The 69,968-nt window shown below is 57.2% G+C and overlaps 2 protein-coding genes across 2 annotated transcripts; one reads left to right on the top strand and one right to left on the bottom strand.

Moving 5' to 3' along the window:
• Positions 1 to 30,077: 30,077 nt before the first annotated feature.
• Positions 30,078 to 30,380, bottom strand: LOC308512562 (post-GPI attachment to proteins factor 2-like; the record flags this gene model as incomplete). The annotated part of the gene is made up of 1 exon (XM_081115493.1): positions 30,078 to 30,380. One exon carries the CDS (start codon positions 30,378 to 30,380, stop codon positions 30,096 to 30,098), a length of 285 nt encoding a protein of 94 aa, XP_080971619.1. The 3' UTR covers positions 30,078 to 30,095.
• Positions 30,381 to 42,873: 12,493 nt separating this feature from the next.
• Positions 42,874 to 68,363, top strand: OAF (out at first homolog; the record flags this gene model as incomplete). The annotated part of the gene is made up of 4 exons (XM_081115494.1): positions 42,874 to 43,110; positions 64,884 to 65,018; positions 66,465 to 66,645; positions 67,619 to 68,363. The coding sequence occupies 4 exons, from the start codon at positions 42,874 to 42,876 to the stop codon at positions 67,879 to 67,881; spliced, it is 816 nt and encodes a 271-aa protein (XP_080971620.1). The 3' UTR covers positions 67,882 to 68,363.
• Between the last annotated feature and the right edge of the window lie 1,605 nt (positions 68,364 to 69,968).

The following is a 69,968-nucleotide window of genomic DNA, read 5'->3' as shown; positions in this document are numbered from 1 at the left end:
GGAGAGGCGAGAGCTGTCAGGAAATGATGGAGCAGAAACGGAACCGGGGCCAGCTGTGACTGCGAGGAAGGTGAGCCCTGCTCTGTGGCCGGGATTGCTGTTCTGGTTGCAGAGGCGCATGCTCACCTGGCGGGAGCTGCAGTGGGACCCGGGGGCTCACCTGGGAATGCGGCCCATCCCCCACCAGGAGCTGCCTGTGATCATGAAAGACGAGCAGCCTCATTGCAGAGACCAGAGCCCCCAGCCCGTCAAGGCCCCAGCCTTTGCTTACCCCCAGCCTTTGCTTACCCGCAGCCTTTGCTTACCCCCAGCCTTTGCTTACCCCCAGCCTTTGCTTACCCCCAGCCTTTGCTTACCCCCAGCCTTTGCTTACCCGCAGGCTTTGCATATCCAGCCGCATCGCCTGTGAACGGCCCATCTGGCACACCCTCTGCCTCCTTCCCCTGTAATCTCTGTCCTTCTACCCAATACAGCAGCTGGGGGGCGGGGCAGATTTCTGTGGGTGACCTGCTGCTCTCCACGCTGCCGGCAGGACTGGAACGCACGCTCACAGGATTCACCGTCTCTGCCGACTTGGCTCAGGTAGTGACGGGCGGCCGGACCCCTGGCTGTCTGGTACAGAAAGGCTTCCCGTGTTGGCTTCTGCCTGTGGATTAGAACCACAAACTCCTCTGAGAAAGGCGCCCCCTACTGGTCTTCCGTTGGCCTTCTCACTGGGTGGGTGAGGGTCCCCTTCATCTGGCGGACCTCAGGGCTCTCCTTCCGACCGGCCGGGCTCCATTCAGCACGTTCCCACGCGCAGAGGAGAGCTGGGCCCCTCGGGCCAGTCCCGGGCTGTGCACAAACCGGGCGTGGCTCCGACTTCGGAGTAAAGAAGCATGTGCCGCTGACCACGCGGAGCGGGACACGCACTGGCACGGAGGCCAGGGGCTCGCTGACCTACTTGTACTTTGGAACCAAGACCGTCCCCTTCCCAGAGCTAGGCAACCCCGCCCCCCGTTCAAGGCCTGTGGGGTTATCCTTCAACTAGCCATACCCAGCTCTGCCCAAATCCATCTCTAAGTAGGTGTGTGTGTTTTTTAAATCCTCAGCTGAGGATATTTTCCCATTGATTTTTAGAGAGTGGAAGGGAGAGGGAGAGACAGAGAGAAACACCGATGTGAGAGAGCCACATCGATTGGTTGCCTCCCATATGCCCCTAGCAAGGCCGGGACCCTGCCACGGAGGTGTGCGCCCTTGGCCCGAATCAAACCCAGGACCCTTCAGTCCGCAGGCCGGCGCTCTATCCACTGAGCCACAGCGGCCAGGGCCTTAAGTAGGTTCTTGCCCTGGACCCTTTCTCATGCCTGGAACCCTGAGAAGTAGGGTGAGCGGAGCCCCAGCAGCCCGTGGGCTCTGAGCCAATAAGCATGAGGTCTGGGGCAGCCCTGGCCCCAGCAGCCCTTCAGGAGGCCGGTCACCCCGCAAGACTTGCATCCACCTGCTTAGGACGCAGCAGAGCATTTGCATGAACGGGAAGCACCCCCGAAGCACAGGTGGTTCAAGCCCAGAGCCACAGGCGGAGCTGCTGAGGCCTCTGTGGGGTCATTGCTGCTGCACCCAGTGTGAGATGGCGGTGGCATCAAGAGCAGGCTCCTGCAGGCCCCTCCCGGGCCCCTCCCAGGCCCCTCTCAGCCTGAGGCTGCAGGGAAGCCCAGGGCGGAGTGGGGGTGTGAGAAGCCAGTGAAGATGGGGCTCCCTCCCTCCTGGCACTGGGCCCTCCTGGGGCCCCGCTCCAGCTTGTTAGTTTTAACGGGAGCCATTTCCTTTGAACTCGGTGAATTAGCATCACCATGGCGATGGAGCCTCATTTTCACATGTCAACCTGGTCTTCCCCCCTTAAGCAATGAGCTCCAAGGAGAAGAAGCTGAAGGAGGAGGAGGAAGGAGGAAGACCAACTGGTGGGAACAGTGGGAGGAAACAGAGGGGAAAGGAAAAGGGAGAAAGAGGAGGGGAAGTCATGGAGCTGGGGAGCGCGGGAGGGGGACCTGGGAAAGATGAGGAGGGGGACAGACCAGGAGGAGGCAGAGGCGGAAGACGTGAAGGGAGGAAGGGGGCCAGGACATGAAGGCGGCACTCTGCCCGCCAGCCTCTCCAAGTGCCAGGCAGGCAGGAGACGAGTGCCCAGGGCCTAGATGCCTTCCCGCCCTCCCTGGGGAGCAGGGCACTAAGCACAGACCTTCCCCTGGCCTGGGAGGAGCCTTCTTGAGGAGACGCAGGAGCCCGCCCACCACCGGGCGAGGTCACCCTCAGCCCTTCCTCCTGCAGGCACCAGGCCCACAAGAGACAAAAGCAAGGCTCAGAGCCTGAGAACTGAGGGGTGAGGGTCCTCTCCTCACCTGCCTGGTGACCTCTGCATGCCCCTGACCTCTGCAAAATAGCAGCGCCTCCTGTGGGGTCACTGCCTGGCCTGGGCTCTCACTTGTCTGGCAGCTTCGAGACATGGTCGCGACGAGGTGGTCATTATTGAGTTCCCAGCACTGGCCCAACTCTGTGCCTGGCACACAATAGGCAGGCAATAAGTCTTTTCCAAGTAAATTACAAAATAATTAACTATTGATTTTTTTGTTTGTTTAAATATATTTTTGTTGACCTCAGAGAGGAAGGGAGAGGGAGAGAGAGAGATAGAAACATCAATGATGAGGGAGAATCATTGATCGGCTGCCTCCTGCATGGCCCTTACTGGGGATCCAGCCCACAACCCAGGCATGTGCCCTGACTGGAATCGAACCTGGGACCCTTCAGTCCGCAGGCCGATGCTCTACCCACTGAGCAACACCAGCTGGGGCTCACCAGCATCTGAGTCTTGTTTTTCCCCCGCATGAAAAATGGAAGTCAATGCCTTTCCCAGCATCTTCCTCTCACCCACCCCGTGCCTCCCAATAGCAGGCCCCTCCTCTGCAGGAGGCCGGAGGCGACGCCATGACCCGACCTGAGCAGCGCAGGTGACTGCAAGGCCGTGATGCACGGGCTTCCCTGACAGCACCGTGTGTGCCGTTTCTCTTCCTGTGACTTTCTCAATGCCATGTTCTTCTCTCTGGCTCACTTTTATCAGAACACAGCACATAGCTCATAACATACATAATGTGTGTTAATTCACTTTTCGTCTATCCGCCGGATTTCCGAGCCACAGTAGGCTATTGATAGTTAAGGCTGGGGAAGCCAAAAGTTAAATGTGGCCCTGCCTGGCTGGTGTGGCTCAGTGGTTGAGTGTTGACCTATGAACCAGGAGGTCACAGGTACAATTCCAGGTCAGGGCACTTGCCGGGGTTGTGGGCTCAATCCCTAGTGTGGGGCGTGCAGGAGGCAGCTGATCCATGATTCTCTCTCATCATTGATGTTTCTCTCTCTCCCTCTCCCTTCCTCTCTGAAATCTATAAATATATATATAAAAAGTTAAACATGTGTTTCTGACTGCATGGAAGTCAGCACCTCTAGTCCCCATGCCATTCAAGAGAGAACCGTTTCCATCTGCCCTAAGAGCCCCCCTCTCCGCTCCTCCTCCTCACCTCTGGCGCCACGTGCATTTCCCCATCTGCTCGCAGGCCCTCCAGGCCTCACCGCCTCCTCCTTTCTTCCCAAGCCCTGCCTTTGGCCTCTCTGTCTCACCCTCCCTCCCCTCTCCTCCTCTGCGACTCATTATAAGAAAGAAATCTTTCTAAATATGCCAAAAATGTACTCCTCCCAAGGCTTTGTGCAGCACAAAGGGCTGGTTCTTCGGGCTGCCCACGGGCCCTGGCAGCCCGTGGCCTCTGAGTCCTGGCCTGGGTCACAGGCTGGAAGTGCTAACTGGGCAGAGGAGGAGGGTGGAGACCAGCAGCTGAGAACCTCCCCAGGGTTTGGTTGATCCTCTGAGTGGGGGGCGGGGAACTGCTTACTTGACGTCAGGAATGACCCTTGAACCCTGAGGAATTCTCAGAGTCCTGAGCAAGCACCGTTATGCAGCGGGAGCCGGTGCCTACCCGGAGGCTCATCTGGAGGCCGTGCAGGCTGGCCACTCCTGGGTCGGAGCGCTTTGCCCCGGGGGCTGAGGGCTCCCTGGTCCTTAGGGACACCCTGATGTGAGCATCCGGGCTGCTTCAGGGAACAGCACGCTCCCTCTCCCCTCAGCCCCGCCCAGTGCTCTCTGGACACTGACCTCCAGAGCCAGGGCGACCTTGCCCCTGGGGAAAAGGCGGATCTGGTCCGTTGGGGCTGAGACCAGCATGTTTTTGTCACTCCTCACCAGAGGATAGTTCTCCATTGGCTTTTTTGTTTTAGGGAAAGAGTGGAAGGGGCACAGAGAGACACATTGATTGGTTGCCTCCTGCATGCACCCCAACCAGGGCTGGGATAGAGCCTGCAACCGAGGTACGTGCCCTTGACCGGAATCGAACCCGGGACCCTTCAGCTCTCGTGCTGATGCTCTGTCCACTGAGCCAAACCAACCAGGGCCACCCAAGGCCTTTCAATCTCAGGAATTCAACCTCCCATAGAGCAGGGTTCTCAACCTTCTGGCCCTTTAAGTACAGTTCCTCATGTTGTGACCCAGCCATAAAATTATCTTCCCTGCTACTTCATAACTGTAATGTTGCTACTATTATGAATCATCATGTAAATATCTGATATGCAGGATGGTCTTAGGCGACCCCTGTGAAAGGTCGTTCAACCGACAAAGGGGTCGCGACCCACAGGTTGAGAACCGCTGCCATAGAGGCTCAGGGGCCAGCGTGCCCAGCGGAGCCAGTGCAGGCCTCAGCGCTCAGGGCTGCGGAGAGGCAGTGGGAAGAGGCCAAGGCCTCAGCCTTCCCCAGCCCCACACCCTCCCTAGACTCCTGAGCTTCCCAGTCTCCTTCCTGCACTGCCCTTCAGCAGCCTCCCTGCCCCCTCCCCTCCCACCCTCCTTGCCCCACCCGCCCGCCCACAGCAGCTGGGCTGCTGGGAGGAGGCAGTTCCTGAGTTAATCAGAAACTCCTGTAGGTACTTTGCCCTTGAGTCAAGGCCATGTGCCTCCATCCCAGGGCACGGGGCCAGCTGGCTCCGCTCTGGCTGACCTGAGGTTAGAGGAGGGACGGGGGAGGAGAGGGAATTGTCTGCCAGGGGCCTCCTGTTGTCCTCAGGCTGGCACTCCGCAGACTGACCCCACAACCGTGCTATGGGGGTCAGGGGTCTCCATTGTGCATCTAAGAAACTGAGATACAGTCCAGCCAGCATGGCTCAGTGGTTGAGCGTCGACCGTGAACCAGGAGGTCACAGCTGGATTCCTGGTTCGGGGCACAGGCCCAGGTTTCAGGCTGGGTCCCCAGTGTGGGGCATGCAGGAGGCAGCCGATCCATGATTCTCTCTCATCATTGATGTTTCTCTCTCTCTTTCCCTCTCCCTTCCTCTCTGGAATCAATCCGATATAAGAGAGGAATATGCTAATTAGCCGTTATGCCCTGAGGCGTGCGACCAAGCGCGTTATGACCAGATCATGGATTAGCAGGAGTGTGGACCAGCGAGGTACAAGCAAGCAGCAGGCTGCGGAGAGGGGGTAGGGCAGCAAGCTGGAGGGGGGAGGGGGAGGGGGAGAGGGGGCGGGGGGAGCTGGGGAGACCCAGGAGGCTGGATATTCCTTAGGACCAGGAGAGCCCCATGTGCAGGTGGAGGGGGGAGGCCCTGCGGCCAGGGCACCCCTCCAAGGGCCTAAGAATCCTGATCTGGCCCTGAGAAGATCAGAACTTTGGGGTACATTGCCAGAGAGGCCAAGGACCTAGGTCTGGTCCCCATGGGGGCTAGGCAGAGCCTTAAAATGGGTATGCAGCTAAGCAGGAGCTCTGCCCCTGCTCCCTCCACACCTCTGTCCCTGCCACCCTCCCACCCCCCCCCACCCCTGCCTCATTTTTTGGGTACCCTGCAGCACGCTAAAGGGTCCCTCCTCCTTCCCATGCCTGAGTAGGTGCCAGTTCTTACTGCTCCTTCTGCTGTCTATTGCCCATCTGCCCTCTCCCCCCTTTGCCTGCTCCTCTCCCCTCCCACCACCTGGGTGGGGATCTGGGACGCCTGGTTTTGCAAAAAGAGAAGAGGCAGCCACTGCAGATGGAGAAGAGGCCTGGAGGAATGAAGGAGGCGAGGGAGGGGCCAGCCATGGGGACAGATGTGTTCCTGCAGGGGAGGGGCTCCAGAACCCATGAGAGAGGTGGGGTGCAGGAATGGAAGAGGCAGGTCAGAAGAGGAGGCACTCCAGTGCCCAGCCCTGCCCCCAGCGGGGCACGTGGCAGCTACACCAGCTGAGTCCACTCAGCCTCCAGGACGCCTGGCGTGGCTGAATGGGAAGCAGATGCAGGGAAGAGGGGCTGAGGCGGGGGGATGATGGGCAGCGATAGGTAGCCTGGGCCCCTCCCCGCCAGGCATGGCAGCCCCTCTAACTGGGGAGCTTCTCAGGGCCACACCCTCTCCAGGCCTGTGTCTGACCCACCTCCCCCCGCCCCCCAGCCCGGTTAACCCTTGCACACTTGGCAACCTCCTCCCGTTTCAGCCACCCATTTTTAATATATTATTATTGTTATTATTGTTACTATTTTTATTGATTTCAGAGAGGAAGGGAGAGGGAGTGAGAGATCCAAACATCAACGATGAGAGAGAATCACCGGTTGGCTGCCTCCTGCACGCCCCACACGGGATGGAGCCTGCAACCCTGCATGTGCCTGACCTGGAATCGGACCGTGACCTCCTGGTTCATAGGTCAGTGCTCAGCCACGCCTGTCTTCTCCATCTAGGGCACAAGTCCTAGTGTCGCAGCACATGGCGGCCGTCCTACGCCTGCCCAGCCAGGGCCTGGAACACAGGCGTCCGTCCCATCTCCTCGCATGGGCAGGCCTCCCAGAGAGCCTGGCGTTCCTCCTTCCCCCGCGGGCCTGAGCCTGCAGGCCTGTGCCGGTGGCCTGTCCCAATCCCGGCAGCCCGAGGGAAATAGGCATGGAGTCCAGAATGTTCGAACGGACAGGCCTCACAGACCTGCCAACAGCAGCGACACAGGTGCTGAGGGTACCTCCAGGTCACCTGATGGGGAGAGCATCCAGAGCGCTGGGGCCAAGGAGTGGGGAGGGCAGCCTCCGTCAGGGGGAGGGCAGGCCTGTGCTGTGCCAAGGCTGCTGGAAGCAGGTGTGGCCTGGCTGGCTCGGTGGGTTCTGTGGTGGCCGGAGTGAGTCACACCTGAGGGCCTGCATGCCTGTGTGGGCGTGCTGAATCCGAGTGTGCTTCCTGCGTGTCTGGGGACGTCGGCGGCACATGTGTGTGGCATCCTTGCGTGGTGGGCTCTGTGTGCCTGAGGAAGCATGCTCAGGGTTGCTTCTGTGCACACCTGTGCCCACGGGGACCGGCACTGGGCTCTGTAGAAGCACGAGCTCGCTCTCCGGTGGGAGACTGGGAAGTGCTGCTGTGCCCTGAATCCCAGCGAACTCCAGTGCCTGCGTTTCCGCTCTCCCGGCTGAGCCAGCACAGATGGGAGTCGTTGGCTGCAGCTGTAAACAGACCTCCCAGGATTTTTCCAGAAGAAACCGAGAAACATTTGGTGTCTGCTCTGGGCAGTGGGAGAGAGGGAGGGGTAGACCTTCCAAACAGAGTCCCAGGGGAGGTGAAGTGGTGGGACCATCTCTCAAAGGCCCCGGGCCAGAGAGGGGCAGGCTGTGTGTGGCTTCCAGGTGCAAGGGCCTTGGGGTCCCAGGTGCCAGAGGTGTTGGCCTCCCAGAGCCCGGGCCACGCCTGCCCCCTGTCCCCCCAGCTCCCTCTCTCTGATGGGATGGGGCCCCTCAGGGATCCCTCAGCAAGTGTCCCGCTGCCTGCTGGGAGCACACCCCGCACACACCCATCCCTCACCCCAGGGCAGCAGCGTGCCAGGTGGTGCCCACATCCACTCCAGTCCCCACAGCCCCGTCATCACACAACTGACCACACATGCAGCACCACCCCATTCACACACACACACACACACACACACACACACACGACTAGCTGTGGGCTCTGACAGCGCGTCCACCCCCACGAGCACGGCGACCCCGCACACCTGGGACGCTGCCTCCACACAGCTTGGACCTTCCCAAGCCAGGAGCAGGCACCGTGCTGTTCTCAGGGTTCTCGTCAAAGCAAACCATTTACTTATTTATTTATTTAATACCTTTTCAGGGAGAGACATCAACGATGAAGAGAATCACTGATCGACTGCCTCCTGCACACCCCACACTGGGGATCGAGCTCACAACCTGGGCCTGTGCCCTGACCGGGAGTGGACCATGACCTCCTGGTTCATAGGTCGATGCTCAACCCCTGAGCCATGCCCGTCGGGCAAAGCAAACTACTTAAAGGTTTAAAAGAATTTGGCCTAACAAGCCTCCCATGGAAAACTCCCCTGTGCAACTGTGCCCTTTCCTGGCCCCCCAGGGGAAAAGAAGCGCTCTCCCCCCCCACGCCCCCCCCCCCACTTGTTCTCTAACTCCTTAGGGAGGAGGGTTTGCACACCCACCAGCAAGCCCTTAGGGAACTAGCAACTCTGCCCTTACCTGGGTCAGGGTGCTGCCCGCCTACCTGGGTCAGGGTGCTGCCCGCCTACCTGGGTCAGGGTGCTGCCCGCCTACCTGGGTCAGGGTGCTGCCGGAGCTGAAGGGAGGCTTCCTCTGCCCTGGGGGAGCTCGCAGGTCAGCAGGGGGATGTGCTCAGGCCGCGGGACACCTGGCCAGGTGGGGAGATGGAGTGCAGGGGGTGGGGGGGCGTTCTGGAGGAGTGGCTGTGGGCGCTGACCCATGGCCAGCTTTTGCCGGTGGGGGTGTCGGGGCGCACTCCCACCCCACAGCATTCTCCGCACAGCACCCTGTTTTATCGAGTGCCCAGCACTCCCCTGGCCAGCTACAGAGCGTGCAAATGCTTCTGAATGTGGGTGTCTGGGTGTCCGATGGAGCCAGCTGACAGCTAAGCTCTCTATGGCGTTCAGATGTGTGGCCTCCGGCATTGCAGGTTGACAGCAAACCCAGGCGAGTGTCCGAGTGCGCGTGGTGGGCGGGGCGGGGCGGGGCGGCGAAGGGGCCCTCAAACAGGCAAGAGGGACTCCAGAAGCCTCCCCTGAGCTGCCCCTCAGAGCCACCCCGGGGACGGGGCGAGCCGAGCGGAGACAAGTCACGATGCAGAAGTCTCGTCCTCGTCCTCGAGCAAACCATCCACAGCGGCACGCCCCCAGGAGCCCTGTCCCTGCGAGGGGGCCCAGCCGGTGCCTGCCGCCTCCTGCGGGAGCAGCTCGCCCGCTTCGGGGAAGCGGTGATGGGGCCGCGGGGCCGCCGGTCCACGGTTCTCTCTCACCGTTGTTGTTTGATGTTCTCGCTCTCCCTTCCTCCTGAAATCAATAAAAATACATTTTAAAACACAAGGGAGGCGGGTTGAAAGGAAATCCTTTTGTGAGCTGCCCGCCCGCCCCACCCCCAAGCTGGGCAGGAGGGAGGCTGGCGGGCCTCCCTGAGGCCCTCTCCGTGCGGGGGAGGCCTGCCGCCGCGGTCCTGCAGGGGCAGGCGGCTCTCCAGCACCGGGAGCCTGTCCGCGGCCGCCCTGTGCCTGCTGAGCCCCAGGCCCGGCCATCCTGCCGCCATCTCCGACCGCCAGCCTCCAGCCCGGGCCTGGCGCTCAGAGCCCGGGGCTGCGTGCAGAGCCGGTGCAGAGGCAGAGCCCTGGCCGCAGGAAAGAGGGACCTGCCTGTGGCCTTGACCCCCAGGGCCCCCTCTGGACAGAGCACCTTGGGTCTCGCTTGGAGCAGCTGAAGGGGCCGCACTCGGGAAGACGGAGCCCCGGGGAGGGCACAGCCTCCGGCTCAGCAGCCACATTCCAGCCCCGACGCTGCCGCGGCTCCCGCTGCTGTCCTGGCCGGCGGTGCTGCTCCTGCGCCAGCCTCCGCACCTGGCCATGCAGACCTGCCACCCGCCGCCTGCTCCAACCGGTGCCCTGCGGTCGGGCGTGATGGCAGAAGGAAAAATGTGCGCCACGTGCACGGGGAGGAGGCACAGGACGCGGAGCAGGGAGGCTAACAGGCCCTGCGCCCCGAATCCATCAGGAGGCGGAGGCTGCCAGCCTGAGCCCCAGCCTCACCCTCACCCTCACCCTCACCCTCCCCCTCCCCCTCCCCCTCACCCTCACCCTCACCCTCACCCTCCCCCTCCCCCTCACCCTCACCCTCCCCCTCACCCTCACCCTGACCCTCACCCTCAGCCTCACCCTCACCCTCACCCTCAGCCTCACCCTCACCCTCACCCTCAGCCTCACCCTCCCCTCCCCCTCCCCCTCCCCCTGACCCTCCCCCTCACCCTCAGCCTCACCCTCACCCTCACCCTCACCCTCAGCCTCACCCTCACCCTCACCCTCACCCACACCCTCAGCCTCAGCCTCCCCCTCCCCCTCCCCCTGACCCTCCCCCTCCCCCTCCCCCTCACCCTCACCCTCCCCCTCCCCCTGACCCTCCCCCTCACCCTGACCCTCAGCCTCACCCTCACCCTGACCCTCACCCTCAGCCTCACCCTCACCCTGACCCTCACCCTCAGCCTCACCCTCACCCTCACCCTCACCCTCACCCTCAGCCTCACCCTCACCCTCACCCTCACCCACACCCTCACCCTCAACCTCACCCACACCCTCACCCTCACCCTCACCCTCACCCTCACCCTCAGCCTCCCCCTCACCCTCACCCTCACCCTCACCCTCACCCTCAGCCTCACCCTCACCCTCACCCTCACCCTCACCCTCAGCCTCCCCCTCACCCTCACCCTCACCCTCACCCTCACCCTCAGCCTCCCCCTCATCCTCACCCTCACCCTCACCCTTAGCCTCCCCCTCCCCCTCCCCCTCCCCCTCCTCCTCACCCTCACCCTCACCCTCACCCTCACCCTCACCCTCACTCTCGCCAGCCAAGTCCCCTTGCATTCGCCACCCCAGCTCCCCGGACCTCAGCTGCCTGATCTGTGAACTGGGAGTGGAGGGGTTGGTACCAAATGGTCACTAAGCTCTTCATCTGTTCCCTGCTCCCCCGACCCCAGGCTCCAGAATTCTCCCTCCTGTTCTGTCTTGTTCTCTGCCCAGGGGCCTGGAGAAGAGTGAGGTGGCTGCCAGCGAGGGGTGGCTGAGCAGGCGCAGGTGGCACGGAGATGGCAGAGGCAGCAGAGGACTTACATGGGGTCTCCAGCTGCTCCTCACACAGACGGGCCAGACACGGAGGCTCCTTTGCAATCGGCTTTCTGTGCTGCACACACCTCCTTTCTCTGTCTCTTTGTGTGTTTTATTGATTCTCAGAGGGAGAAGGATAGCGAGACAGCAACATCACCCACCAGCTGCCTCCTGCACGCCCCACACTGGGGATCGAGCCCGCCACCCGGGCCTGTGCCCTGACCGGGAATCGAACCGTGACCTCCTGGTTCATGGGTTGATGCTCAACCCCTGAGCCACACTGGCTGGGCTTCCTTTCTTTGGCAAGCATAGGAAGTTATTTGAACCAACATTTCCACTGTCACGGACATTACTCCTCAACACGGATCCACGCTGCCACGTCTGGAGGTGAGGGAGTATGTTCTCACTCATTCACCTGCTTCTGCCACCTGCCAGGCACCAGCCCGGGTGCTGGAAACAAAGACATGAGTGCGTTCAGGGGCTTGTGGGAGACAGCGCGATGGTTCCCACCATGTGAGGGGCTGGGAGGGGAGCCCAGGTGCTGGGGCCGGAGCGGGAGGCGGCGCCGCGAGTGGGAACGGGAGCTCGGGCCTGCGGTGGGGCTGCTGGGAGCGAGCAGGAGCTGCCTGGCGCCCTGTCCGCGGCGCTGGGAGCGGAAGTGATGGGAGAGAGGGCACTGGTGTGATGATCAGTGTTTTTGCGAAGGAGGAAAATATAAGTGTGTGCTGCTCAGCACGCAAATACCTCAACAGACAGAACCGCTCAGAGAAAACGAACGGAGCCCCAGGGTTTTTCTCACAAAGACACGGAGGAGAGGGAAGAGGGACAGGCCGCAGCTGCAGACACACCCCTCCCGCCTGGGGGCCTCTGCCCGCCTGTTGGCAGGAGCGAGGAGCGAGGAGCGGGGAGCCGGCTCCGCCAGCTGCTCTTTCCTTTGGGGCTGCATCTCGGCTGCTGAGGTGAGGGCTCTGCTCACACACGTGGAGCGTTTTGAGGAACAAGCGATTCCCCTTCCTTAGGGCGTGTCCAGCAGGTGCTGGTCCCAGACCCTGGCCCCTGAGGCCACCTCCCTAGGGAAGGCGGGGTGTGCTCAGTGTGAGGAGCCGGCTGGCAGGAGAGAGGAGAGTTACCTTGTTTCTACGCCTGTGAACTGTACATATGGGTTCAGAACCTCCCAGTGACAGGACGGGCCAAAGCTGGAGGGACCTCAGCGCGAAGGGCTGCCCGGACCCAGGCCCAGGGGCACTGCCCCCAGGACGGCTGCTCCAGCATCAGCCCCCCTGTAGGTCGGGTCTGGGCCTCAGGAGACAGAGTTCAGGAAGAGCCTCTCTCCAGGTCACTCCCAGGTCTGCTGGGAACTGCGTGCGGCAGGCGCTGCAGCTCTGAGCGGCGGGCGTGGCCCTCTCCTCCGCTGCAGCCGGGCAGGTGGCCTCCCTGTGCCCAGGGAGACCCAAGCTGGCCGCTCCCATCGCACAGGCCGGGTGGGTGCGAGTCTGCCCCGGTGGCTGCCTCTGGCGGGGGCTGGCGGTGTGTGCGACTCTGGTCCTGGACCTGGGGTCAGCCTGGGTTCTCCCTCCACGAGAGCTGCCCTGACCGCCACTGCTTCCCTGCCTGCGTGCCTCCATCTGCACCCCGGCATCTCTACTGGGGCACAAGAGGCGGTCTTTGCCCCCCAGCTCCTTCCGCGTGGACCGCACGGTTCCCCGCGATGGCTGTCCCGTGCTCTGTGGGCGGCGGCGCCCTCCCCGAGTCCGCGGTCTCTGCCGGAGCCCAGCTGGCCAGGTGCTCACTTTTGATCTTGACGACTTCTCCCTTTTCCCCAGCAGCAGAGGAGCAGACGCCCTGGCCTGGAGAGGATCGCGTTCAGCGAGACAGTCTTAAAGCACCTGCTCTTGATGTTGGCTCCCCTCCCCTGCTTCCTCCGCTGAGAGGCACTGAGAGGCGTGGGCCTCGCAGGGTGCCAGGGCCACCCTCTGTGGGGAGTGAGGAAGCAGGAGTGTGCGAGAGAGAAGCTGGACTTTGATGGGTGGCAGCCAAGGCCTCAGCTAGCCCCGCGGAGTTATGGGACTGGAATGGCCCGGCGCCGATGTCCCACCCTGGGGCGGGGACCAGACCATCCACCCCACATCCACCTGCCCCTGGGCGCTCGCTGCCCCTTCCCAGGAGGGGCATGACCTTGGTCAATGAGCTCATCCAGCTGAGGATCACCCTGGCAGCAGGGCTGTGAGCTTCCCCAGCCTGAAGGGGGCTGGGCCCTGCACTCCAGCCTCTCCTCCCTCTCCTCCACCCGAGGCTGTGACACACCATGGGCTGCGTCCTGATGAACTCGCTGCGAGTTGGAAAGGCATTTACTGCACGGCCCAGCCACCCCACTGCGCCCGGAGCACTTGCATCAGCCTGTCGCCAGGCAATGACCCTGCGCTCCTCTTCTTTTAAAAATATATCTTATTTTATGGATTTCAGAGGAAGGGAGAGGGAGAGAGACATCAGTGATGAGAGAGTCATGGACCGGCTGCCTCCCTTATGCCCCCCACTGGGGACCAGCCCACAGCCCGGGCCTGTGCCCTGACGGGGAATTGAACTGTGACCTCCTGGTTCAGAGGTGGACGCTCAGCCCCTGAGCCACGCGGGCCGGGCCTGACCTTCATCTTAAAAGTAACTGCCTTCGCTCCTTTTCACCGGAAGCAGGAGACACGCTTGTGCGTTTTGTAGCCACAACGGATGTGAAAATGAAAACACAATACTCAGGAAACACTAGCAACGCCATGCACTGTGGAGGCTGGTCGCTTACCCTGGGAGCCGCGGCCCGCGGCCAGCGTCACAGAGCCTCGAACCGCGTGTCGCCAGCCGGGAAGATCACATGCAAAGTGCACATCACGTCCGCGCCGCTGTGAGTGAAAACTGCCAGCTATGCCCGCGCCCGCCCGGTGCTGGCCCGCTGGGAGCGAGAGGCCGTCTTCCTGTCAGAGCCCAAATCCCCTGACTGCGGCGGGGGTGGGAGCATAAACGTCATGATGCAAACTGGGAAGTGCCTGAAACCCTGGTTTTATTATTATTATTTTGTTGTTAATCCTCAGTCGAGGATATTTTTCCATTGATTTTTAGGGAGAGGGGAAGGGAGAGGGAGAGACAGAGAGAAACATCAATGTGAGAGAGACACATTGATTGGTGGCCTCCTGCATGTACCCCAACCAGGCCCTGGGAGGAGCCTGGAAGCAAGGTACATGCCCTTAACCAGAATCGAACCTGGGACCCTTCTGTCTGCGGGCCGTCGCTCTATCCACTGAGCCACACCTGCCAGGACTGTGCTGTAATTCCACTGAGCCACACACACTATGAACTCTGCCAGTTCTAATCCCGGTTCTCTCTGTGTGTTTGCTCCTCCCTGTCAGACTGGGAGGTGAGGAAAAGGGGCTGCCATAGCCATGCCCCTCGGAGGACCTGAGCTGGGATGCTCTCTGCTCCAAGGCTGGTGGGAAAGCTGCTGCCGCCAGGCGGGAGGGGTGGGGGCGCGGCAGCAGGTGCCTAAGCCTCCCAGACTGCCGTGGAGTCTGGCTCAGGCCTGGCTCTTCCGCAAGAAAGCGCTGGTGGCAGCACAGGGGGGTTTGCATGCCTTCGCCACCATGTCCTGGGGGGGAAGCAGGTGGCCCTCAGCCTCCTCCCTGCCCACCTCTGCTCCGGACCCGAGGAAGGCCGAGCTGCCACACCCACCATCACCAGCTTCCTTCCAGGAGGGGAGCTGGGCCCCAGAAGCATCCTCAAATCAGCAAGGCTGCCCGGCCCGCGTGGCTCAGAGGCTGAGCATCGGCCCAGGAACCAAGAGGCTGCCGGTTCAATTCCCAGTCAGTGCTGATCCCCAGTAGGGGGCGTGCAGGAGGCGGCCAGTTGGTAGTTCTCTCTCATTGATGTTTCTGTCTCTCCCTCTCCCTTCCTCTCTGAAATCAATAAAAAATATATATATATTAAAAATCAATAAAACATATTTTTAAAAAGATTACAAATTCTCAGGCCCTGCCTCAGACCGACTGATGCAGAACTCTGGGTGGGGACCAGCCCTCTGCAGGGTGACTATGGCCGCTCTGAAGAAGGGACACAGCCAGCTCCCTCCCTCCGCCTCAGGAGGGCCGGGCTGCCCCCAGCGCCCCGCCGCCGCCAGGTCTAAAGGGCAAGAGGGGTGCTGCTTCCGGGCAGAGTGTCCAGGCTCCCGAGTCAGTGGTGAGGAGAAAGCCGAACCCCCCACCCTAGGAAGGTGCTGGCACGCAGCCCATGGATGCTAGGGCCCTACAGGCCCAGCTGCTCCACACACCCCAGGGCCCGTGATGGCAGAGGGCCTTCCTGCTGGAGGAAGCACTGTCCCCCAGAATCAACCTCCTGCAAGCGCTTCATCCCCAGGAAAAGCCCGAAGCCTGGAGAGGCGAGTCCCGCCTGCAGGCTCTCCGGACGCTAGTGGCTGAGCCCAGACTCAGACTCAGGAAGGAGGGAACTGAGCTTCTGGGGTTAGAGGATTTGTTCATTCATGTAGTGTTGACAAGCAGCCCTCGGGCAGCCAGGCACTGTGTGGTACCTGCACACGGCCAGGTGCAAGGGGACCATTTCTTCCGCGATGCAGGCTCCCAAAGGAGGAGCCGTCTCCTAAGGTCCACAGCTTGGACGCAGGGAGCAGTTTGACGGGAGTTTGACCCACAGTCGATTTCTTCCATGAGAAACTCCTAAGCCAACAGCTCCTCTGGGAAAGCCCAGAACAGAATGTGTCCCCAACATTTCCCCAGCAGGAGCCCAGCGAGGGCAGAGGAGGGTCCCTGGGAGGGTCTTTGGCTGTGCCCTGAACTTCAGGAGGCTGAGGGCCTGCTCAGGATCCCTTCCTGGCCTGCAGCCCCCCCCCCCCCAGTCCCGCGTGGGCCCCTGAGTCCCAGACACCACGTCTCCCCCAGTTATGGTTTTCCTTTGCTTCTGTGGTTCTCCCTGGAGGAACGCCTCCTTCCCCTGGATTTACAGCCTCCTCTTGCCTGGGCTGATGTCACTTTAATGAGAGTTACAGCTGCCTTCACTGCGGCCTCCGCATTCCAACCACAGCCCTCCCCTGGCTGGGAGGGGGTGCTCCGGGCCTGGGAGGGGGCAGAGGGTGGAAAAGTGCAGTCTTCGCCTTGTGTGGGGAACCAGGGCTCCAGACTCCCGGGTGGGTCCTGAGAACAGTAAGAACTGAGGTAACCAGGGATCTTAAAACTGGGACCGTGGGGAGCTGAGTGAAGGGGTGTGTGTGTGTGTGCAGAGGTGTTCCCTCCCCCAGCCCTGCTCCCCATCCACTCCCCCGCCGCCCCCCTCCCCCCCTTGCCCTGTGAGAACCAAAGTCCTGACCAGTAGGGTCCCGGGCCGGCCAGGGAGGGCGGGGGAGGGCGGGGGAGGGCGGGGGAGGGCCCAGGCGCTCACAGAGGCCTGTTGTTCCCTATTGAATCCAGATGTGGCCCTAGGAAGGGAGGGAGGGGAAGGGAGCTGGAAAGCTGCTTCCGGCAGGAGAGCAAGAAGCTCTGAAATCATTTCTGGATTTGGTGCCTCTGACCCAGTGTAAGACTCATCTTGAGTCAGTACAGAAGGACCGTGCAAAGGAGATCCTTAAAGTACTATGACTAGTCAGTGGGGTTTGAGGTTGCCCTGGGGACACTCAGTTTCAAGATGTCAGAATAAAGAAGTCAGTGGGGTATGTTCTTTGTCCTACAGCTTCTAGAATAGTCTAAGCATGTCCTGTGGCCTCTGTCACAAAAGCAAGTTATTGAATGGGTGAGCAGAGGCAGCAGAAAACCTGGGGCTGGAGCTCAGGAGCTGGCCGTCTGCGTCCTTTCGGAGACATTCCAACCGGTCCGCAGTGTCTGCGAGCCCGAGGGGGGATGTGGGGCCCCAAAGAAAAGCTTCTGGGCGTGTGAGTCAAGGGGCCGCCTCCCTCAGCGACGCTGTAGTTCGCCAGTCATGCAGTCCGCCTCGCAGTCTCCCATGAATAATGGGAGGTGCTGCCCCTGGCTCACCGCCTGCGGGAAAATCAGCGCCTCCTACCGGCAGCGCCTCCTACCTGCAGCGCCTCCTACCGGCCACGCTCCCTCCCCACCTCAGTCCCAGGCCTCCTACCTGCAGCGCCTCCTACCGGCAGCGCCTCCTACCTGCAGCCCTGCTCCGCTCCCGCTCGGCTTCCTGGGCCCGCACCCCACGGCAGGAACCCAGTCCTCCATCTCATCCTCCCGTCCGCCCGCGAGAGGGGCTATTACACCCATTGCACGGGCAAGGAACTGAGGCTCTGATTCTTTTTTGTTTTTAATATATTTTTATTGATTTTAGAGTGGAAGAGAGAGGGGGAGAGAGAGAGAAACACCAGGGATAAGCATCATTGACCGGCTGCCTCCTGCACGCCCCCCCAACTGGGGCTGGAGCCTGCATCTCGGGCATGTGTCCCAGCCAGGAAAGGAACTGTGACCTCCTGGTTCATAGGTCAATGCTCAACCACTGAGCCACACCTGCCGGGCTCGGCTCTGACCCTTAAAGGTTTAGTCCCTTGTGCAAGGCCACGCGGCTGAAAGCGGCATCCAGGCTTGGGGCTGAGTGACGCTGCTGCCGGTGCTATGCTACCCATCTTGGAGCAGGCACACTGGTTTCTCTTTAAGCAAGATGGGCCTGCGGGGACCACTGAATGGCCAAAGACCCTCCCCCCGCCCATTCCTAGGAACCTGAAATCGGCTCAGAACTGAGCCCAAAGAAAGGCTCCCGGGGCCAGGCCTCGGCCACACATGGACAGCGCCCCAGCCCACTCCACCCTCCCCGCGCCCTCCTGGGAGGGGCGTCACCTTCCTGCAGCTGGAGAGAGAGACGAGGCTCCTGGAGGACATGGGGTAATCCTCGGAGAGGCTGCTGGCCTGGAGAGGGAGTGACCCGTCCCTGCCCTTCTCTGCCTTCCTGTCGCCTCCACCTGCCCAGGAACAGGAAGTCCATGGCCAGGTCCCGGCCCCAGAGGGAGAGAGGGAGCTGAGGGCTGCAGCCTCACGGCACCCCCTGGGCCAGCCCCTCCGTGGGAGCCGATGTGGAATGAATACTTGTCTCTGGGGGAGAGGCCACGGCTGGGGAGGACTTGGGGTGGGTGAGCGCAGAGGGCTCTGGGGAGCAGGGTGGGAGCTCATGCTGTGGAGGCAGGTGGTCGGAGGTGGCCCCGCTGGGTAAAGCGGGGAAGGCGGAGCCTGGGAGTCCGTGGGCAGCAGGTAAAGCATGGGCAGAGCCCGCTGTGTAGCGAGTGCACAGGTGTTCGCTGCTTGTTTTACACGCCACTTCCCGGGTCACTGCTGACTCTGGCCTCAGCCTCTGGCTGTTCATTGTGGGTGGAAAGATCCTTTCAGTTTCCCAGGTCCCCCCAAACCTGCATTCCAGAGTCTGCAGGGACCCTGCGGTGTTAACAGCAAGGCCTGGGGCTGAGGTGGGGCGGGAGCGTGGCTGACCCCGCTTGGTTCTCCCAGGTCTTCGCCCGCTGGGCGGCCTGCAGCCTGCGAAAGGGCTTCTGAGCTGGGGTGACACTTTGCCCGAGACTCACCCAGAGCAGCTGGGGTGAGTGGCTGGGCAGGCAGCCCCTCCCCTGCTGGCCCTCACAGGCCTAGCCTTCAGGAAGGCCAGGGGCAAGGCAGGGGCGGGGGAGGGATGGGGGTGCAATCTCCTACGAAAGGGAGTGCAGCCAATGCTGAGGTCGGGGAGAGCTGCCACTTTCCAGAAATGGCCCTCAACTCATTCACTGTGTCTGGGGAGCCTGTGTGCAGTGCACAGCCCGGGCCACACCTGAGTGGCTGAGGTCAGGGCCTATGCTTGTCCCACACACTCAGGGTTAGTGAGGCTGGACTGCAGGACCACATTCTAAAGAGCACTGGTCTGGCTCTAGCCAGTGTGGCTCAGTGGATAGAGTGTCGGAGGACCAATGGGTCCCGGGTTCAATTCCAGTCAAGGGCATGTACTTCAGCTGCAGGCTCCTCCCTGGCCCGGGCCCTGGTCGGGGCGCGTGCAGGAGGCAACCAATCGATGTGTCTCTCACATGGATGTCTCTGTCTCTCCCTCTCTCTTCCCCTCTCTAAAATCAATGGGAAAATATCCTCAGGTGAGGATTAACAAACAAAAAACACTGGTCAGATGTTTGAATGCCCAATATCACATAGTTAGTGCGGGGCCAGGCACACGATGGGTGCAGAATAAATGCTGATCATGGAATACACAAATGGGTGAGGGAGGGAGTGGGGAGCGTGAGGGAGAGGTGGTCCGCAGCTCCAGGCGCTGGAGCGAAGTGTCCTCCGCTGGAACCCTCCCTCGGGGAGAGGCCGCCCTTCCTCTCCAGGCCGCCCTCGAGCAGCTGGGACAGGACGCTCTCACTGAAGCTGCAAGTTCCTGCTGAAGGTCTAAGGGAAGTCCCAGCCCAGGGAGAGAAGCCCCACAGAGTCGCCCCCCCTCCCCCCATATCCACGCAGAGCGGCCGGGGCCCCTCAGGATTCTACTTCCAGAAAATGCAGCTACATACCAAGGTTTGCCGGTGGGTCAGAGCTCTGGGCGCGGCGTTCCCCATGGCTAGGGACCCTCGATCCTCAGTCCTGACTGGGCTGCCTTCCCTGAGTCGCACAGGGAATGGGCCAAGGCAGCCAGGGCTCCGCCCCCTGGGCAGAAAGTTGAGATTTGGGCGCTGGGTTCCTTGCTCCTGTAAGAAGTAAGGCGAGCCCCCATCCAGGGGTCCTGGTGGAGCAGGAAGCACAAGGGGAGCCAGGCAGCAGGCGTATCTTCCTCCTGCAGGAGGGTGTGCACACGCTCTGGGAGCACACACACACGCTCTGGGAGCACACGCACACGCTCTGGGGGCACACGCTCTGGGGGCACATGCACACACTCTGGGAGCACACGCACACGCTCTGGGGGCACACGCTCTGGGGGCACACGCACACGCTCTGGGGGCACACGCTCTGGGGGCACATGCACACACTCTGGGAGCACACACACACGCTCTGGGGGCACACGCACACGCTCTGGGGGCACACGCTCTGGGGGCACACACACACGCTCTGGGGGCACACGCACACGCTCTGGGGGCACACGCTCTGGGGGCACATGCACACACTCTGGGAGCACACGCACACGCTCTGGGGGCACACGCTCTGGGGGCACACGCACACGCTCTGGGGGCACACGCTCTGGGGGCACACGCACACACTCTGGGGGCACACGCACATGCTCTATGAGCACACGCTCTGGGGGCACACGCACACGCTCTGGGGGCACACGCACATGCTCTATGAGCACACGCTCTGGGGGCACACGCACACGCTCTGGGGGCACACGCACATGCTCTATGAGCACACGCTCTGGGGGCACACGCACATGCTCCCTGCACGCCGAGCAGGCGGTCCCTGGCTTCGTAATCCTGGTGCCCGCGGCCTGTCCCTCACTCCTGATTGGCGCTCAGGCGCACAGTCTTTCCCGATTGGCTAATTCAAAGGGAGGGGCTGGCCTTTGCTGTTCAAGAGGGCGGCCCCCAGGGGGCTGCAAGCCATGCAGCCAAAGTGGCGGCTGCTAAGCTGTTCTTTGACAGGAAAGGTGACTTGTTTCTTCTCACAATTCCCCCTTTTCTTTATTAAACTTTTTCCTTCAAACTCGCTGGCACCCACTGACTTTCCTGCCCTGCCGTGTCCAGGAGGAGACTAACTGCTGTTGGGCCAATGCGGTTCCGATTCGCCCTCGGATAAGACCCCCCCACGGGATGCTGCGGCACCAGCACTGCAGCGCCCAGTCAAAGGGGCGACGTGGCACCATCGCGCCTTCCCTTCCCAACCATCGCCCAGGCGACCGGGGAAGGAGCCGCGGTCCGGCTCCCGCTCACTCGGTCCCGGCTCCCGCTCACTCGGCCTGAAGCTGCCGGGCCTGAGGCTCAGCGCCGGTCCGCGCGCCGTGCTGTCCGGGAGAATGAGCAGCACTGGCCCCAGCACGACACCCCTCCTCCTTCCGCCAGAGTCGGGTCCAAGGCCAGCCTGCTCTCCCCGGCGCCCTGCTGCCGGCACCCGGCTGCTCACTATCCCTTCGGCTGCGTCTCCAGTGTAGTTGAAAAGCCTTTGCTGATTTAGTAAATATAATTAATCTTAAGAAATTTGGTCCCTAGTTTCCATTGTAGGAAGGTCTCGAGGCATCCCAGGACCTATTGGAATCACCTACAGCCAACTCCAGGTAAAAAAAACAAAACACCTTTTCTTAAAATTCAAACCCTCGGAAGGTTGTCAAACCCAATCTACCAAAAGATTATACAAAATTCAAAGTGACAAGAGGGTATTAAACACAAACATAACCTAGTAAAACTTCAGTTCCCACAACTAAGATTACTTTTTTTTAAATACTCGATTAATATAACATACTAGAGGCCCCATGCACAAATTCATGCACCAGTGGGGTCCCTCGGCCTGGCCTGCAGGGATTGGGTTGAAACCAGCTCTCCGACATCCCCCGAGGGGTCCCAGATTGTGAGAGGGCACAGGCCAGGCTGAAAGACTCCACCGGTGCATGATCAGGGCCGGGGAGGGATGCGGGAGGTTGGTCAGTCAGGGAGGGACTGCAGGAGGGCTCCAGGGCATGCCCGGCTCTTCTCACTCAGTCCCAGTTGGCCAGACTCCAGCAGCAAGCTAACGTGCCGGTCAGAGCCTCTGCCCCTGGTGGGCAGTGCATGTGATAGCAACTGGTTGACAGGTCGGCTATCTACCACCTGGTGGTCAGTGCACATCAGAGTGAGTGGTTGAGTGGCCTTAGCATGTCATTAGCATATTATGCTTTGATTGGTTGAATGGACAACCAGACACTTAGCATATTAGGTTTTTATTATCTATACTAGAGGCCCGGTGCACAAAAATTTGTGCACTCGGGGGGTAGGGGGGTCCCTCAGCCCGGCCTGTGCCCTCTTGCAGTCTGGGATCCCTCGGGAGATAACGACCTGCTGGCTTAGGCCTGCTCCCGGGTAGCAGAGGGCAGGCCCAATCCCTAGGTGCAGCCCCTGGTTGCGCTCAGAGCAGGGACAATTGGGGAGTTGGGGCGCCGCCCCCTGTCATACACAGAGCAGGGCGGATTGGGAGGTTGTGATTCCACCCCCAGTCACGCTCAGGGTAGGGCCGATTGGGGGGTTGGGGCACCATCCCCTGTCACACTCAAGGCAGGGTCGATGGGGAGGTTGTGGCGCCACCCCCTGTCATGCACAGAGCAGGGCCAATCAGGGGGTTGGGGCATTTCCCCCTGTCACTCACAGAGCAGGGCCCATCAGGGGGGTTGGGGCTCTGTACCCTGTCACGCACAGAGCAGGGCCAATCAGGGGGTTGGGGCGCAGCCCACTGTCATGCACAGAGCAGGGCCCATCGGGGGTGGGACACCACCCTCTATCACCCACAAAGCAGGGCCGATCAAGGGGTTGGGGCGCAGCCCACTGTCACACACAGGGCAGGGCCGATGGGGAGGTTATGGCTCTACCCCGTCACACACAGAGCAGGGCCTGTTGGGGGGGGGGGGTTGGGGCACCGCACCCTGTCACACACAGAGCCGCAGGGCGATCAGGGGGTTTGGGTGCTGCCCCCTGTCATGCTGATCCCGGTGCCGGGAGGCCTCGCGGCTCTGCTGATCCCGGTGCTGGGAGGCATATTACCCTTTTACTATATAGGGTAGAAGCCTGGTGCATGGGTGGGTGCTGGTTGGTTTGCCCTGAAGGGTGTCCTGGATCAGGGTGGGGGTCTCCACTGGGGTGCCTGGCCAGCCTGGGTGAGGGGATGATAGCTGTTTTTAGCTGGTCACACACCCTTCAGGGTGGGGGTCCCAACTGGGGTGCCTGGCCAGTCTGGGTGAGGAGCTGAGGGCTGTTTTCAGGCTGGGGGTGACTGAAGCTCCCAACCGCTCCTTTTTTTCTTTTTTCTTTTTTTATTCTGGGCCAGCTTTAGCTTTGAGGCTTGGCTCCAGCTCTTAGGCCTCCACTGCTAAAAGTAGGTTTCTGGCCTTTGCTTACAATGTTGCGATCCTGCTGGCTGAAGCCCGGCAGGTTTCTGGGGTTTTGTTTAGCTTCTTTGTTTAACTTCTATGTTTGTTACATAGTTGCTTGCAGCTCAGAGGCCTGCAGGGGCCGGCAGGGAACATTGGAGTCCTCCGTCACTGAAGCAAGCAAGCCTCATGTTAGTTTCAAGCTGCCTGGCTGCCGGCCGCCATCTTGGCTGGCAGTTAATTTGCATATCTCGCTGATTAGCCAATGGGAAGGGTAGCGGTCATACGCCAATTACCATGTTTCTCTTTTATTAGATAGGATATATAAAAAGCCAACGGCCAGAATGCCGTAATGACTGGTCACTATGAAGCCCACTGTGGCCAGTGAACCTGCCCGATCAGGGGGTGGCCCTCTGGCCAACCTCCTGCAGCTTCTCCCTCCACCTGGCCCCACTCCTGATGAACCCCCACCTGATGAACCCCCACCACCCTGATCGGCCCGCAGCACCTCCCTGCCAATGGCCCCACCCCCAGTTGGCCCCCCCCCACTCCAATCAGGGGCAGGGCCCACTGGCCAATCACCTGAGGCCCCTCCCCCCAGCCCAGCCCTTATCAGGCTCCAATCGGGGTGGGCCGGCTAGCCAACCTCCCACCATCTCCTCCTGACAGGCCTGGCCCAGATCTGCTCTGATTGGGGTCGAGCTGGCCGGACCCCACCTGTGTATGATTCGTGCACTGGGACTCTAGTATAGGATAATAATTTATAGAACTTTTGTTTCAGAAAAGGACTAACCAAAATAGTTTATTTTCTAACTTCATTTGTCCTTGGGTGTGTCAGCGAGTGATACTAATTGGATTTTTGCTATCTGTCTCCCTGAGCACATTGATATAAGCTATTTACTCTATGGTTAGGGAGGCAAAATGCAAATCATTTACTCTTAAGTGTCCTTGGTTTAGAGAAGATAGGATTAATTAGATGGCTCCAAAGTACTATTTATTTCAATTTCCCTATTCTACTTATTCTGGCTTACTGGTGTTATGCCCAGATTTCAGGATTCCCAAAAGACCACCAGGGAGCCAGCCGAGTCCTATGCAAAAGCAAAGAGTCTTTATTCGAGCTAGCTCGAGCTCCCCGTCCACCACACTCACTGATGCAGCAGCAGGAGGCAGAGAGAGAGAGAGAGCTCTGTGTGGAGAGGGGTTTTATAGGGGGGTTGGAGTAAGGGGAGGAGAGAGGACTGTGGGCCCTGCCAATTGGCCGGGCGCAAGTCGGTGTCTTGTTACACAGGATGTGGTCGTATCTATGGCGCACACTTCCCTTGATTATCATTGGTTAGTTTAAAGAAATCCTAGGTGTGGCTAGCAGAGGCTTGGGCTTCCGGGAAGAAGCTCCTTGCTGAGCACATGGCTAATGGCTGCTGCCCCAAAATGGAGGATCCGGGTTAAGATGGAGGGCATAGCCCTCGCCCTGGGGCAAGATGGAGGGCATAGCCCTTGCCCTTTCATTCCCCCCTTGTCTTGAGACTTACAGGCCCAATCATGGGTCGGTTTGCATTTCTACTTCACCTTCTGCTGCTAGAAGCCTATACTGGGTACGCAGAACTATCAACTGAACCACTCCTATACGCTTCTTGACAAATTGGACTAGTCTGTTAATAATGCAAGGGCCAAAAGTCAACAGCATTAGGAGGATTACACGGGGTCCAGCGAGGTCCACTGTCCTCCCAAGGTTGATCTGCGGGTGTGTCTGGCCAGAGGTCACCTTCCACTCAGGCTCCCTTCTGTCCTGGGCACAGAAGGAGCTGGGCCTGTGACCTGGCAGAGACAAACTACAACAAATGGTCCAGTGGAAGGGAAAGAAACCATTTCAGCTTCAACAACTTAAACACAAGAATGGTAACTGACCACCTTCCAGGACAGCTAATACATAGCTATAACAATGTCCCTCAGTGTGGGAGACTGGACACTTGCCAGTTACTCCCAAAGACTACCAAGGATTGTAGACCATCACCGGTCTACAGCAACTGCTGGCAGCTACAGCTACATTTAAACCTGTAAGAGAATCAAAGGTTAATACAACATATTAATACAGTGAAACATAATATTGGCACCATGGCTGCTTCAGGCAGCCAAATCCTCCGCTACTAAACATGAGATATGGCAGGGCTATACAAACATCTTAGGGAGGTGACTAAAGTCCACTCCTGACCCTCCTATATAAGGCAAAATTGTCCTCGTCTCTCTGGAGCCATGTCCATGAAGATGCAGGCATCACTTGAGTCTATTATACAGTTTTCTGCAGGTCACTGTCAGGGCTGTGCACTGTGGCCAGTTCTTCTTTCTAGCGACAAACACAGTCTGTCCAATTTCCTTAAAATGTATTCTGGCATGGGAGAAAGTTGTTTTGCTGCACACAGGTAGCTCAACACCTATATAACTGGGCTTGGATCTCTGCCAGCAAACTGCAGTCTACAAGCTCAGCATTCAGCCTCCGGTTCTCCTAACCCAACAAAGTTTCGGCCAGTCTCTGAGTCAGACTCCTCCTCTTCTTGGAGAACTTCAAAGTCCCGATGGCTTCCAGGTCCAGGGAGAGTGCCCCTTTGTTAACTCTGCCCATCAGCCACAGCGCTCCGCTCTCCTGCCTTTCCACCAGTTCCCTTTGTGGCAGAGCAGCAACCAGGCCTCCTCCAAGGGAGTGCACCAGAGGGGACATCAGCCCCCCTTGCGAGCCAGCTGCTTCGCCTAGGGTCTCCCGGGGGCTCGGCCAGAGCATCCCCCAGCAAATCCCGGAAGCCACTGCCGTCTCGCAGTAGCATGGACTCAAGCAGGTGGTTTAGGGCTGTGTTGTGACTTCAGCTTTGTTCCTCCTCCACTTTTCTAGTGGTCTGCAGCTGGTAACATAACTGCTAACACCCCCGCCCGCCTTGTCTCAGCCCAGGTTGGTTGCTTGTCTCCCTTTAAGCAATGGGAGTTTCAAAGAATATTACAGACTGCTCCCATAGAGTCCTCCCTCCCGGAGGCTGGGGTCCAACTTGTGGGGAGATATGACTCCTAGTCGGCCTGGAAAGACAATGGGTGCATAGGGAGGTCTCCTGCAGACAGAAAGCCTGGAGATCACCCGAAATCCAGCTACAGACGCTCTCAGAATCAGGAGGAGGGAGGAAGGGAAAGATCAGGCCACGTCCTCCATGAGGATTCTAACAAACAATTGAAAACAGCAAGTCAAACAAAACACAGTCACAGGTAGGGTTAGGAATGATAGGGGGTGGCCTGCCAAACATGATTTCATAGGGAGTAAATCCAGGGTGTAAGGGGAGTTCCTTACCCGATAAAGGGCATATGGTGGGAGAGCCACCCAGTCCCTGCCAGTCTCCATGGTTAATTTGGTAAGAGTCTCCTTTAGAGTTCTGTTCATCCTTTCTACCTGCCCTGAACTCTGGGGCCTATAAGAATTTCCAATTTGCCCCAATAGCCCTGGCTACTACCTGTGTTACCTGTGAAATAAAGGCTGGTCCGTTGTCAGATCCTATCATAACAGGAGAACCATACCTGGGTAAGATGTCTTCCAGCAGCTTACCACAAAATGAAAATTTTGGTTAATACCTTTTGAATAATTACCTATTTCAAGTTAGCCAAATTTAATTAATTTGAAAACTTGACAACTATTTTACTGTCAAATTTAATACTCTAACAATAATTTTAATTTACATCCTTGTGAAGGCTCTGAGCATTCCTGTTGTTAGGCTAGATTTAGACATAGGGTCTGTTAGCCAAGCCTCCGTTTATCTGGATTCTGATTTCAGCTGGACCAAATCTCTTTCTGTTATTTGGTTCCTGATCTGGGCTGGGCATAGGAAGCAAGAAGCAGCCATGGGGACAGGAGACCTTCCTCAGAAGGAGTGAGTTTTCAAGCCCCTGCACAATTGGGGGGGTGAGGATCTGTGCCCCACCTTTGTTGAACCCCAAGTTCTCTCCTACTGGCCCCCCCCCCCCGACTGTGCCTGTCTTAGGTCGCCCCTCCCTGAGGGGTCTTACCCGTCATTGACTACCAGCCATACTCTGGGCCAAGTAGTGATGGGTGATGTGAGGTTCAGTTCTGTCTCCTTGTTAACCTATGTCCCTCTGGCCTCCATGCCCAGCAACTGCCTTTGGATCCCCTCACCTGCTGGCAGGGCCCCGGCCTTGATCATGAGGAACCCAGGTTTCTTCTCCAGAGAGGGCCCAGTTTACGCCATTGGGCAAGAAACAGATCCATGGTACCAGCTTTTCATGATCTCAGCTAGAATGGAGAGGAGAGCTGTTATCTGAGCTGTAGACGATTGGAATCCTCTTGGAAAAAAAAGGTCAAGAGAGGCCAATACAGAATGCTTAAGTGCCTTCCCAGGGGGCCTTCCACACAGTGGAAGGGAATATATCCTTTCATGTCCTTAAGTTGCTGCCAAACATTCAAAGAATTAATTTATAAGTTTGTTTGGGATAAAGCATCAAAAAATATTAATGAAACTTGTAGAATAACACCATGTAAGAATATCATGACAACTTAATTTTACCATACTTCACTTTAGAAATTGAATTACTGCTATCAGTCCCTTTTAAAGACTTTGACATAAGCTACTTAACTTCTGTTTAGGGAGGGAACATATAACCTTTAATTGTCCTTAGTTTAAGGAAAGCAGGGTTTTCTAGATTTAAGAGATTAGCTTAAAAATAGTATTAAATAAATCCATGAGGCAAACACTTTCTGCCCCATCCACATTTCTGTAGTAAAACTCAGCCTTAAAGCTCCACCCCTGAAATTCCATCCTGCCTCAGTGAGCAGACATTCCCTTTTGGCTAAATCAGAGGGAGGGGCCTTTTGTTGTTTCAAGATGGCGGCCCCCAGGGGCACTGCAAGCCATGTGGCTGATATGGCAGCTGCCAAGTCATGCAGCCTAAAATGGTGGCTGTCTACACTGTTTTTTGACCGAGCAAACCAAAATCCCTAAAAGATAGATGGCCAACATTATATTGCAGACAAACTGCAATCTCATTAGCTGTTTATTCCTTTTATTATTATCTTAAAGAATATCAATTAAATTTAAACTGGTTTTTGTATGAAAAATTTTCAGTTGAGGTCATAAAATTAATCCTCTTTTTCAATCGGACCAATAAGCAAAGGCATTTAGCTACCACAACTACACAATTTTTCCCAATTCAATCCGAACCTTAAACTTTTAGCTGGCAAGTCAAATATTCAGCATTTCTCAATCAGTAACATTTTTAAGAATAAACTTCAAAAATGCAAGACATAATCAACCAACAGATTTAATTCTGTCCTCTAGATTTTGTATGAAGCACACTCAGATCTCACTTAATTCAGTATTATGTCACTTCAAGATACCTAGGTATAAGTTTTTAATCATTTGATTCAGTAAACTCCAAGGTCTCAAGTTTCCAGCAGCTCTGGAAAACCACACCTGAGGCTGGCAGGGCAGGCCTGGCCCAGCCCTTGATTTTAAAATGACCATAATGCTTAAAGGAGTAGTTTGAGTGTGTCCCATAATGTCCATCCAGTAAGTCCACAGAATAAAACAGAAAAAAACACAAACACAGACAACCAAAGGGCCCCAAAGTACAGTCTTCCAACTCCATGGAAGCAAAACCAAAACAACCTTCTGACTCCGTGGAAGCAAAACCGAAAGCTAGACGATGGTCGTACACCAACCGGCGGGAGCGACCCGCCTCGTCTCAGATCCTCGAGGGGAATACACATCCCTCCTGAAGAGCGGAACGTCTTCCGACTCTCCCCACCCGTGGTTATTCAGCAGTGCATCCACCTAGACCGCTTTGGGCACTACAGAATTTCAGAAGTGAGCTCACACAGGACAGAACACACAACACAGGACAGAACATATAACACACAGAATAGAATACACAACACACAGACACCTACCGCGGCCAGTCAGACTCTCCGGATCGGGGTCCCTCGAGGGTCTTGGGGATCCCGGACGAGCCCCCAAATGTTATGCCCAGATTTCAGGATCTCCAAAAGACCACCAGGGAGCCAGCCGAGTCCGATGCAAAAGCAGAGTCTTTTGTTGTTGTTGTTGTTGTTGTTGTTGTTGTTGTTGGCAAAAAAAAAAATTTATTTTCCTTTGAAATAAAATGCACAATCAAAAGAGCTCAGAGCCTGGGATAGTAGGGAGGCTGGGGAAGGGGCACCAGTGGGGGTTGGAATCTGCCTCTGGCCCTTCCACCCCACACTCTTGCCAAGGAGGATGAGTCTGTAAGCCAGAGATTTCAGAAGGGAAGAGAAACATATGCTGTGCCAGTGCTTTTTCTGGAGCATTCAGCCTTCGGGTACAGATCACCACCTCCACAAGGTGATATCAGAAGCACAGGCTGGCAGAGCCCTTGGAAATCATGCAGCCTGCCCACCCCCCATCATCAGAGATGAAGTCAGGACTAGACCATCTGGGCAGCCTTAGCAGGGTGTGCAGAACAGATTATTAGAGACATGAGCCAAGTGAATGACCACAGGAAGACAATGGCTGTGGTTTTCAGGTGGCAGCCACTGCTTAGTGGTCCCTGACCTCAATGAGAGGTGGCTATCTTAAGGCCAAGAACCGGATGGTGGTTATGAACCTCAGGACTTTTTCTTTTTAGCACCAGATGGAGCTCTCCTGCCACCTCAGCTTCTTGGGGCTTCTCAGGTAAGGGTGATGCTACTTGAAGGTTCCTATACCTTCACATGGGGTGGGGAAAAGGAGATGCCGTAGAGCTGGGTAAAGCCATTCCTGTGCCCTTCCTCCTTTCTTCTTCCCTCCCCCACTTCAGTAGGACCCAGAGAGGACATAGGAGTAAGGAAGGCCAGAGTGGTTATCTCGTTTCTAGTTTCTGGGCAGTGGGCCTCCTCTGCAGGAGAGAAGGGTTTAGAACCGCTTTTCCTCAGGCAGGGAGGTAATGAGAAGCTCCTTGTTCCCGAAGTCCCACCAGGCTGTCATGTGGAATGCCATGTTGGTTAAGACAACAGTGTATTCCAGGATGGCAAAGATGGTGTACACTCCAGCCTCACAATACATGTTGTGCTGAAAGTAGACAGCCAACGCCGTGAAGAAGGAGAAGAAGTTGATGATGAAGAGCCGCTGTTTCCAGTTGTAGGACTTCTGATCTGTGTGCTTCTTGGTCAGCTGCCAGATAATACAGGTGAGGAGCATGTGACTGAGGGATGCTGCGATGAACACAATGAAAGTGTTTTCGTGGATAGCAAGGCTGCGGTTGCGAGCAGACCACGCTAGCGCAGGCCAGGAGCGGAGGGTCTGGGGACCCGGAGGGTAGCCCAGGCCAGGCCGGGAGGCGGGGGCGGGGGGTGGAGGGTAGAGGGGAGGAGTGGTGGGGAGAGGGGGAAGCGGTGGGGAGCAGCAAAGAGTCTTTATTCGAGCTAGCTTGAGCTCCCATCCACCACACTCACTGACGCAGCAGCAGGAGGCAGAGAGAGAGAGAGAGCTCTGTGTGGAGAGGGGTTTTATAGGGGGGTTGGAGTAAGGGGAGGAGAGAGGACTGTGGGCCCTGCCTATTGGCCGGGCACAAGTTGGGGTCTTGTTACACAGGATGTGGTTGTGTCTATGGCGCACACTTCCCTTGATTATCATTGGTTAGTTTAAAGAAATCCTAGGTGTGGCCAGCAGAGGCTTGGGCTTCCGGGAAGAAGCTCCTTGCTGAGCACATGGCTAATGGCTGCTGCCCCAAAATGGAGGATCCGGGTTAAGATGGAGGGCATAGCCCTCGCCTTGGGGCAAGATGGAGGGCGTAGCCTTCGCCTTGGGGCAAGATGGAGGGTGTAGCCCTCGCCTTGGGGCAAGATGGAGGGCGTAGCCCTCGCCCTTTCACTGGCCTGTGTCATTTATTTAACTTCTCAACATTTTTCTTTACAAATGTTTTATAACTTTCACAAATCTTTCTTTAGAAATCTTACAACTTTCAGAAATAACCAGCTTAAGAAACCTTTTTCTTTCTCCTTCAAATGCTTTCTCTGTTATACAAAAGCATAATTTTTTTTCATGATTTTTTATTTCTTAACCCTTAGGAACCTTAATTTTTTTTTTTTTTTTTTTTTAGGAACCTTAATTTTTAGGTGTCATGTAAGTAATTAATATTCCTCAGATTAGCAATACATTCACATTTTAAGAGATATTTCAAGTAAAATTTAAAAAAAAACTTATTCATTAATAGATTCAAATTCATCCTCTAACTCAAATTACTTAATGTTTCAGTATCCTGTTATTTCAAAATATTTAAATGTTTATTATTTAACCCAGCAATGCCCCAAAGCATTTAAGTTATCAAAGCCTTTGGAAAATTATGTGTAGGTCTGAGAGGCTGGAAGAAAGGGTGGGGGAGAAGGGAGTAGGCCCCACAGCTCATTCCCAGGCCCCCAGCTGCTTAGATTCAAAACTGCCACATATTACCTTAGGGTAACACTCTAAGGTATAGATGATACTGCTGTGGCCTCTGTTTCTGGCCCTCAGGGCCAGCCCTTCCCTGGGCCACTTGTCTTACAGTTGTGAGCATTATGTTAGCTTTCTGTTTCTGCCTTTCTTATCTTTATGTACCTTCTGAGCCTTTTTTTTTTTTTTAACAACTCTTCTGCACTTCTATCCTTCCAGTTCTCTAACTTTGCATTTTTCTTGAGATGTCAGGCAAACTATTTGTGACATAATGTTATTTTTAATATTTCTTGGCCTAACAGGTCCTCGGGGTCTGCCCAGAGCACTTTCTCATTTGATCTTTAGTCTTGGTACAATTTGGAAGGCCCTCTTCTTTGCCTTGCTGAATATTGAAGGCCTTATTTAGGTTCTGAGACTGGGGAACTGCTCCCCTAATCCCTTTAATTATTAGTTCCCTGAGATCTCTCATGTCCCCTGTGGGCCTTGTTGTTAAGGTCCCACTGGGGTTCCCGGGTTTGGAAATTTTACATCTGCTGGAAGCACACCAGGGCCAGCCAGATGCTCCCTTTCCCTGATAGCCATAGCCAACCTTCGAATCGTTCCCCCTTCTTTTCCTGAGAATAGTATTCCCAAGACTGATATGTCTACGCATTCACTTGTGGGCCCCAAAATAGGTCTAGCTGGTCAGCTAAGCCACATGGGTCTTCCAGCAGAGGTCTTAACTCCCCCCACCCCTTTTTTTTAACACTGCTCCAACTCTTTTTGCAACCTAGAAAATCTGGTTTCTGGTGGTGCAGTGGCCTCAGGGCCAGTTGGACCCTTATCAGGAGAGCTCTCCTCTCAAGGGGGAGGCTTGGTTTGTAAATCACCATCTTGGATGTTCCCTCAGATCATCCCCCCAGTCACATAGGGCGGGGAAGGCAGGACAAAGGATCTCATTTCTCTGTCTGTCCTTGTTCTCTTTTAGGCTTCTCTGCCTTTACAGCAGCGGTTCTCAACCTGTGGGTCATCACCCCTTTAGGGGTCGAACAACCCTTTCACAGGGGTCGCCTAAGACTATCGGAAAACACATATATAATTACATATTTTTTGTGATTAATCACTATGCTTTAATTATGTTCAATTTGTAACAATGAAAATACATCCTGTATATCAGATATTTACATTACAATTCATAACAGTAGCAAAATTACAGTTATGAAGTAGCAACGAAAATAATTTTATGGTTGGGGGTCACCACAACATGAGGGACTGTATTAAAGGGTCACAGCATTAGGAAGGTTGAGAACCACTGCTTTACAGGGAGAAGGAGGACTGGTCCCTTCCTCCAACAGAGAGCACAGTCCGTCTACTCTGGAGTGACTGGACTTTCATTATTAACAAATTTATAATTATTACTGAAGAGCTTTATCATAAATCCTTCATTTTAGTTGCATCTATCTATTATATCTTAGCAACTTTGAGATTTTAAAGGCAATTATTGCATAAAGCATTTTCTTGACCAATTTTGTAAGAGGGATAACTCAGTATGAAAGTACCATTTTATTTTTCTCTATAAGAACAGGAGTGCCCCTGCTTCACATCTAGAAGGTACTTCTACAGATCTGTTCCTCCCAGGGTTATGGGGAAAACAGAACACTGGGGACTAGTTATGGTTATGGGAAACATTAATTATGCTGTTAACCATGATTGCCCTTTCTGTTCAAAGAAAGGACATGCCAACCTGGCTGGGAGTCCCACACCCCTGGGACCTGGGAGTCACCCTTGGAATGTGGTCCATTCTCATTCAAGACCTGCCCATTATCATGGAAGCATTAACCTTGTTGCCCAACCCAGCCTGGATAGCTTACTTCCCCATATCCATAAACCAGGGAAGAGCAAACTAAAATCCCTAAAAGATAGAAAGCCAACATTACATTATAGACACACAGACAGAAATATCGCTAGCTAAGAGTTTCTGGTGGCTAACACCCTGAGAGGGAGAGCAGGAAGTGTCCCCAAGATTAAGGGTTCTTGGCAGCTGCTGGGACGTCCCTGTAGTCTCTGTCACGTGTTCAGCCTCACCACACATAACTGGGCTTCCCCAAAGCGGGACTCGCCCCATTTTTAAACAAATTAAACAAGCAACAAAGAGACATGAAACATCAACAACACTCTTATACAGGCGCACAGTACACTAAAAGTTTATACCACAGAATTCCCGACATTAAGAACCACTAAAGCCGAGCCATGTCTCTGTCCCTGGTTCGGGAACTTGCCTCCCAGAACCTCAGCATTCTCTCAATGGACTATTTCAGGGGAATATATTCCCTAAGCCTAGAATTTCTGCTTCCCATCCTCGGCAGGTCCCTTATGACTATGTACTCAACCCCCCATGTTGGAGGTTTCTCATACTCCCCGAGATCTGCTTCGTCCCTCTCTGGCCACTTCCCTCACAGGAGAACAGAACCACAGATCAGAACTCTGCACTTGCTTTATGTCCAAGACACATCCCAGTCATATGCCTGACCTCCAGGGACACACAATCACCAATGTAGTACTCAGTCCATTTCCCACCTTGGCCCATGCATGAGGTCACCCGATTGCCGCGGGTCTTGCTTGGGCCCTCCCTGCGTTGCTGGCTGACTCTCAATCCTGAGCTCGGAGTTGGCCCAGGGGTGATGGCTGTCCCGCCTCACCAAGGCCGCCACAACTTGGCAGCCGGGCGCACCTTCTTAAGAGAGGGGGTCCAATTTCCCTATGACAAACGCTGTCCCAGACGCACCCCCAAATTGTAAGAAATAAGGCGAGCCCCCCAATCCAGGGGTCCTGGTGGAACACAAAGCATATGGGGAGCCAGGCAGCAGGCAGCATCTTTCCTCCCGCAGGAGGGCGCACACGGTCCAGGAGCATGCGCACTGGGCAGGCGGTCCGCTCAGCTTCGTAATCCTGATGCACGTGACCTGTCCTCACTCTTAATGGCGCTCAGGCGCACAGTCTTTCCCGATTGGCTAATTCAAAGGGAGGGGCTGCCTTTGTCGTTCAAGAGGGCGGCCCCCAGGGGTCACCAGGGCAGGAAAGGCAGCGATGGGAGGGGAGGGAAAGGACCTCTGTGAACTGGCTGCTGCGTGGTGCCCTCCTGACCCCTGGGGAGCAGAGACCCCGGTGGGGTTGGTCTCAGGCCCAAATTCACAGCCAGCAACGGACAGAGCCAACATCTCAAAGCCACAGCCAGGGCACCCTCCTGCCCATGGGCTGTGGTAGACTCGGCGCCTGCAGCCCACCTCCTACTCCGTCCTCTATGCTGCCCTTCCCCAGCTTCCCTTTGGCTATTGGTAGGAAATGCGAGTTTCTGAAGGGGCCGTGGGACCAATCCCTGCCCTCCACCCTCACCCCGACAGCCTGGACCAGCCCGACAGCCACACGCTCTGCCCCCCTCCCCCCAGCCCCCCCGGCACCCCCAGCCCTCCCCAACTCCTCCTCCTCTCCCCAACCCCCACCCACCCCTCCGCCCACCTCCTCCCCCCTCCCCCCACCCCCACCCACTCCTCCCCCAGCCCACCTGCACCCCCACCCCTCCCCCACCTCCTCCCCCTCCCCCCAGCCCACCTGCACCCCCACCCCTCCCCCACCTCCTCCCACTCCCCCAACCCCCACCCACCCCTCCCCCAGCCCACCTGCACCCCCACCCCTCCCCCCAGCCCCCACCCACCCCTCCCCCAGCCCACCTGCACACCCACCCCTCCCCACCTCTTCCCCCTCCCCCCAACCCCCACCCACCCCTCCACCCAGCCCACCTGCACCCCCCACCCCTTTCCCATCCTTCCCCCTCCCCCCAACCCCCACCCACCCCTCCACCCAGCCCACCTGCACCCCCCCACCCCTCCACCTACCCCCCGCCCCTCCACCCACCCATCCGCCCAGCCCACCTGCGCCCACCCAGCCCTCCACCCACCCCTCCGCCCACACCCACCCAAGGCCTTGGATTTGAAAGCTGCCTGGATCTCCTCTGGCAACCACAGCACAGAGAAGGACTTTCAGATTCCCATCTTTCAGGAGGAAGCAAAAAGTTGTGGTTTTTTAAAAACTCCTGTGGGGCCCAGGCAGCGGGGCTCAGTTGAGCATCAACCTGTGAACCAGGAGGTCAGGGTTCAATTCCTGGTCAGCCTACCAATGACTCTCTCTCATCACTGTTGTTTCTCTCTCTCTCCCTTTCCCTTCCCCTCTGAAAGCAATAAAAACATTAAAAATATAAAGTGTAAGTCTGAGCATGTCACGCCTTACACAACACCTCTCACTGACTGTCCTTTGCTCTTAGGACAACCAAACAAAACACAGCCCGCGTCCTGCGATGCCCTGCTCGGCCACCACACTCTCCCACATTATTCCTAGCAGCTCCCTCTCTACGTCAGGCCTCGGGCAGTTGGCGCCATTTCTGGGGAGCCCCCAGACTCAAGCCTACGCTGCCCCCTTGGCCTGGAGTCGTCTTTGCTGATCAATCCTACTCATCTCTAGGTCAGCCTGGACACGCTGCCTCCCAGGCTTCCCGGTCGAGGCCGGCGTCTCCTCTGATTCTGCGTGGTTCCAGTCACAACAGCCATCATTTCAATATTTGGTTTTGCACTTACTTTTTGTGCTGCTGTGGGTTTCATTGCAGGATGAGCGATTGTCACGCCTCCCTTGACTGACTGCTGTAACAGCAGCAGCTAGCACAGTGTCTGACTGACTGGGTGACAGATGGATGAATGAAGAATGAATGAATGAATGAATGAATGACGAACTAATGAATGAAGAATGAATGAATGAAGAATGAATGAACGAATGATGTTGAGTGTCCAGGGAGGGCTCAGGAAAGGCCTCCTGGAAGAACCAGCAGCGAGAAGGAGATGGTCACATTTAAGAGCTGCAGCAGGAGTCACACTCAGGCCTGGAATAAACAAGGTGAGAGGCGCCTTGCCCTTCCCAACATTCGGGCCTTCCTTTCCTTTCTACGGCACCACTTCAGCCTCCCGTCCATGTCCCCTCAGCCTGGCTTTCTGAGGGGGGAGAACGCTCCACCAGGTGTCCCAGCTGCTCTTTCGTTCCACTCACCATGCAGGCCCTGTCCCTGCGTCCTCGCCCACCACACCCTCAGATGTGTGTGTCTGAGTGACTGTGATGCCTGCACTTCCCGGGGCAGGGAAGCGACAGAGCCTTGCAGCTGGCCTCGAGGGGCAGAGGAGAGTGCCCACCCCATCCCCAGAACCCCATCCCCAGCACCCCATCCCCAGCACCCCAACACCCCATCCCCAGCACCCCAGAACCCCATCCCCAGAACCCCATCCCCAGCACCCCATCCCCAGCACCCCATCCCCAGCACCCCATCCTCAGCACCCCTTCCCCAGCACTCCATCCCCAACACCCCATCCCCAGCACCCCAACACCCCATCCCAAGCACCCCCATCCCCAACACCCCATCCCAAGCACCCCCATCCCCAACACCCCATCCCCAGCACTCCATCCCCAACACCCCATCCCCAGCACCCCTTCCCCAGCACCCATCCCCAGCACCCCATCCCCAGCACCCCTTCCCCAACACCCCATCCCCAGCACCCCATCCCAAGCACCCCTTCCCCAACACCCCACCCCCAGCACCCCCATTCCCAGCACCCCATCCCAGAACCCCATCCCCAGCACCCCATCCCCAACACCCCATCCCCAGCACCCCATACCCAGCACCCCATCCCCAACACCCCATCCCCAGCACCCCATCCCCAGCACCCCATCCCAAGCACCCCCATCCCTACCACCCCATCCCTAGCACCCCATCCCCAGCATCCCCATCTCCAGAACCCCAACACCCCATCCCCAGCACCCCATCCCAAGCACCCCCATCCCTACCACCCCATCCCCAGCATCCCCATCTCCAGAACCCCAACACCCCATCCCCAGCACCCCATCCTCAGCACCCCTTCCCCAACACCCCATCCCCAGCACCCCTTCCCCAGCACCCATCCCCAGCACCCCATCCCAAGCACCCCCATCCCCAACACCCCATCCCAAGCACCCCCATCCCCAACACCCCATCCCAAGCACCCCCATCCCCAACACCCCATCCCCAGCACTCCATCCCCAACACCCCATCCCCAGCACCCCTTCCCCAGCACCCATCCCCAGCACCCCATCCCCAGCACCCCTTCCCCAACACCCCATCCCCAGCACCCCATCCCAAGCACCCCTTCCCCAACACCCCACCCCCAGCACCCCCATTCCCAGCACCCCATCCCAGAACCCCATCCCCAGCACCCCATCCCCAACACCCCATCCCCAGCACCCCATACCCAGCACCCCATCCCCAACACCCCATCCCCAGCACCCCATCCCCAGCACCCCATCCCAAGCACCCCCATCCCTACCACCCCATCCCTAGCACCCCATCCCCAGCATCCCCATCTCCAGAACCCCAACACCCCATCCCCAGCACCCCATCCCAAGCACCCCCATCCCTACCACCCCATCCCCAGCATCCCCATCTCCAGAACCCCAACACCCCCATCCCCAGAACCCCATCCCCAGCACCCCTTCCCCAACACCCCATCCCCAGCACCCCTTCCCCAGCACCCATCCCCAGCACCCCATCCCCAGCACCCCTTCCCCAACACCCCATCCCCAGCACCCCATCCCAAGCACCCCTTCCCCAACACCCCATCCCCAGCACCCCATCCCCAGCACCCCATCCCAAGCACCCCCATCCCTACCACCCCATCCCTAGCACCCCATCCCCAGCATCCCCATCTCCAGAACCCCAACACCCCATCCCCAGCACCCCATCCCAAGCACCCCCATCCCTACCACCCCATCCCCAGCATCCCCATCTCCAGAACCCCAACACCCCATCCCCAGCACCCCATCTCAGCACCCCATCCCCAACACCCCCATCCCCAGCACTCCATCCCCAGCACCCCATCTCCAGCACCCCCATCCCCAGCACCCCTTCCCCAGCACTCCATCCCAAACACCCCATCCCCAGCACCCCTTCCCCACCACCCCTTCCCCAGCACCCCCATCCCCAGCACCCCATCCCCAGCACCCCTTCCCCAGCACCCCATCCCCAATACCCCATCCCCAGAACCCCATCCCCAGCACCCCTTCCCCAACACCCCATCTCCAGCACCCCCATTCCCAGCACCCCATCCCCAGCACCCCTTCCCCAACACCCCATTCCCAGCACCCCCATTCCCAGCACCCCATCCCCAGCACCCCTTCCCCAACACCCCATCCCCAGCACCCCCATTCCCAGCACCCCCATCCCAGAACCCCATCCCCAGCACCCCATCCCCAGAACTCCATCCCCAACACCCCATCCAAGCACCCCTATTTCCAGCACCTCCACCCCCAACACCCCCACCCCCAGCACTCCCAGCACCCCTACCCCCAGCACCCCCAGCCCCAGCACTCCCAGCACCCCTACCCCCAGCACCGCACCCCCAGCACTCCCAGCACCCCCAGCCCCAGTCCCTCTCTGTTGCAAAGAACAGCAGCCAGCCCATCTACAAGGGGCAGTGACAGGACCGTGGCAGAACCCAAGCCAAATGCCAGCCACAAAAAGAAATTGGAAAAACTCTTCCCACAGTGGAAAGACTAGGTTCTCATTGCATCCTGCCACCTCCTAACAGAGTCACTTGCCTTCAGACTTCCAGGGGACCTGCCGCCCCTGCTCTCCGGGTCGCGGATTGGGGGTGGTGTCACCCCTCTTCCTGCAGCTCGCACACACTGAGACCCAAAGGCAAAGCAAGGTGCCTCCCCAGGCTTGGCAGCCACTCCCCAGTGTCAGAGGCTCCAGGCAGCAGGACCTGGAAGGCCAGGAGAGAGCAGAGAAAAGGTGTCCCCAGTGCGTGAGCGGGTGAGTGGAGGGTGGGCCAGGGCAGGAGGGAAGGCGTGTAGGTCACACAAGAATGGAATATGTGACACAGTGGGAAAGAATGAACAATATTAAGTAATAGTAGCCCATTTACAGGGCCTGTCCTGTGTGTGAAGTGCCTTGTAGTCAGTGTTTCATTTACTTTTCCAAACAACTCCGTGAGGGCGGCACCTCTGTGCCCCTTTCACAGATGGAGACACAGGCCTGCTGAGTCCCACCGCTCGTGAGTGGTCAAGCTCCAGGCCCCTGGGGGAAGCGCTACCTGCAGCCGCTCGCCTGGGGCTGCAGAACAGAAAGCAAGGGAACTGGTTACCGAGAGGCCGCCAGACACAAAGAGCCTCTGACGAGGGGGCCTCTGGGCTGCAGACAGGGTAACAGGCGAGGAAAGCGCTCCCTCTGAGGGTCTTCACGCTCACGATGGACGGACGCCTCTGCGTCCGCTGGGGTGAGGGCAGCACTGTGTTCGCAGCACGGCTGGCCTGCGGGACGGACTGCCAGCCTCCCCGGGCACAAGAGTGCCCACAGGCAGCCGTTAGCTCACAGAAGACAGCACAGGGTGTGCCCACGTGGGCAGGCAGAGCGCAGGGCTATGGGCAGGCAGGTGCCACTGTGGTCAAAAGTGAGAGCGTGCGGCCAGGGGCCTTGTGTTTTCAGCCCCTGCTGGCCTCGAATACGCTTAGCCGCACTTCCTACCAGTGAGGAGAGGCTAAGAATAGAACCTGCTCTGGAGGGTGGCTGTGAACATGTTCTAAAAGACGGTACGCGTACAGTGCCTGGCACAGAACTTGAACACAATAAGGATGCAATGGGTGGGCGTTGCTGTGACAATTGCCCGAGTTATTGCTGCAGTCAGAGGGGGAAGAGCTGGTCAGGTCCAATCCAACGGAAGGAGTAGGGACAGAGGTCGGTTCACATAGTGGTGTGACACTTCACATTTTCTAACTTAAAAGAAAAACCTAGTTTGATCTGCAGTTTAACTAAAGAAGACGTTGATTATGGGGGAAGTGGCGGTAGAAAGAGAGGAAGTGGAACCTTATCTCCAAACCCAGAATTTAAAGAGACAGAGACAGCCGGAGGGACCTAAACAGGAACCTTCCTTCTTCTGGGATCCCACTGGGGGGAAGGGGAGGGACTTGGGATCATGGCCCGCGGGGGCAGAGCTGATTGATGAAGGAAGGGGCACAGAACCTGAAACAGGGGAGTGAGGAGGTGCCCGACAGGTGAGGCCCTGATGAGAGTGGGGGGCTCCCGCAGGAAAATGTAGCGTCAGGGTTTTCCCACCGGGTCCGCCGTCAGGCGGGTGTGCTGTGAGACGGCTCTCTCCAGTCCTGCGAGCTCAGGGGGGCCTCTGGGAGAAAAGCCTTCCCGGGCGCTGCGATGCTGTGTGTCTCTGGGTGGAGGTGAACTCCAGGCCGCCCGCTTTCCAGGAAAGATGTTTGCTCTATATCCTCCATCCCTAACCCTCAGCAAGTACCAACTTTCAAACCCTTATATCAAGTATCACTGGGGATTTTGTTAAAAAACACATTTTCAGGGTTTTCCCCAAGGAGTTTAATTGGCTAGATTTTGGGACCAGGGTTTGTTTTTTTAATCTATTTTTATTATTGATTTCAGAGAGGAAGGGAGAGGGAGAGAGATAGAAACATCCATGATGAGAGGGAACCATTGATCATCTGCCTCCTGCAGGCCCCCCACTGGGGATGGAGCCCACAACCCAGGCCTGTGCCTTAACCAGGAATTGAATCGTGACCTCCTGGTTCATAGGTCGACGCTTAATCACTGAGCCACATCGGCTGGGCCGGGACCAGGTTTTTAACAGGCACCCAGTGCATGCTCTTGGTGAGGCAAGTTTCTAGGTGAGGGAAGTTCAGAAAACCCCTAGTAGGTAAGCCCGAGGCCCCTCCGTCTGAACGCAGGCAGCGCGTGTCAGGGAAGAGCCCTGAGTGGGTGGCGAGCGGCGGTTCTGGCCTGACTGACCCCGCAGACCAGGGAAGCGGGCTCTGCTCTGGGTGCCTGTTGGCATCTTGGTCCTGACAGGAGCCTGTGCTGGGGGAGCTCTGGAGGGGACGGAGGCGCAGGGCAGAGGGTGTTTACTTATCTGCACTCAAGATCTCAGAATAAAACATGGGGACACAGCCCTGGCCCGTGTGGCTCAGTGGATAGAGCGTCAGCCTGCGGACTGAAGGGTCCTGGGTTTGATTATGGTCAAGGGCACAGGCCTGGGTTGCAGGCTGGATCCCTGGCCCTGGTTGGGGCACCTGCAGGAGGCAGCCAATCAGTGATTCTCTCTCATCTTTGATGTTTCTCTCTCTCCCTTCCTCTCAGAAATCAATAAAAATTTAAAAATAAAAAACGTGGGGACACAGAATAAATAGAAGTGATCCATGGACATCAGGAAACAAGAGTCCACGCATCCCCTGGGCTTCCTCTTTCGGGGACTGGCGGCCCTCAGCCACTCCCACCCTCCCAGGGGACACACAGGCCCAACCACAGATCATCAGGGGAAGCAGCCAGGCCCCCAGCCTTCGCCAAGTCCATTCTGGGGTGCATGGCAGGGCAGTCCTGCTTTCTTGGGGGCTGTGGAGACCCCTGATGGTGGAGCCCCAGTGCCCTGAGTCCCTGGGCAGTCTCCAGAGTGGCCTGGAATCAAGCCTTTCCCCGGATGTGCTCATCCTGACAGAGAACGGGGTCGCAGAGCGGGCAGGACGAGGAAGGCCCCGAATGGGGAGGGGGGGCTCGGCTGCGGCCAGGGGTGCCCTCACCTCCCAGGATGTCGCCCTGAGGGGCATGGAGCAGGCAGCAGCCTCAGCCCCTCTCCTTCCAGGTTAGAGAGAGGCGGCCGCGAGGGGAGGTCTGGTTTCGCACGCAGGAGCCTTTTCAAATCCGCTTTGTCAGAGACTCAGAGACCAAACCAGACCCTACCCCTCCCAGCCCCACGACTGCATCCACGTGGCACCCGGGCCAGCCAAAAAGGGGGCGGGTGAGAGTCCCAGCCCCGCCCCTGCCGGGAGGCCGGGATTTGCCCAGAACCCGCCCCTGGCACCGCGGCCGCGGGCGGGCCGGCGGGGAGGGGGAGCCCCGGAGGCCTCCCCGCGAGCGGGCCGCGCTCCCCTCTGGCCCGGCGGGCGCGGGCCTCGCGGGCCCTTTAAGGCGGAAGGTGCGCGGCCTCTTTAAGGCAGGTCGGGCGGTTTGTTGTCCGAAGGAAGTGACGGGGGGCGGGATTGAATGAAAAGTGCCACGGGGAGCCCCGAGAGCCTGAGTCGGGAGCCGCGGGAGCCCAGGGCCGGTCCGCCTCGGAGCGCCCCCCGCGCCCGCGCGCCCCAAACTCTCCTCCAACTTTGAGCGAAGTTGGCAGCGCCCCGCCCGCCGCGAGCCGGGCCGGGGATGCGCCCGCCGGGCGGCCGCGGGGTCCCCCCTGCGCCCCGCGCGCTGCTGCTGGCGCTGCTGGCGCTGCTGGCGGGCGCGGGGGGCGCGCGGGCCGAGCTGCGGGTGCGCGTGCGGCTGCCGGGCGGCCGGGTGGCCGAGGAGCGCCTGCAGGCGGACGGCGCGGGCGACAGCGTCGGCCTGGAGCTGCGGGAGCCCGACGGCGCCCTGGTCTCGCTCACCGCCGACTTCAGGAAGGTGAGCGCCCGGACCTCGCGCCCCCACCCCCCGCACTCGCGCCCGGGCCTGAGGCCGGGCCGGGAGGGGCGCCGCCTCCCCACGTGTGTGCCGGCTGCTCTCCACCCCCGGGCCTGGGTCCCCAGCGCCCCGACGGGCCCCCTTCTCCCGGGACCCCTCTGCCCCCTGTGCGCCCAGCCCCGTCCGCTCCCCGACCTCCCTGCCCGCCCAGAGCCGCCAAGTGCAGACCCTGCTCCAGGCCGCGCCCTGCCCTGTGCCTCTGGGGGTCCCGCCTGCTCCTGCGGGAAAGCCAGGCCGGAGTCAGACGCCCGGTCCGGCTGTGCTCCGCGCCAGGCCTTGTCCGACCTGGACCGCCCTTCTCACGGGGCCTGGACAACTGAGTGGCTCCAGGCCCTGCAGCCCCGACTTGGAGTCTGGGGGGCTGGGGAGCGGGGAGGCGGTGCGGGCAGCGCTGGCCCGGGCCTCCCGCAGGCCCAGGAGAGCTGCCTCTCTGGTTCGGGCTGGGCCTGGGCCGCCGGGAAGCCTGCAGCCGGCTGACCTGGGCGAGGCCGGAGAGGTCCCTGTGCTCTGGGGGAGATGCCACCCCTTTCCAGGCCGGGAGGGAGGGCTGCCACCCCCGTGTCTTGACCCTGATTGTGGGAGGAGAGGAAAGACCAGCCTCTGCTCAGGGGGTGTGTGCTGTGGAGGGCACAGAGGTGGACCTGGCTCGCCGGGTCAGGTAGGGGCCTGGGGCGTGGAGGTGCTGGGGGTCATCAGCAGAGGGCCCTGAAGGTAATGAGTGACTAACAGTGACCCCACAGGGGAGTCCTGAGGAAAGGGGGGTGAGGTCGGCGCTCAGAGGGAGCCTTCTCTCCTACACCCACCCCGGCCCGCTTCTGTGTCTCCAGGGCGGGGACCGGTGAGCCAGGGGACAGCTGGGCCCCAGGGGAAGGTCAGGCTGCAGGTCCGTTGGCCGAGGCGCCTCTTCTCCCTGTGGAGTCTGGAGCGTGAGAAGGGGCAGAGTTGGGAGGCAGCCGGGGACTCAGCCACAGACAGCCTGGGGACGGAGACGCAGTGGGCAGCAGAGGCAGGCCTGACACTGGTCTGTCATCGGCATGTGACTGGTGGGCCGTGGGGGTGGGCGGGTAGGACTCTGTGGCCCTTTCTTCGCGGAATGTGGGGCCCAGCTAGGTTCTCCTTCAGGGCCCCGATGAGCGTGTGCCAGAGGGAAGCCGATGGGGCCAGACACCTCCTGCTCCCCCACCTGAACTCCAGGGCCGTGTTGTCAAATGTGCTCTTTGCCTAGAAAATCCAAACAGTGGCTGGACCCCTCAGGAAACAGACCCAGCCTTCCCCTCCCACCCTCCATGGAGCCTTTGCCAGAGAGTGAGCCTCTGGCCGCGCGGAGCCCCTGCCTTCCTGCCCACTGCCCAGCGCCCAGTGTTCTGTGAGCTGGACCCCGGAGAGACCTCTCACCGAGGGGACTCCCCAGCAGCCAGGCTGTGGCTAGGACCCCAGTGAGGGAGGCAGCAGGGGTCTGAGCTGTGGAGCCTCTGGCTGCAGCGGGAAGCAGGGCCTGCTCTCCCCCAGGGCTGGGAGGACGGAGGGTGGGGCTGAGGTCCCAGGAGGCTGACTGCCCGGTCAGGGACCTGTTTGTGGCCACTTGCAGGAGTCCGTGTTCATTCCCATGGCAGCTCGGACCTCCACACGCTGCCCTTCTGCTCAGGTAGCCTCTGCCCCAGAAGCTGCTGTGCACCGCCACTGCCATCTCCAGTTTCACCAGCGAGGGTGGGCACGGGGAGTGGACGGCTCAGAAAGGGAACCCGCTCTCCGAGGTCCCCTCCAGCTCCTGGTGCTGGGTCAGCCCGAGGGTGGAGCTGGGGAAAGCCGGCTTCCAGGTGTGTGTCATGGAATAGTGTTCACTCCCTCCCCACTTCCATTCTCCGTGCGCCCAGTGCTCAGGCCTCGGGCCTCATAGCCGGTGGTCGGTTCCCGCAAGAAATTCTGTCTAGAGTAATTATTTCTCTTGTAGGAAAAAATGCCTGGACATAGTGTTTCTTTTGTTTCCTGTGCCAAACCATTAGGGGTCGTTTGGGGAAAGTCCCTAGTGTGTTTGGGAATGGTGATGTTTGCCATTTTATCACCTTTGGGAAATAGTCCAGATTGAAATGAGACAGATGTAAGGCTGGGCAAACTACTTGATCTCTGCAAGCCTTCACTGCCCATCTGACAAAGGGATACTATGCTCCAAGCCCGTGGCTGTTGTGAAAACTAAACAGGAGCACATGCAAAATACTCACGTGTGCTGGCTGCTGTGCCCAGTGCTCAAGAACAGAAGCCATTCACGTTCGGCTCAGCACGGACCCTCTCTGCTAAGCTTGGGCTCAAAGAGCTTGAATGACAGACCCAAAGTCACACAGAAGTCGGCACCGAGCCTGGAGCCCCTCACAGTGACCTCTTTTTGAAGCACCATGTGCCAGAGTTCTCCAGGGAGACGGAAACAAGAGAAACACACACACGCACACACACACACGCACACACACATGCACACACACGCACACACAGATGCACACACACAGATATAGAAAGAGATTTTCAAATATCATGACATTTTTAAAAATTTTTATTCGCTGGGTATTAAGGCAGTTCCATTTTTAGTTTTTTGAGGAAGCTCCATACTGTTCTCCACAGCGGCTGCACCAGTCTGCATTCCCACCAGCAGTGCAGGAGGGTTCCTTTTCTCCACATCCTCGCCAGCACTTGTTGTTTGTTGATTTGTTGATGATAGCCATTCTGACAGGTGTGAGGTGATACCTCATTGTGGTTTTAATTTGCATCTCTCTGATGATCAGTGACATTGAGCATGTTTTCATATGTCTATTGTATGTCCATCTGCATGTCCTCTTTGGAGAAGAAGTATCTGTTCAGGTCCTCTGCCTATTTTTTAATTGGGTTGTTTGTCATTTTGGTGTTGAGTTACATAAGTTCTTTATAAGTGTTGGATATTAGCCCCTTATCAGATGTAACATTGGCAAATATCCTCTCCCATCCATAGGTTGTTTTCTCATGTTGTTGATGGTTTCCTTTGCTGTGCAAAAACGTTTTAGTTTGATGTAGTCCCATTTGTTTATTTTTTCTTCGGTTTCCCTTGCCTATGGAGATAGAACAGTAAAAATATTGCTAGGAGAGATGTCTGAGATTTTGCTGCCTATGTTTTCTTCTAGGATTTTTATGGTTTCATGTCTTACATTTAAGTCTGTAATCCATTTTGAGTTTATTCTTGTGCATGGTGTAAGAAGGTGGTCTAATTTCATTTTTTTGCACATTTGTCTAATTTTTCCAACACCATTTATGGAATAAACTATCTTGATCCCATTTGTATTCTTGCCTCCTTTGGTGAATATTAATTGACCATAGGGGCATGGGTTTGCTTCTGGATTTCTATTCTGTTCCATTGATCTATGTCTGTTTTTATGCCAGTACCATGCTGTTTTGATTACTATGGCCCTGTAGTATAATTTGATATCAGGTAGCATGATTTCTCCAACTTTATCCTTCTTTCTCAAGATTGCTGTGGCTGTTCGGGGTCTTTTATGGTTTCATATATAATTTTGCAATATTTGTTTTAATTCTGTGAAGTAGCCATTGGTATCTTGATAGAAATTTCATTGAATCTATAGATTGCTTTGGGTGGTATGGACATTTTAATGATGTTAACTCTTTCTATCCATGAACATAGTATATTCTTCCACTTATTTATATAGTCAATTTCTTCAGTGTCTTATAATTTTCTGAGTACAGGTCTTTTACACCCTTGGTTAAATTTATTCTTAGGTGTTTTATTTTTTTTCATGCAGTTGTAAATGGGATTGTTTTCTTAGTTTTCCTTTCTGATAATTCATTATTGGTGTATAAAAATGCAACTAATTTCTGGATATTAATTTTGTATCCTGCTACTTTACTGAACTCAGTTGTCAGTTCTGCTAGTTTTTTGGTGGGACCTTTAGGGTTCTCTAATAATGACAGTTTTGCTTCTTCCTTTCCAATTTGGATGCCTTTGATTTCTCCTGCTTGTCTGATTGCTGTGGTGAGGACCTCCAGCACTGTTTTGAAGGAGCGTGGTGAAAGAGGACATCCCTGTCCTGTTCCTGGTCTTAAGAGACACACTTTTAGTTTTTGCTCATTGAGAGTGTGATGTTGGCTGTGGGTTTGTCATAGATGGCTTTTATTATGCTAAAGTATGTTCCCTCTGTTCCCACTTTGCTGAGGGTTTTTATCTTAAATGGGTACTGGATTTTGTCAAATGCTTTTTCTGCATCTATTGATATGATCATGTGGTTTTTATCCTTCATTTTGTTTATGGTGGTGTATCATGTATGAACCTTCCATCCCTGGCATAAATCCCGCTTGGTCATGGTGTATGATTTCTTTAGTGTACTGCTGGATCCAGGTTGCTAATATTTTGTTGAGGATTTTAGCCTCTATGTTCATCAGGGATATTGGCCTCTAGTTCTCTTTCTTCGTAGTGACTTTATCTGGCTTTGGAATTAGGGTGATGCTGGCCTCATAAAATGAGCTTGGGAGTCTTCCTTCCTCTTGAATATTTTGCAGTATTTGAGGAAGATAGGTGTTAGTTCTTCTTTAAATGTTTGATAAAGTTCACCTGTGAAGCCATCTGGTCCTGGACTTTTGTTTGTTGGGAGTTTTTGGATTACTACTTCAGTTTCATTAGTTGTAATCGTCTATTCAGGTTTTCTAATTCTTCCTGATTCAGTTTTGGAAGATTGTATGTTTCCATGAATTTGTCCATTTCTTCCAGGTTGTCCAGTTTGTTGGCACATAGTTTTTCATAATATTTTCTTACAATCCTCTGTATATCTGTGGGGTCAGTTGTTACTTCCCCTTTTCATTCCTGATTTTATTTGTTTGGGTCCTCTCTCTTTTTTTCTTAAAGGCCTGTCTTGTTTATCTTTTCAGAGAGCCAGCCCTTGGCTTCATTGATCTTTTGTATTGTTTTAGCCTCTATGTGTTTCTTTAGGCCTGATCTTTATTATTTCCCTCCTCCTACTCACTTTGTGCTTTGTTTGTTTTCCTTTTTCAAAGTTCCTTTGAGTGTAAAGTTAGATGGTTTATTTGAGATTTTTCTTGTTTCTTGAGGTAGGCCAATTATACTAAGAATTTCCCTCTTAGGACTGATATCTCTATGTTCCATAGTTTTTGAGTTGTTGTGTATTCATTTTCATTTGTTTCAATGTATTTTAATTTCCCCCTTATTTCATTGTGAACCCATTCATTGTTTAGTAACATGTTATTTAGTTTCCATGGTGTGTTTTTCAGTTTTGTTCTTGTGATTGATTTCTACTTTCATACCATTATGGTTAGAGAAGATGCTTAAGATTTCAGTCTTTTTAAATTTATTGAGATTTGCTTTGTGTCCTAACCTGTGATCTATCCTATAAAATGTTCCAGGTGCACTTGAAAAAAATGTGTATTATGCTGCTTTGGGGTGAAATGCTCTGAAGATATTAAATCTATCTGATTTGATGTGCCATTTAAGGTCACTGTTTCCTTATTGATTTTCTGTATGGAAGATGTATCCATTGATGTCTGTGGGGTGTTGAAGTCCCCTACTATGACTGTTTTACTGTAGATCGCTCTCTTTCTGTCCATTAAGATTTGCTCTATAAATTCAGGTGTTCCTATGTTGTGTGCATAAATATTTACAAGGGTGATATATCCTCTTATTAAATTGATCCCTTTAACATTATGTAATTTCCTTCTTTGTCTCTTTTATCGCCTTTGTTTTGAAGTGTATTTTGTTTTAAGTAAGTATTAATACTCTTGATTTTTTTTTCATTTCCTTTTGCATGAAATATCTTTTTCCATCCCTTTACTTTTAGTTTTTGTGTATCTTTCAGAGTTGGGTTTCTGGGAGACAGCATGCATATGAGTTTTTGATTCTTATCCATTCAACCTCCCTATGTCTTTTGATTGGAGCACTTAGCCATTTACATTTGAAATGATTATTGATAGGTACCTATTTATTGTCATTTTAATTCTTTATAACTGTGTTACTCTTCCTTCACCTCCTTCTTCTTCTTTGCCCTTTAACATTTCTTGTATTGCTGGTTTTCTGGTAAAACAAACTCCTTCAGCTTTTGCTTGTCTGGGAAGCTCTTTTTTTCTCTTTCAATTTAAAATGATAACCTTGCTCTGTACAGTAGTCTTGGTTGTAGGTTCTTGCTTTACATCACTTTGAATATTTCATGCCAATCCCTTCTGGCCTGAAAGGTTTCTGTTGAGAAATCAGCTGACGGCCCATGGGAGCTGCCTTGTAGGTAGCTGTCTTTCTCTTGCTGCTTTTAAGATCCTCTCTTTGTCTTAACATTTGCCAATTTATTTTTGATGTGTCTTGGTGTGAGCCTCTTTGGGTTCATCTTGTTTGGGAGTCTCTGCAATTCCTGGACTTGTGTGTCTTTTTCCTTCACCAAGTTATGAAATCTTTTCAGTTATTATTTCTTCAAATAGGTTCTCAATCCCTTGCTCTCTCTCTTCTCCTTCTGGTATCCCTATGATGTGGATGTTATTGTGCTTCATGTTTCCCCAAAGGTCCCTTAAACTAGCCTCATTTTTTAAATTCTTTTTTCTTTCTGCTGCTCTGATTGGACGTTTTCTGCTGCATTGCCTTCCAAATTGCTGTTTTGATCCTCTGCTTCTTCTAACCTATCGGTTATTCCTTCTAGTGTATGCTTCATTTCTGACTGGATCTTTTTATGGTTTGTTTATATGTTCTTCGCTGTGCTTGATAACGCTTCCTTGAAATTTTCATTAAGCTCATTGAGCATCCCTGTCGCCATGTTTTGAACTCCATGCCTGGGAAATTGCCTCCTCCATTTCAGTGAGCCCTTTTCCTGGAGGTTTCTTCTGTTCTTTCAGTTGGGACACGTTTCTTTGTCTCCCCGTTCTGGCTGCCTCTCTGTGTTTATTTCTGTGTGTCAGGCCCGCGGTGCCTCTCAGTCTTGGTGGGTGGCATACGTAGTAGGTGTCCTGTGGGTCCAGTGATGCCGTCTCCTTGATCACCAGAGCTGGGTGCTCCAGGAATGTCCCTACCGTGAGTTATGTGGGCCCTCCAGTTCTGATTGAGTGTTGATTGCTGTCAGCCTGTTCGGTGTGAGGTCAGCCCTCAGGCTGGCTGACTGTGAGGCTCACCCTGACTATGGCTTGTGAGCTGCTGGGCAGGTGCTGAACACATGGAGCAGACTTCGCCTCAGCAGGGATGGTGCCGGCCGAGAGCTCCCTGTGGATGTGCCGCTTGTGAAGGTCATTGGATCCTGTCCTGCTGTTGTCTGAAGCTGGCCACTGGGTGTGCTGGTTCTGGGCCTCTTGGGAGGGACTGTGGTGCAGGCCAGTGTCAGACGCTGCCTGTGACTGGCCCTGGCAACCTGTTTGGAACTGCAAAGCTGTCCACAGTGTGTGGCTGCCTGTCCTGGGCCGGGGTGTGCACGGGAGGGACCAAGCTGCACCAAGGCCATCTTTTACCAGCACTGAGCCTGGGGCAGGTCAGGGAAATTCCAAGGCAGCCCAAAACCGCCTCCTCCTGCCGACTCCTGTTAGGCTCAGTCACTGAAAGAGCCTCTAGTGGTGCCTGAGTTGCATGAGGTAGGGTCTCAGGGAGCCACCAGGTGGAAATACATTCAGGCTCCGTGCTGGGTCTGAGGCCACTCAGCAAAACTCCTGGGCCCACCAAGTCCAGCTGCTGCCCACCGGGGTCCACAGACCTTCATGGTGGGGCAGGGCCTCAGGGAGGGTCAGGGCGAGGCCAGCGGAGTTTTCAGGTCCAAACAGACCAAGCTTTGACCATGTGAAGGGAGGGCTCTGCACTAGTTGGACGTGACAGGGGGAACTTGGCCCCGCCCAGAGCCACACAACTCAGTCTGTCCTAAATTCTGCCCAAAGCTCGGTGGGGCAGGGCCCCCAGAAGTTAGCAGGGCGGGGCCAGGAGCCCAGAGGGTGGGGCTCGTGGATTTCTGGTGATGGGGAGGCGTCAGTCAGGCTCACGGGAAAGTAGAAAGAGATTTGTATGAGGGATTGGCTCCCACCATTAAGGAGGCTCAGTCCACGGTCTGCCACCTGCAGGCTGGAAGCCCCGGCAGCCATTCGTGTCGCCCGCTGGGCTGGCGGGCCTGGACCCGGGTGAGCCGGTGTCGAAGGGCAGGGGGACGACTGTCTCAGCTCAGCTAGGGCAGAGTCACCTCTCCTTCACCTTGTTGTTCGATTTACACCCTCAGCGCAGTGGGTGATGCCCGCTCACGTTGGTGAGGGCTTTATTAACTGATTCTGCTGATTCAAATGCTACTCTCTTCTCGAAATGTCTCACAGGTTCACCCAGAACCAACGTATTACCAGCTCTCTAGGCGTCCCTTCACCCAGTCAGGCTGACATGAAATTAATCGCCACACGCCGGCCTTTCTAGCTAGCCCCCAGCACATGTGGCAGCCAGCCTTGTCCTGCCAGCACACCAGGCAGCATCGAGGCCCTCGTACCGGGTGCATTGCCACCTTCAGTCTGGCTGGTCTTGTCCCCTCTGCTCCTCTCTGTGTGGCCCCTCCTTCTGCCAAGAGCCAGGTTCCAGCAGGGCCTGGCTCCCTCCACTGCCACCCTGGGCCTGAGCTGGTGAAGCAGGAGCAGCGCTCAGCCTGCTGAGGGCACACCACCCGGAGCCCAGGCCAGGCTCACACTCCACAGGCACGTGGAGCAGCCTGTGTCCACGGTGCGTCCTGTGCGGCGTGCCCTGAGGCTGCTGCCCAGCAAATAGACTGAGCTGTGGCTCTTAAAGTCATGCCTTAGCTCAGTGGCTCCCACACTGGCTGCACGTAGAATCCCCTGGGGAGTTTTGGGACTGACCGCCTGATGCCCGAGCTGCTGTCCGTACTAATCCTGTCAGAACGTCTCAGGTGGGAGCCGGGCAGCAGTGTTTTAAAGAGGCCCTGGTGACCCCACTGGGCAGTGGAGTTGGAGAGCCGCTGGTATAGCTGCTCTGGAAAAGGGGCGGGACTTGAAAGAGCAGCCAGGTTGGACTGTCCAATGAAGGTGGAGCCCAACTCAGTCCCCTATTTGAAGCCTGTCATTCTACCAGCAAAGCCCTCAGGTGTTTAAGCCACATATAGACATGACACCTGACTCCACACGCCCTCACCACGAACTGTAATCCGTGCACACACTTCACAGGCCATACTCTTCTTTTCTTTTTCTTTCTTTTTTTAAAATAGATTTTTATTTATTTCAGAGAGGAAGGAAGTGGAAGAGAGAGAGAGAGAGAGAGAGAGAGAGAGAGAGAGAGAGAGATAAATATTAATGATGAGAGAGAATCATTGAATGGCTGCTTCCTGCCTGCCCCACACTGGGGATGGAGCCTGCAAGCCGGGCATGTGTCCTGACTGGGAATCGAACTCTGACCTCCCGGTTCAGAGGTTGATGCTCAACCACTGAGCAACACTGGCCATACTCTTCTTTATCACCCAAATCCTGTGTATGTGATGACACCCAATGCACATGCTCCCTGGGCATCGTGAATCACAGCCCTGTTACCATCTCCTGGCATTTTGTACGGAGCCTTCTCGGTCCCCTTTCCGCAGGCTGCTGTCCCTGTCCACGCGTTTCCCTTTGTCCCTCAGTCCGAGTGTCCACAGCCAGAGCAGGGGTGAGTCCTGTTCCAGGTATGGCATGGTGCCGACCGGACAGGGAAGGAGGGGCTGAAATATATGGGAAAGTCCAGTGCCAGGCCTCAGGGTGGTGGGTGCCATGGAGCCGGGGGAAGGAGCCACAGAATTACAACAGGGGAGGGAGGGTGTTGTGTGGACTGCGGGCTGGAGCCGAGACATGGGGAGCCATAGAGCAAGGTCACCTGAAGGACTGAGGAGATTGGAAACTGAGCCTGCCTGGGGCACCGATGGGTGATGGGAGCCAGAGGGACGAACAGAAGGCGCCAGAGCCCCTGCCATGGGCTCCTGGTCTGCATGGTGGCAGGCAGCTTCGTGGCTGTGAGGTCTGGTTGGTGAGGGTGTGGGCGCTGCGGGTGGCACTGTGGCCTGAGGCTGTCTGTTCTCCTGGGATGTCATGTGGCATGGACTTCAGACAGGCGAGGACGTCCCCTGCCTGTCCATGAGGGCCTGCCGCTGGGCTTGGAGCCGTGATGATGGGGTTTTCTCGGGGATGGAAGGCAGCAGAGGGACTTTTGAGAGAGGCCTTGCCTCATCCGAGTCCAGAGCATCTCAGCAGACATTGATGAGAAGCCCCGGGGGAGTGGCCGGCTCAGTCCACGGGGCCGTGGGTCTAAGAGCCGGCCCTGTGCCAGGTCTGAGGGGTCAGCAGCCCTGCCCAAGGGTCAGAGGTGCTCCTGGAGCTTGGCCAGCACCCCTGCCCCGAGTGCCTGTGTCCAGGCACATCCTAGCAAAAGACCCAGATCCGCCTGTGAGACTCACTCCCCCCCCCGCCCCCCGGAGCGAGTGAGTGCCCTGCAGGAAAGAAGTGGGGAGGCGAAGAAGTGGGGTTCTTTCCTGCTAGGTCGCCGGCTGCACAGAGGAGGTGGGCGGCGGAAGAGGGGTGATCTCAGGAGGACAGAGGGCCGCCTGGAGAAAGAGCTGTGTGCGTCTGGATCTCACACTCATGTCAGCGCGGTCAGCTGCGGCCACGCCTCGGCCTCCTTTGACCCTCCCCGTGCAGCGGGAAGTCGGTGCTGCCTGTTTGGCAGATGTGCACACTGAGGCTGGGAGCTATGGTGTGCCTTCGACAAGATCCAGGCGTTAGGGTCCAGGGTTAGGGCCCAAGGATCCCTCCACGGTGCGCGGCTGGCTGTGTATCGTGGAATTTAAGTAGGCCCCTCCCAGGCAGCTGAAGAGGCCTGAATGGGAAGTGGGAAGGGAAGAAGCAGGCGGGAGATCCCCTGGTGCAGAGGGACAAGTCACAGAGGAGCCGCCCTGCGGACATGGGCTGGGCCAACGTGAGATTTTTAAAACATATTTTCATTGATCTCAGAGAGGAAGGGAGAGAGTGATAGAAACATCTTATAAAATAAGAGAGAAACATGCAAATTAACCATCCCTCTGCTACACTCAAGCCACGCCCACCAAGCCACGCCCACCAGCCCATCCCAGTGACTATGCAAATTATCTGGCAAAGATGGCAGTTAATTTGCATACACAGGTGTCAAGTGCCCCAGGCGGCAACAGCGGCCACGGGCTCCGGGACCTTCGCCAGCTCTGGGAGGTGCAACAAGCCACACCTGTGGGCTCCCGGGACTTTCACCGGCCCTGGGAGGTGAGTCCGTAGCCACGCCTATGGCTCCCGGGACTTTCGCAGGCCCTGGGAGGTGAGTCCGTAGCCACGCCTATGGCTCCCGGGACTTTCGCCTGTCGGGAGCCGAGTCCACCCGCACCTTGCCACACCCACAGCTCCTGGGACCTTGCCGGCGGAGAGCGGGAGGTTTGGAGGGCTTGGCGGAGCAGGAGACCGCTGGACATAGAGCAGAGCGAGAGAGAGGGCAACTTGGAGGGCACAGCTCCCTCTGTCACCCCAGCTTCCTCATCACAGCTGTGGAAACTGACAGCAGGGAGGAGGAAGCCCCACCCCCACAGAATCAGCCTGAATCAGCCATTGGTCAGACAGCTCTCAGCGGCCTGACAGCCAGGACTCATTCACCTGCATCTCAGACCGTGACAGTAGAGAGGTGGGACTATGTCTAAAGAACAACTGTTGATACAACATAGCTCTGCAGCCGAAAGATGCCGGCGTTATAGACAGAAAGTGTCTGCAGAGCAGCTTGCGTCTGATCTCAAAAGAAGGCGGTGCCTGCGACAGGATGTATCTGAGCAGCTACTGGAAAAACGCCGTTCTGAAGCCGAAAAACAGCGGTGTCTTCGACAGAAAATGTCTAAAGACCAACGCGCCTTTGAAGTTGAAAGAAGGCGGTGGCGACGACAGAATATGTCTAGAGAACAGTCATCAACAAGTACTACCAATACCGGTAGGAACTGCCTTCTCAGCGAAAATGGAGTACATGAGGATGCAGTTCTTGAACGTAGTTGTGGTGGAATGACTGTTCGATGTGAATTTTGCCCATCACTAAATTTCTCTGATGAAAAGCCATCCGATGGGAAATTTACTCGATGTTGTAAAAAAGGGAAAGTCTATCCAAATGATATACATTTTCCAGAATACCCAGCATATTTAAAAAGATTAATGACAAATGAAGATGCTGACAGTAAAAACGTCATGGAAAATATTCATTCCATAAATAGTTCTTTTGTTTTTGCTTCCATGGGTGCAAGTATCGCATTGCCATCAGGATATGGGCCATACTGTTTTAGAATACACGAACAAGTTTATCACCGTACTGGAACTTTACACCCTTCGGATGGTGTTTCTCGGAAGTTTGCTCAACTCTATATTTTGGATACAGCCGAAGCTACAAGTAAAAGATTAGCAGTGCCAGAAAACCAGGGCTGCTCAGAAAGACTCATGATCAACATCAACCACCTCATGCATGAAATAAGTGAATTAACAAAATCGTACAAGATGCTACATGAGGTAGAAAAGGAAGCCCAATCTGAAGCCGCAGTGAAAGGTATTGCTCTCACAGAAGTAACAATGGCGATGAAATACGATCGTAACAGTGATCTGGGTAGATATAATTCTCCCCGTGTAACCGAGGTTGCTGTCATATTCAGAAACGAAGATGGAGAACCTCCTTTTGAAAGGAACTTGCTCATTCATTGTAAACCAGATCCCAATAATCCAAATGCCACTAACATGAAACAAATCAATATCCTGTCTCCTACCTTAGATGCAATGACATATCCTATTCTTTTTTTTTTTTTAATATATTTTATTGATTTTTTACAGAGAGGAAGGGAGAGAGATAGAGAGTTAGAAACATCGATGAGAGAGAAACATCGATCAGCTGCCTCCTGCACATCTCCCACTGGGGATATGCCCTCAACCCAGGTACATGCCCTTGACCGGAATCGAACCTGGGACCTTTCAGTCCACAGGCCGACGTTCTATCCACTGAGCCAAACCGGTTTCGGCATATCCTATTCTTTTTCCACATGGTGAACAAGGCTGGGGAACAGATATTGCATTTAGACTCAGAGACAACAGTGGAATCAACAATAATACTAGACAAAATGTAAGGACACGAGTCACACAAATGCAGTATTATGGATTTCATCTCTCTGTGCAGGACACTTTCAATCCTATTTTAAATGCAGGAAAATTAACTCAACAGTTTATCGTGGATTCGTATTCAAAAATAGAGGCCAATCGGATAAATTTCATCAAAGCAAACCAATCTAAGTTGAGAGTTGAAAAATATAGTGGTTTGATGGATTATCTCAAATCTAGATCTGAAAATGACAATGTGCTGATTGGTAAAATGATAATACTTCCATTATTTTCTGAGGGTAGTCCCAGAAATATGCAGCAGCGATATCAAGATGCTATGGCAATTGTAACGAAGTATGGCAAGCCCGATTTATTCGTAACCATGACATGCAACCCCAAATGGGAAGGTATTGCAAACAATTTACAACGCTGGCAAAAAGTTGCAAACAGACCTGACTTGGTAGCCAGAGTTTTTAATATTAAGCTGAATGCTCCTTTTTTTTTAAAATTAAATCTTTATTGTTCAGATTATTACATTTGTTCCTCTTTTTCCCCCCATAACTCCCCTCCTCCCAGTTCCCGCCACACCATCCGCCCTCACTCCCCACCCACTGTCCTCATCCATAGGTGCACGATTTTTGTCCAGTCTCTTCCCGCATCTCCCACACCCCTTTCCCCCAAGAATAGTCAGTCCATTCCCTTTCTATGTCCCTGATTCTATTATAATCACCAGTTCATTCTGTTCATCAGATTATTTATTCACTTGATTCTTAGATTCACTTGTTGATAGATGCATATTTGTTGTTCATAATTTGTATCTTTACCTTTTTCTTCCTCTTCCTCTTCTTAAAGGATACCTTTCAGCATTTCATATAATACTGGTTTGGTGGTGATGAACTCCTTTAGCTTTTCCTTATCTGTGAAGCTCTTTATCTGACCTTCAATTCTGAATGATAGCTTTGCTGGATAAAGTAATCTTGGTTGTAGGTTCTTGGTATTCATCACTTTGAATATTTCTTGCCACTCCCTTCTGGCCTGCAAAGTTTCTGTTGAGAAATCAGCTGACAGTCATATGGGTATTCCCTTGTAGGTAACTGAGTTTCTTTCTCTTGCTGCTTTTAAGATTCTCTCTTTGTCTTTTGCTCTTGGCATTTTAATTATGATGTGTCTTGGTGCGGTCCTCTTTGGATTCCTTTTGTTTGGGGTTCTCCGCGCTTCTTGGACCTGTAAGTCCATTTCTTTCACCAGGTGGGGGAAGTTTTCTGTCATTATTTCTTCAAATAGGTTTTCAATATCTTGCTCTCTCTCATCTTCTGGCACCCCTATAATTCTGATGTTGGTATGCTTGAAGCTGTCCCAGAGGCTCCTTACACTATCCTCGCATTTTTGGATTCTTTTTTCATTCCGCCCCTCCGGTTGGGTGTTTTTTGCTTCCTCGCATTTCAGATCATTGACTTGATTCTTGCGCTCCTCTGGTCTGCTGTCGGGAGTCTGTATAAATTTCGTTATTTCAGTCCTTGTATGCTTAATTTCTAGTTGGTTCCCCATCATAACATCGAGGGTCTCATTAGTTTTCTTGTAGATCTCATTAAGTTTATCGGTGGCTTCTAAACAGTTCTTGAGAGACCTTAAAAGTGTGGTTCTGAACTCTATATCTTCCATTGACAATTTTGTCCTGTTTCTTTGTCTCTGCATTTTGTTATGCTTCCTTGGTGCACCCCCTAGTGGTCTTTGTGCGCAGTCTTGTAGTTAAGCCTTGATTGTTGTAGCTAATACCAGGGAGGGTTTGACCTCTAGGCCAAGTGGCTGTGAGAATCAGCTGTGTCTGCAGTGAGAGAACTTCTGTCCTCTAGGGAGGTGCTAATCTAGCCTTTGCCTGAGGCTATCTGGCAAATGCCTTTGTGCAGGGCTTGGGCAGGGCGGGTCGCACAGGATCAACAGGGTGGGCCGGAGAGAGCAGTTATGGCTGCTCTCAGTCCTGTCCCCAGGGGCTCTGCCTCTCTGAGTCCCAGCAACCGCTGCAAACCTCGGAGAGAAAGCTGCACTTGCTCTGACCGAAGCCAGACAGTCCCGCTTCTCCCGTTTGAGTCTGGGTCCCTAAAGACTCGCCCGTATCTGGAGCTGAGAGTCTGCGACTCCCTCCCGATTGAAAACGCCAACCGCGCCCTCTGCCGCCAGCCCACTCCGCGCACTCCGCACCTCAGAATTTGACTTCAGCACTGCGCCTCCTCTGAGTGTCGGTATGCGTTTCTCTTTCCTCCTAGTTGTAGGACTTCCACTCAGCCAGCGTTCCTGTGGTTCTGGGTGATGTCCGTTCCGTCTTTTAGTTTCACTTTTGAAGTAGTTGTTCAAGGCAGCAAACTCCGGCGTTAACCTATGCCGCCATCTTGGTTCTCCAGCCAAGAATAAGTCTGAATGCTCTTTTAAATGATATCTGTAAAGTCCATTTATTTGGCAAAGTAATAGCTAAAATTCATGTCATTGAATTTCAGAAACACGGACTGCCTCACGTTCACATACTGTTGATATTAGATAGTGAGTCCAAATTACGTTCCTCTAATTAATTCCCTTTCAATGTGCACGAATTTTGTGCACTGGGCTACTAGTCAATGATAAGAGAGAATCACGGATCGGCTGCCTCCTGCACGCCCCACACCTGGGGTCGAGCCTGCAAGCCGGGCATGTGTCCTGACTGGGAATCGAACCCTGACCTCCTGGTTCAAAAGTCAGTGCTCAATGACTGAGCCACACCAGCCAGGCTAGCTGGGTGAATTTTGAATATCAACCCCTTGGCATCTTTGCACCTGAGACTGGTCCCTTCCTCCCCCTTCTATAGCTAGAGAGACGGGGCAGGCTGTGGGGACCACCTTGCTGTGGGGACCATAGATGCTGTGGAGCACGCACTGTGCACCTTCCCACCCTCACCAGCCGTGGGGCTTGACAGCCATAGTCTCTCTGAGCCCCAAGCTCAGACCTGTAGGCACACAACAGGCCAGAGTGCGGGGCTGCGGGCTTGTCGTGGGAGGTGCAGGCGAGGCCTTTGCCCAGCAGACGTGGTGGACGTGACGGGAAGCCGGTCCCGCCAGGCCCGGGCAGGCCCGCGCTCTCCTCGTGCTGAGCGGTTGTCCCAGCTCCTGCTTCTGCGCAGGGACCAGCGCACTGGTGGGTGCTTCTGTCCTTTAGGTTGAAGGGGTTTATGTTGCTGCCCCCAGGGGTCTCAGTGAAGGAGGGAGCGGGAGGGTCCAGCTGGAATCTGGGTGAGAGGCAGCTCTGAGCCCCATCCTAGGAGCCTAGTCAGCAAATTGTTGGGCCTGGCGGGGTCAGGGCATTGTCCCCACGGGGTCAGGGGTCAGGGCAGTGGTGACCTTTGGGATTTGGCTGACAGAGCCCTAGGGCTGGTCCGGGGGTGGAGGTGGAGTGGGCAGTAGGCACTGCCCTGTGACAAGAGTTCTGTCCCCAGCCTGGCCCTGAGGGCGTGCACACACCTCCTGATGGGGGTGGGCATGTCCCTGGGCACCAGCCTGGGCAGTACTTGGCCAGCTCGGGGGTGACTCCGCTCCCTGTGTTCAAGGGCATTGGGCAGGGCAGCCGAGGGACGGCTGTGCGCTGTCGGGCAGCCAGCACAGGGCTGGGAGGCGTGGGTCCCAGCTGGCCCTCTTCACTGGCCTGAGCAGCCCAGCCAGGGGCAGAGGAGTCAATATTTAGGTTGGCTCAGTCCCGGCCTCAGGACTGCGCACCCTGGTGTGTGTGATGGGAAGGAGGCTGGGACAGGAAGCTCCAGGGGAGGGTGCCGGCTCTGGAGAGGAGGGAGGAATTGGGGAATAGGGGGGCCAGCTGCTTCATGAGAACCCCGGGGGAGAGGGGGTGTCCAGCCTGGGCGGGGGAGGGCATGAAGAAGGGGCAGGGCCCCATCCTGTCCCTTTTGTCCTCAGCTCCCTTGTGATGGAGGCTGGGGGCACAGCCAGTCTCACCGCCCACCCAGTGGGCATTCTGCAGACGGCTCTCGGAGAGGGGGGCAGCTGGAGCTGGTGGGGGGAAGGCGTAGGCAGGAGGGATGAAGAGCAGAGGAGGAGCCATGGGGACGGTGTGGGGACAGGTGCTGTGTGCCAGGGTGGGAAGGCTGTTGGGCTGGGGAGAAGGGGTGTGTGGGACAGTGACTTCAGTGAGGGGAGGGGAGGGGGTCTGAGGGAGGACAGCCTGGGAGGGAGGCTGCCCCGTGACCGTGACCAGGAGGGAGGAGGGAGGGAGGCTCCGTGGAGGGGCTGGGAGGGACGGGGCTGCGTGCGCAGCTGTGCGTGTGGAGTGGGGTGTGCACTGAGCCTCGGCGAGCCTGGGCCGGGCCCCTGCTGAGACGCCGCGCGCCTGCCTGTGAGTGTGTGGAGGCAGCAGGTGTGTGAGGAAGACGTGGCTCAGGGCTCCGGGCGCGGCTGGGGCCAGGCCGTCCTTCGAGGAGGCAGCCCAGGAAGGTCCTGGCGTTGCTGTAGCTGGTGCTGGAAGGGCCAGCGCCTGGGTTTGGGGCCCCGGGAGGGTGCTGGGCGCTGTGTGCAGACCCCGGTGCCAGGGCGGAGGGGCCTCTGAAGGGCCTCGCCCCGGTCCTGCCCGCCCTCCTGCTCCGTCCGGCTGTGCAGGCTCCTGGCTGGCTGTGCCATCCAGGCCCAGAGCGCACCCGCCCTCCGGGTCGCAGGTGCGTCTCCACGGAAACGTGCCTCCTGCCTCTGCAGTCGAGCCAGCAGCGGCCAGGCCATAGAGGTCAGCTGCTGTCCTGGGACCTCGCTCCCTCCTTCGCGCCGTCCGAGGAGGGTGCTGCTGGTTAGAGTCATTCCACAGACGTGGTGACTCGGGTGCAGAGATCCGGATGCCCCGGGGCCTCTGTTCACATGTACCGCCCTGCGTGGCACACAGACCACCAGGACTGGGCAGCGCTCTCTCCATGGCCCACTTGCCCCACCTCACCCCTGGCCCCGGCGACCACACCGCCTCCTGGTGGCCCGTGCCTGGCGAGCGCAGGTTCCAGGAGCTGGTGGGAGAGGGACCCTTAGTCCTAGGTCCGAGGACCCTGCTTCGAGCCTGCCATGGGCTCATTGCCAGCTGTGCCATCTTTCATGGGTGCGAGGCCACATCCGGGTGGGTCATCCCAGGACATTCTCCCTGAGAAGGAAGCCTGAGCGTGGAATCTGGCCAGATGTTCTCTGAAGCAGGGTCCTCCCCCCACCCCCTCCCCAATGCTGGAGGGAAAGGGGCCCAGGAACCTTAGTAGTGACCCTGGATAGAGGGAGTAGAAGGTCGGAGGGCCCCTGGTCGGGTTGGGAGAGTCAGAGAGATCCAGAAACTAGGGCTGCCCCTCCCCTCCCGGGGACCAGCGAGTGGGAGGTGGTTTTCAGGAGAAATGGGCAGAGAAGACGGGACAGGTCAGGGTTTAAAGGGGCTGGAGGACAGGCAGGTCACGGTTGTTCCGCCTCGTCTTGCTCTGATTCGTGTCAGATGCTGCTGCTCACTGGTCAGCCAGAGGCGTGTGTGTGTGGGTGCGGGGGGGCGGCTGCCGCATCCCCAGCCAGGTGACCAGTGGGCAGGCACGGCTGGAAGAGGGTCTCCTCCTGGCTCTGCTCCCCGCCAGCTGTGTGGCCCAGGCAGCAGCACGACCTCTCTGGGCCTGCGCGTCAGGTGCTGTGGCCGGGCATCCAGGAAGGCAGACTCGCGGACCTGGGAGCACTGGTGCGTGTGTTAGGAGACCTCGGCCTCCGGGGCCAGGCTGCCTCCATTAAGCTCTGGCTGCGGCTCCTCTTGGTCCCACGGCCTGGAGCAGGCACCCCTCCAGCCGCAGTCTGCGATTCAAACATGGAGGCCGTGGTCTGTACGGACAGTTCTCGGATGAGGATTAACAGCAACAACAGCACTTGCTTTCTGTGGCTGGTGGGCGGGTGCCGTCCCTCACGGGGGGGGGGGGGGGGGGGGGAGGTGGGGGGGCGGGGGCCAGCAGCCGAACCTGGCAGGAGGCGTGGTCTGGAAAGACCTGACGCCCCAGACCAGCCTCCGCCTGAAAGGCGCTGCTGAGGATTCCCCAGGTCGGCGGGCGTGGGCCGCGCTCAGGCTCTGAAATGCCGGGCGTGGGGCCCGTGTGGCCTCCGGGCAGCATGAGTCCGGAGTGGGGTCCGTGTGGCCTCGGGCAGCATGAGTCCGGAGTGGGGTCCGTGTGGCCTCGGGCAGCATGAGCCCAGAGTGGGGTCCGTGTGGCCTCGGGCAGCATGAGCCCAGAGTGGGGTCCGTGTGGCCTCGGGCAGCATGAGCCCGGAGTGGGGTCCGTGTGGTCTCGGGCAGCATGAGCCCGGAGTGGGGTCCGTGTGGTCTCAGGCAGCATGAGCCCGGAGTGGGGTCCGTGTGGCCTCCGGGCAGCATGAGCCCGGAGTGGGGTCCGTGTGGTCTCGGGCAGCATGAGCCCGGAGTGGGGTCCGTGTGGCCTCGGGCAGCATGAGCCCGGAGTGGGGTCCATGTGGCCTCGGGCAGCATGAGCCCGGAGTGGGGTCCGTGTGGTCTCGGGCAGCATGAGCCCGGAGTGGGGTCCATGTGGCCTCGGGCAGCATGAGCCCGGAGTGGGGTCCGTGTGGCCTCGGGCAGCATGAGCCCGGAGTGGGGTCCGTGTGGTCTCGGGCAGCATGAGCCCGGAGTGGGGTCCGTGTGGTCTCGGGCAGCATGAGCCCGGAGTGGGGCCCGTGTGGCCTCGGGCAGCATGAGCCCGGAGTGGGGTCCGTGTGGCCTCGGGCAGCATGAGCCCGGAGTGGGGTCCGTGTGGTCTCGGGCAGCATGAGCCCGGAGTGGGGTCCGTGTGGTCTCGGGCAGCATGAGCCCGGAGTGGGGTCCGTGTGGTCTCAGGCAGCATGAGCCCGGAGTGGGGTCCGTGTGGCCTCCGGGCAGCATGAGCCCTGAGTGGGGTCCGTGTGGTCTCAGGCAGCATGAGCCCGGAGTGGGGTCCGTGTGGTCTCAGGCAGCATGAGCCCGGAGTGGGGTCCGTGTGGTCTCAGGCAGCATGAGCCCGGAGTGGGGTCCGTGTGGTCTCAGGCAGCATGAGCCCGGAGTGGCAGCTGCACGAGGGCCCCAGCCTCCAGTGCCCCCAGCTAACCCCGGGGGCAGGAGGCCAGCGGCTGGCGGGGCACAGAGACCCCGACCTGTGGCCCAAGGACGGATTTCCTGCTGAGCAGAAGCCATGAACCCAGGCTCTGACTCGCCCTCCCCACGAGCCTGGGACCCGCAGCCATGCAGGGATTTATGGGGACCAGCCTCTCTGAGCCCCTCGGCAGGCGGGCATGCCGTGCCTTCTCGCCCGCCCGTGGAGTCCTCCCCACAGCCCTGCCGGCACCGCTCATCCCGCGTTACAGAGAGGCTGAGGGGGCTGGGGCGCCTGGTGCCGGCCAACACACGCAGAGCTGGACGGAACCACGGCCCTCGCTGGGGGCCCGCGACCGGGGCCTAGACTTCTCAGAGCCCTTCCGCAGAGCAGGTGGGCATCAAGGCCCTGTGGGACTGGCCAGTGCGTGAGGCCAGGGTGCGGGTGCGGACAGGTGAGCTGCACGGACTCCACCCTCTCGTGCCAGGCAGGGCCATCAGCCCTCCCAGACCAGGACTGTCATGGTCACCAGGGTATCTCCTAGGCAGGGGGCCTTGACAATGTTTTCTTAAATTGATTACGGAGAGAGAGGAGGGGAGAGGAAGGAGAGAAACACCCATGTGAGAGAGAAACACTGACAGGTTGCCTATCGCATGCGCCCGACTGGCTTCAAACCTGCAAAATGGGCAGATGCCCTGACCAAGCATTGAACCTACCATCCTCAGTGCATGGGAGGGACTACATGCCAACCACTGAGCCGCCTGCCAGTGCAGGGCCCTGAGATTTAGGCCCCTTCTGGCCGGGACCTGGGAACTCCTCCCTGGAGGCCGTTAGCAAGGCACTGAGGGGGGTGAGGGCAGGGGCACCCCCGGTGCAGGGGGCTGAGCCCAGGGCTCAGCCAGCAGTTAGGAAGGGGATCCCACCCCACATGCAGTGGGTCAGTGACAGGAAGCAGCCCTGCCAGCAGGGAAAGGGGAAGCGAGGAGGGGAGGGAGCGGTGAGCCACCCAGCTCCCGCAGGCCAGGAGCGGCCACAGCTGCAGGCGGCTCCTGGGGGTGTCGGCCAGAAACGGCTCTTGCCCCCACCCGTCTGAGATGGGGCGCAGGAGCCTGGGGGCAGGAGCCGAGGGCATTGGGAGGAGCACTCACACCCAGGCATTTCTGGGACCCTGAACAAGGAGTCAGCCAGAGAAGCTCCGCCTCTGCGCTGAGCCCCTGCCAGCGCTCTGGCCCTGTGGGCAGGCCTGGTGCCCCGGCAGCGCCAGCGCCGCTGGCAATGCCCCGGTGCCTGCGGGAGGCTCGCCCGGGCGCTGCTCTGGCTTCTCTGGCGGCTCCTGGGGGATTGTCCGGTGCCACGGCACACCTGCGTGTGTTCTCTCTCTTCCGTCGCTGGGTTAAATGGGGAAGATAATTCCTCCACCTGCAGGAGGGAGGCGTCCGAGCAGTCGTGTCCACGTGGTGGCCTCACGGCTGCACCGAGCGCTGGGTGGGCGCTGGAGCCCCCCCAGCCAGCTGCACCCTCTGCCCTCCCCCAGCACGTGAAGATCCTGCGGGCGCTGGTCCTGGGGGAGCTGGAGAAGGGCCAGCGCCAGTTCCAGGCCCTCTGCTTCATCACCCGGCTGCGGGACCACGAGATCATCCCCAGCGAGGCCATGGCCAAGCTCCGGCAGGTGAGGCCGCCCGCCGCCCCGCTTCTGCCCCAGTGCCCCCCTTCTGCCCCAGCGCTCCCCCTTCTGCCCCAGCGCTCCCCCTTCTGCCCCAGTGCTCCCCCTTCTGCCCCAGCACTCCCCCTTCTGCCCCAGTGCCCCCCCTTCTGCCCCAGCGCTCCCCCTTCTGCCCCAGTGCCCCCCCTTCTGCCCCAGCGCTCCCCCTTCTGCCCCAGCGCCCCCCCTTCTGCCCCAGCGCCCCCCCTTCTGCCCCAGCGCTCCCCCTTCTGCCCCAGCGCTCCCCCTTCTGCCCCAGTGCTCCCCTTCTGCCCCAGCGCTCCCCCTTCTGCCCCAGCGCTCCCCCTTCTGCCCCAGCGCTCCCCCTTCTGCCCCAGCGCTCCCACCCTGCACCCACCTCGGCATCCCGCCAGCACCTGGCCTTAGCACTCGGACCTGTACCCCACCTCACCCTCCAGGCCTGAACACCCTGACTCTGCCCTGGCCACACCTGAATTTGTACCCCAGATCCCTGATCTGTGCTGAGCCCTCCACTTCCATTCCTCCAGCCCTAAAGTCAGCGCCCCCACTTACGGTGCGGCTGGGTGCTCGCACTCGGAGGGGATCTGCCTCAGACCCGGGGCCACCCTCACTCTCTGGTGGTGTTGGGCACGTTACCACCTGCAGAGCCTCCACCTGCCCTAGCCTGTCCCCTGTGCCTGCCCTTCCCAGGGACACTCGGTCTCCTGGAAGCATGGAGCCCCAGAGGCCACTTTCCTCGGACAGCCTGCCCCCTGGTCCCTGTGACAGCAGGACTGGGTGCTTCGTGGGGCCGCAGAGGACGGTGGGGCAGCTGCAGGGACGGCTGCACTCTGGGCATCAGCATCCCTGCAGCTGGAGGGGGGCTGGGTATTCCTGAATGCCCCTCGATTGGCCCAGGCGCCGAGACCACCAGCCTGGGACTGTCTGGCTTGGTGATGGGGGCAAGGGCAGGTGAGGGGGGACGTGGGCAGGTGAGGGGGGACGTGGGCAGGTGAGGGGGGACGTGGGCAGGTGAGGGGGGACGTGGGCAGGTGAGGGGGGACGTGGACAGGTGATGGGGGCAAGGGCAGGTGATGGGGGCAAGGCCAGGTGAGGGGGGACGTGGGCAGGTGATGGGGGCAAGGGCAGGTGATGGGGGACGTGGGCAGGTGAGGGGGGACGTGGGCAGGTGAGGGGGGACGTGGGCAGGTGAGGGGGGACGTGGGCAGGTGAGGGGGGACGTGGGCAGGTGATGGGGGCAAGGGCAGGTGATGGGGGACGTGGGCAGGTGAGGGGGGACGTGGGCAGGTGAGGGGGGACGTGGGCAGGTGATCAGCGTCCCTGCAGCTGGAGGGGGGCTGGGTATTCCTGAATGCCCCTCAGATTGGCCCAGGCGCTAAGACCACCAGCACATCCAGAGACCTGGTGGGAGTGGCCCTTCTCCTCCCACAGAAGAACCCACGGGCAGTGCGTCAGGCGGAGGAGGCACGGGGCCTGGAGCAGCTGCACATGGACATGGCCGTGAACTTCAGCCAGGGGGCCCTGCTGAGTCCCCACCTGCACAACGTGTGTGCGGAGGCCACGGACGCCATCTACACCCGCCAGGAGGACGTCCGGTTCTGGCTGGAGCAAGGTCCGCTGGGTCTGCCCGCTGCCTGCCCATCAGAGGGGATAGGATTCGTGTGAGGTGTGGGGTTCAGGGGAGGGACCTGCACAGAATGCTGGCTTCGCAGGCTCGGGAAGGGCATTCCCAGCCAGTCCCACCCCCTGATCTTGGTGATGATGAGCACAGATGGGCGCAGGCACGAGGTCGGGGGAGGGGGAGGCAGACTCCTGTGCCCACATGCCCCTCTCTGCCCCCGCCGCTCAGAACTCCATGCCTCTCCTTCCTCTCACACCCTCCCTGGGCCACGTCTCCCCCGGACCCCGGGCCTCCTCGCTCCTCTCTGTGGCTTCTGGCCTGCGTGTGACACCACCGGGTCAGCTCCTGGTCCTTTTCCCGGGCCGCCCTCAGGGCCCTGTGGGGAGGCACAGGGCAGTGTCACCATTCCAGTCCCAGGACCCCGTCCCTCTGCTCAGCGGGCCTCACCCTAGCAAAATGCCTGCCCCTCCAGGTCACACTGGGTTTAGAAATGGCTGGCGGCCATCACCTCCACACGCCTCCCATGGGCTGCACCCCAAACGGAGGCACCAGCCTGACACTGTCCCCAGAGGCTGGTCCCCAGTGGCCACTGCGCTGAGCCCGGTCCCTGCCGCCTCCCGCAGCCCCGTGTGCCCATCCCATCGGCCCCACGCCCTGGCATCCTGAGCTGCCCAGTGCTCCCCTGCCCCTCCCTCCTGGTCCTCCTCAGATACCTTCCCTTGAAGAGGCATTTCGTGATTTCCTGCTTGTGCTCCCCCCAGGCCAGCAGGGTGGGTGTCCCCACTCCTTCCTGCTGTGAGGGGCTGACACCCTCCCTGTGGCTTCCTCACCGGGAGGCAGCGCCAGGGATGCTTAGCTCCTGAGGGTGATGAAGGGCCGGAGTCCTGACGGAGGGGCCCTCTGCCAGTGGACGCCCCTCCTTTGACTTCCCCCTGACCTTGCCTTTCTCCCCTGCTCCCCCCAGGGGTGGACAGTTCCATGTTCAAGGCTCTGCCCACGGACACAGAGCAGGCGCTGCCTCGCTGCGGGCAGGCGGGGGACCGGGGGGCCCCCTGTGTCTGCCGCTACGGCCTGAGCCTGGCCTGGTACCCCTGCATGCTCAAGTACTGCCACAGCCGGGACCGCCCAGCGCCCTACAAGTGCGGCATCCGCAGCTGCCAGAAGAGCTACAGCTTCACCTTCTTCGTGCCTCAGCGGCAGCTGTGCCCCTGGGAGGAGGACTCCTAGCTGGGGATGAGGGGGGGACTCACCAGGCCTCCCCAATCCCCAGGAGACCTTACTCCCCTCCCCTCCCCTCATCCCAGAGCCTGTGGTCCGTCACTCATGACTGTGAAGAGGGGTGTGGTGTGCAGGGTAATCATGAAGGCAGCCCCACGCCCACCCTGTGTCTGACCGAGAAGGGGCTTGGCACACTGCACCCCTCCTTCAGCCGCCCGATTTCAAGACGCCAAAATGCCATGGCCTATGATTCTCCTGTTGAACTCTGCAGGTTTAGACCCTAAAAAGTGCCTTTTCCTGTGACCCCTCCCCACATCAGCCACCTGTGCCTTTCCCCAGACTGCCCTGGCCACAGGGCAGGCGGGCACCTCCTCTCTGAGCAGAATCGTGTCTGTGGGGAGCATGAAGCATGAGGAAAACTTGAATTCCAGATTTTTAGTGCAAAGTATTTATCGTTTCTACCAGAAATTAAACGTTGCCATTTCTACTTGACCAGCCTGGCTGATGCTGCCCCAAGTGTTGAACCAGTGGTGCGGTGGGGCGAGGAGGGGGATGGGTGTCACTGGGGTTACAGACAAACCCTGCACTAGGAAGAAGAGACAGACAGGTGAGCAAGCCAGACAGCGGCAGGCAGTACAGGGTATATTCAGTCAAGAGAGACGACGAACATTTCAGAACCAGACTTCAAGGCTTCAAATCCTGAGGGTCTGGCTTCTTATTTGCTGTGTACTCTTGGTCAAGTTGCTCTCCCTCTCTGCCTCAGCTCTCTCAGCGGTAAAAACAGCTTAATTGTGAGACGTGAGTTCACACATGTCAGCACGTATGTTCATGGTGTTCGCTGCTATTACATCACTAGAGGCCCGGTGCATGAATTCATGCACCAGTGGGATCCCTCAGCCTGGCCTGTGGGATTGGGCCGAAACCAGCTCTCCAACATCCCCTGAGGGGTCCTGGATTGTGAGAGGGTGCAGGCCAGGCCAAGGGATCAGGACTGGGGAGGGACTGCGGGAGGTTGGCCAGCTGGGGAGGGACCACAGGAGGGCTCCAGGGTGTGTCCAGCCTGTCTCATTCAGTCCTGATGGGCTGGACCCCAGCAGCAAGCTAACCTACCAGTTGGAGTTTCTGCCCCCGGTGGTCAGTGCACGTCATAGCAAGCGGTTGAGGAGCCTTAGCATATCATTAGCATATTATGCTTTGATTAGTTGAACGGATGACTGGAAGACTGGATACTTAGCATATTATGCTTTTATTATATAGGACTAGAGGCCTGGTGCATGAAATTCGTGCACTGGAGGGGGTTTCCCTCAGCCCAGCCTGCACCCTCTCCAATCTGGGACCCCTCTGGGGATGTTCAACTGCCGGTTTAGGTCCGATCCCTATGGCAGTCGGGCATCCCTCTCACAATCCGGAACTGCTGGCTCCCAACCGCTTGCGTGCCTGCCTGATTGCTCCTAACTGCTTCTGCCTGCCAGCCTGATCACCCCCTAACCACTCCCCTCCAGCCTGATTGACACCTAAGTGCTCCTCAGCTGGCCCAATCACTCCCAACTGCCTTCCCCTGCCAGCCCAGTCACCCCCAACTCCCCTCCCCTGCAGGCCTGGTCACCCCTAACTGCCCTCCCCTGCCGGCCTGATTGCCCACAACTGCCCTCCCCTGCTGGCCATCTTGTGGCTGTGGGTGCTGCCATCTTTGAGGGCGTGGCAGTCAATTAGCATATTCCCTCCTTATTGGCTGTGGGCACCACCATCTTTTGAGGGTGGTTAATTAGCATATTCCCTCCCTATTGGCTGTGGGCACCGCCATCTTTGAGGGCAGGGCAGTTAATTAGCATATTCCCTCCTTATTGGCTGTGGGCACCACCATCTTTGAGGGCAGTCAATTGGCATATTCCCTCCTTATTGGCTGTGGACACCACCATCCTTGCGACGGCGTGAGGGTCAAGTAGCATATTTCCTCCTTGTTAGATAGGATTTCTGCCATGAAAGGAGCAGGCATGTCCTCATCTGTAACCCAGACCACCAGCCAGACTCCTTGAAGCCCCTCACTTCGAAAGTGCCCGCCGGTGTGAAGAGGCTGTCACTGTGTGGTGCTGGGC

Source organism: Myotis nattereri (assembly GCF_964212035.1).
Source record: "Myotis nattereri genome assembly, contig: HAP1_SCAFFOLD_144, whole genome shotgun sequence".
NCBI lineage: Eukaryota > Metazoa > Chordata > Mammalia > Chiroptera > Vespertilionidae > Myotis > Myotis nattereri.
Note: the sequence above shows the minus strand (reverse complement) of the source record. Positions and strands in the feature narration are given on the sequence as shown.